Raw genomic sequence first — 72,089 nt, 5'->3', positions numbered from 1 at the left:
TGGGTTCTCAGTTAGTGTCATGGTTCAACAAGAAACAAAGTTTGATTGCCTTATCTACAGCTGAAGCAGAATATGTGGCTACTGCATCTTGCTGCACACAACTACTTTGGATGATGCAAACATTGAAAGACATTAATATCACATGTACTCCACCCATCTCCATTCTATGTGATAATACAAGTGCCATTAGTATTTCAAAAAATCCAGTCATGCACTCTAAGACCAAGCAGACACCCATTAAGTACCATTTTCTACGAGAACAAGTGGTTGAACAAAAGGTTAAATTGGAGTATGTTCCCTCCAAAGAACAGGTTGCTAATATATTCACTAAACCACTTCCCAGAGAAACATTTGAATATCTTAGACAAAATCTAGGAGTAGTTACTACATCATCCTGCTCTTAAATCCATTTTTTAGAGGAAGGTTATTATACGTGGTTTTCATGAAGTATATGGTGGGCCCTAGTATTGTAGCAATAATGCTACGACTCCTGGAACTCCCTTCTTTAATTTTATCAACCCTGTAGTTCGTAACAAACTTGGAAGCGACGGTGCTGTATGCACAAGTACTAGCTCTTGCCGCAGCTGTCACTTGGTCAGTTGGCACAAGTCCGCTAGGAGCTTAAGCCAACTTCCATGAGCTCTTAGAAGAAGCTTTTTAATTGATGGATGAAAGCTAACTCGAAGGAAGTTAATCTAATTGCAAAAAGAAACTGAAAGCCAAAAAGAAACGCAAACCCTAGCAAACCCTAATTCTACCAGCTAGTCCTACTGACGCAAAGGAGAGCATGCAAACTACTAAAAGAGATGCCATTACTTCTATGAAGGTAAAATACATGTGTCTAGACTACCTCTATCTGAAGAAAACATCTTTTTGTATTTTTGTTTAAGTTGTTGGAATTATCATGCATGTGCTTCTAACTATTTTTGACTGTGCAGAGGTGGATCAAGGAGGAGAAATGCTTGGGAAAGGTTGGGAAGGTTCATAGAGGGTCTAAGGGGTCCCTAACACCCTTCCAGAGAGTCTAACAAAGTTTGGCTGCCAAGAAACCGCGTTTATGAGCTTCTACAGGAAGTCTGCAGGGGTTCTACAGGATGTTCAGGATTTCTACAGGATGTTCTGTAATTCTTCTACAGGATGTTTCGAAATGGGATTTTGGAGCATGGATGGAGGGAAAAAGAGGGAGGAATGAGTATGGGGGTGAAATAGGGGTGTGAAGAGGCCTAGGACTTGGTGGATGAGGCTAAGGAGCGATTGGATTTGTTCAAGGATGGAGGAAGCGATGATGCACAAGAATGTAGGAATTAGGGCAAGGTGGGGAAAGTATGGCAAATGAAGGGTACGAATCATGGACTAAGGGTTGGAGCAGATTATCAGATGGATTATGGGTAGATAGAGAAGGATGACAGGTACTCTGCAAGTGGTTTTTCAAACTGAACAAACAAAGACATGCAAGAAAACAAAGATCTAGTTATGCTACCCTAATATGATCTAGCTAACAGTAACAAGAATGGACAGCGGCTTTATTTATAACAAGAACCACGTACAACACGTGAGTAAGAAAATTCCAAAAGATCTGAATGCATGACTAACTCCTACCAATCTATTCTAAACATAAAAAGCTACTTTAACCATCAAGAGCAACCTAAATAACAAAGCAAGACTTAAATTTAAAGAGCAGATTTTATTTTAAGAACGCAGCAAACACACATAAAGATAAACAAAGGAGGTACTGGGCGCTTGAGATGGGCCCAACCCCAAGAGCTACGACCTCCTAAGAGAGATTTAGAGCTGGTGCAAAGCTGGATTCATCTTTATTGATCAAGAAATGAAGAGTTACATCAAAACTGTCCACAAGGAGAGCTTGAGAATGAGCTGAAAGCAAAGCTAATCTATTGCCTAAAAATCGAACTACAAAATGACTACAACAAGACTATGAAATGACTAACTACCAGCTACAAAATGACTAACCACTAGCTAACCAAAATGAGGCCCTAAGCCTTCTTATTTATACAAATTGAGGACCCAACAGTCCTCCTAAACTTTAGGGACTCAGCTGCCCAAAACTTGTAGTTAACAGCAGTCCTACTTGACTTGCTTGGCTGCCCTTGTGCTAATTGATTCGGTGGCCCTTGAACTCCGAGCTGATGGTGGAGAATTCGAGGTAAGGGCCCATAAATGAATGGGACACCTTTCTACAAATCCTCTCCCTTGTTCTCCCACGAATTTGGCTGCCAAGTGCTCATTAAGACCTTCAATTTTGTCTCCAAGTTGACCAAAAAGGCTACACAAAGCACCCATTAGACTTGTTGGCATAATGACTAACCAAATTCACTCTATTAGAATAAATATAATCGAAAACATGCAATAAACTAATGAGAATGGTGGATTAAGTCAAATTAGGAGGTTGAATGAGCCCAAATAATTATCCATTTTTGGGGCTCATCAGTATAGTCGCATATACATGTGGGTTTTTGTGGCTGAAGGAGCATATATGTTTTTCTGACAGAAAAACAGTGGGTCAGACTCGGATATGGGTTCTCTTTCTGATACTGATGATTACAGTCTGACGATATGCTTTGTTCATTTATTTTTATCTGACTGACAAATATGCCTTGATGAATGACTTGTTGACAATGTACAGGTAGCACAGGTTGAGGGGGAGCATTAGTCTTCACACACATTCTACATTGTTGGTATTTTGGTTGCTGAATTCAGCTATGATTTGTTGTTTAAGTCATAGGGTGTGATTTGACTTCTCTTTTCATAGTCTATATTTGAATGAGTCCTATTGGACAAATGATGTAATTTGTATCCCCACTTTGCATGGGATGGATGATGTAATATTTGTTGTATTTTTGTCATGTATAAACAATTGGTATATCCCCACTTGGTTGGGTGGATGAGTCAAATGTGGTGTATCCCCACTTGGTTGGGTGATTGATGTATGTATGAGTCATTGGTCATAAGGAGGTCATACTCACTTAGTTGAGTTATAGAGTCATGTTATTCCTTTGAATCATATCTCTGCAGACTTGGCATGTACTCAGGGGGAGTATGTACAACATAATGTATATCAAAGGAGGAAAGTTGCTTGGTCCACCCTTTGCCCTTGATGTCAAAGGGGGAGAGTATTTTGGTGTTGCATGTTATCTCTAATAGTTTCTACAACTTGCAGTAATCAACACCATCATGGTTGCCATCAAGTCCAAAGGGTAAGATTGTTGGCATTATGATACAAGTGTTGTCCTTGATCGCAACTCACTCACAGGTCAATTTAGTTTTGATAAAAGGAAAATCACAGTACAACAGGAATATTCAGAGGTAATAGGGTAGTGGTACAGAAGAACAGGAAGATGGAACTAAGGTCTACTGATCAGAATACAGAAGGTGAAGGAAACGGTTGATGTAAAGCAGTTTAAGAAGTATACGCAAGTCCACTTAGTTAGAACGACGTATACATGCTGGTACACAGAACAAAAAGAGCGTATACGTATACACGCACTCTCACAAGAGGAAAAGTGCATACAGGTTGGAAATTCAAGGTTTTGGTCCAAGGTATTTTGTCCAAGGTATTTGTTGGCTTAATGGGGCCTGACCCAGGTTCGGAAGTGTTTTAGCCAAACAAATCCCACACTACCGGCCCTTTCGGCAACAGTCCATGGAGCGCAGATTGAAGTCTCACCTGAGGTAGTATGGGAGGGTGCTGGAACCAGGTTTCCACACCCTAGGGATGTCTTGATGGGGTCTGGAGGAGTCGCGAACCAATCTACATGCTCACGCTACTCTGCACAGCTGTCTGGCCTTCGTGTAGCTCAGCGGCGAGGTACTTCTTAGATTCTTATTATTACTATGTTTATTATAGATCAAATCTAATTCTTAAGGTCTTTAACCAAGCATTCAATAGTTATAACCAACGCGCACAACCATAATTCTTACAGATATGCATAAACTTAGAACATAAGAATAAACATATAGATCTGCAACCAAATGCACAATAATTCAGAAACACTTATCTTTATTAATCTTCTATTCAATACAATCAGTTCCACCCCACGCACTTAGCTGCAGGGGTCTGCGCACATAGCTACGGACTCTACCAGGCCTCTGTGCACACAGCTGCAGAGCCTACTCTAACTACTACCACCCACGACTCAGACTTACAGACTCAGAGTGAATATTGCATTCACAAAACCATAATACATCAGATCTCCATCAAAATCTACCTTCTACCCTTAGAGCCTTGCTCTATTTATATCTTCCCATGGTCCGTGGACCATGGGCAAGCTAACTCGCTTTCTATTATTTTACAATATTTTCGGGCGGACAACCATTTGACTTGACCCATTACAATTCATGCTTTGCACACTTCGCAGAACTTTTACAATATCATTACCCTAAATTGTGGGCTTTAAGCCCCAAAACCATTACGCAGGGATCCGCTACCCAATAGGCCCCCAACACGATCATCGTGACTCGTCCTGAGTCACTCATCGGTGCAGCGAGACGCGCTGCCAAGGCGTTGCGGTTCACCATCCCTGTGAGTGACGCACTACGTTCTGTTGCTCCATCCTTGCTTCTTGCAAAACTCCTTCAAGCTCCTGCTCCATTGCCTCTACTAACTTTCTCAACTGATGATGCTCATTCTACTCTGCTCAGTTAACACAAAGGGACCCCTCATAGGATTTTATCTCTAGCTGAGGCGCCAAAGGCAGGAACTCTTTGTGCCAAAGCAGCAAGTTTCTAATTTCTGGTCCACGATGCGCACTGTCTGCTGCAACTTGTGTTGCATTTTTGCAAGAGAGATGTTGTTGTCCACAAGATCCCAATCTTCAAGGTGCGTCAGAAACGAACTGTTAACTGCAATTCCATCATTCGTCTCAAGATTCACCATATTTCCCTTATCTCTCGTAGGTTGCCTGCTGGCCTGTGGATTAGGCAGCGACATCCGGACTAGTCCTGCTACTTGTCTAAGAATTTCCAGTACATCCCTCACCATCAGTGCTAAGCTCGGCGCGACGTCCGCGGCCATCGACATCACACTATCTAGAAGGTCCTGTATCTCTTTTGGCCATAATAAAACCCCCAGGCTTACTCCTTGAGCGTCAACGTTCAATAGTTCCATACCAATTGGAGACACAATAGCTTACTTCTGCAGACACCACAAATCGTTCGGTGGATGCCCCACTGTGATTTATAGGCTTGTTGAAATTCAAATTCAGCCCTTCCCTCCTTTTCTGGCGCATTAACGTGAGAGTTACGGTAGATCGTTCCGGATCTAGCTCATACTTCGTATCTTAATTTCCCACCGCCCGCTCCTTTCCACTGTAGCTCAAACATCTTGTCATGAATAGTGACATCAATGGTCACTTTTGTGTTTAGCCATGCAGTAGCATAGCCCCTTCTGCATAACCGCGACCTTTGTAACATACCAATTTTGTGTGTTCCCCTATTGTTGCGCAGCTCCCTAACAGACTATTTTACTGTCCCACGCTCTCTTTCAAATGTCTAGAGCAGTGAGACTGTGCTTCGGTCAATTAGTCAGGTAGCCGGCCCACCCATGTAGAGCTTCAGGCGACTGCCATTTACTCTTCCTAGGAAGGGCTCTTCATTAAGCTTGCCGAGCTGGACCGTGCCTCCATCTGTGACTTCTTTGAGTACATATGGTCCCAACCAATGCATTCAGAGCTTTCCAGGGAATTTCTCGAACTTGCTGTCATACAATAATACTAGATCATTTTCTTTGAATGTGCGCAACTTCATATGGCGATCATGCCAAGATTTTTCTCGTTGCTTCTGTACTTGCTGATGGAATCCTGCCAGAAACCGTTCCTCCTCAAGTTCTTGCAGTTGCACGAGCCTCTCTTCCAAGGCCTCGCAGTCTGCCATGCCTGTCATCGCTACTATTCGCAAACTGGGTACAATGTATTCCATTGGCATGACGGCTTCCGTGCCATAGACTAACCGGAAAGGTGTCTGGCCCGTCAATTTCTTGTAGGTGGTTCAGTATGCCCATAGCACAACAGGTATGCGCAAATCCCAATCGTTTCGCTGTGCATTACATACCTTGGTCAACGCAGTCTCAAAAATCTTGTTGAAAGCTTCGACTATCCCATTCGCTTGCGGATGGTACAATGTACTTTGCTGATGATATATCTGGAATTCCTCAGTGAGTGCGCTGATAGTTTCATTCAGGAAGCAAATTCCACGGTCGCTCATTAGGATTTTCGAGCATCCAAACCGTGTCAACACATGATCGAACAAAAATTTCGCAGTTGTAGCGGTCATGCAGTCCTTAACCGGCTGCGCTTCCGCCCATCGAGTCAAGTATTCTATCGCGGTGATGATATAGCGTGCACCCGTCTTTCCTTGAGGTGTGATAGGTCCCACAAAGTCGATCACCCATTTCTCGAACGGTTGCAGTGTCATCTATGGATTGAGCGGCATCTCATCCCTCTACAATGGTTTCCCAGTCCATTGACATACGTCACAGGCCCGATAGTATGCTTTCGAGTCTTGATGTAAGGTTGGCCACCATAGTCTAGCGTGAAGAATCTTCTGCGCTGTTGCGCATCCCGCATAATGTCCTCCTGCAGCCCCCCCATGTGCTTCTACAAGGATCTGTCCTCGCTCAAATTCAGGTACATATCTTCGTAATATTTCATCGTTTCCCATTTTGTAGAGGTGCCCTACGATAATAGTAAAATTTGCCGCGCGTATCACCAGTTCTTTCCTTTGCTGAATTGAATATCCCTGTGGCACAGTCCTCGTGGTTAAGAAGTGGATTATATCCTTGAAGTGGCCGTTCACGACACACACTGCATAGAGCTGTGCATCGGGTAGTCCTTCCTCCAAATTTGTTGGCTCCTCACCGTTCTCAATTCGCGAGAGGTGATCTGGACCTATGTTTAGGCGTCCCAGCTTCACGATGACCTCAAAGTCATATTCTTGGAACAGTAACAACCATCTACCCCCCAACACAGGCTTATTCACTAAGTATTTCAATGCAAAATGATCAGTATACATCTTAAAGTGCCCACCCAGCAGATAGTGGCGGTATTTCTGGAGTGCGTATACCATCGCTAGTCCCTCGCGCTCAGTAGTAGAATAGTTCTTTCTAGCTTTGGACAACCACTAGCTTGCGAACATGATCGGGCGATCGACGCCTTTCGCACCTTCCTGCGTAAGTACAGCGCCCAATGTGATACACGACACATTAACGTGTACATGAAATTCGATGTCCCATTTTGGAAAGACCAGAATGGGAGCGGATGGCTTTTATTCCTTGAGAATATCCAGACTCTTCTTACATTCCTCATTCCAATAATATCTCAACAACTGCTCCATTGGTGCTGTGATTTTTACGTAGCTCTTAATGAACTTTCGGCAGTACCCAGTGTGTCACAATGTGGCACGCAGTTGTTTGACACTTCGCGGCACCTCCAGATTGAGTATGACAGCAATCTTTGCAGGATCCACCATCAGGCCTTGTCTGCAGACCATGTGGCCGAGCAAATTTCCAAAGGGGACGAGGAAAGTGCACTTTTTAAGATTCAACGCAATCTGGTGTCGTCGGAAAGTATCCAGCATCAACCGTAAGCTCGCGATATGTTTCTTGACTAGCCCAAATATAGTCCAATCGTCAAAATAAACTTCCAAAAACTTATGGATGAATTCCTTGAATGTGGCCACTACTACGCGTGAAAATATCGTTGGGGCATTCTTTAACCCAAAGGGCATAACAGTGTACTGAAAACATCCCCATTCGGTCGTGAAGGTAGTCTTGCTTCTATCTTCCAGTGTGATCTTGATCTGATGGTACCCTGAGAACCCATCCGTAAATGAGTACGCTTCCTGTCCACCAACATTCTCTAGAACTTCATCTGTAAATGGCGTTGGGAATGGGTCATGAACACAGGCGTCATTCAGTTTTCGGAGGTCCACGCAGATTCGAATTTCTCCCTTCTGTTTTTTCTCCTGCACTATCATAGGACTCACCCAGTCAGATTCTTCCACAGGTTCAATAATTCCCACTGCAAGCATTTTGTCTAATTCTTCACGGACATTTTCCTTATACTTCGGATTCAAATGGTAAGGATGCTGCTTAACTAGCTTTGCATCCAGTTTCAGAGTTATCTTCATTATCCCTAGGTCACCGAGGGTCCCTTTTAACTCGGTTATTTTGGTCGGGAATAAGTCTTGATATTCACGAAGTAATGCGACGACCTTATTCACCGTGGCGTTGTCCCAATAGTCCCCAAGCGTTGCATACTTCAGCTCCGCATCCGTACCAATGTTCACTTGTTTCGTTTTCAGTGGTGCGGTGATGTCGGGGTCCTCGATCGATGGTTCGCGAACCTCGCAGCTCCCCTCTATTTCCGAAATATTGATGTTTCTGGGGTCATCATCATCATCCTCTACTTGCACATTGTAACATTCTAGGGCCTGGCTTAACTAATGTGACCATACTGGTTGCACTATTTCTTCTAGTTCCTGTGGTATTTTGAAAATGGTGGCTTTCACAACTTGTAGCGCATCGTCAACAGTATCCATCCATTGGTCCTCAAATAAGAACATTAATAAAACTCCTTTACGCAAGATATCCCATTCGCCTGTACCATGTCGGAGTTCTGTCTCAGTATACTAGTTCCTTGGGATGACATCCAGAGTATGATAAAATAAGTGTACCCACTCCGGCTGGGGTTCTTCTCCATAGGCTTTGGTCCATTTTGTGAGGTGCACATGTGGGTCATCACATCCATCATATTTCTCGGTTATTCATAGTTTTGTCTTCCCAAACCTTATTTGAATCATCCTTCTGTAGTTGCGCTAGTTTCCAAAGGTTCTTTCATGTGTTCCCCACTAGCGCACAGGTGTCGCGTGCAACACCCACTTTAATGCATCGAACCTCTGGTGCTCTGGTACTGCACTCTCAAACTCGTTCAAGAATTCATCCACCGCTGTCAACCCATCATACGTTGGTAGGTCTCGATCCTGGGCTATTACGCAACACAGTGACCTAGTCATCATGTTGTAGTTTAACGTTGTTACTTCATTCAACCGATTATGCCAGCATTCGTCTTCTTCATCTGAATCCGAGGTGCAGGAATCTATGTGCTCCCACGATATTTTCCCCTCCGCAGTCGGATTTACCCAATCCTGATCTTACGCAGCTATTTTGTAGATATAATCCAAGTCATCATCACTTCCATCATCGCGTATGGGTTCAGTGTAGCGTGCTCCTTCGGCTAGATCTAGCGAAATAAGTTGATGACTCCATTCATATATGTGGCCTAGTCTATTCCTAGCAACACTGGGTAAGGCTTGCTGTCATCCACAATTTCTATTACCTCAAAGTCCATTTGTGTGCTCACGCCTTCTATATCCACTGTTACTCCTTACAATCTCCCCATGGGCAAGATCTTTTGTTGGTTCACCATCCGTAATTGAATAGGAGACCACTGTAATGCGGGCCTGCCCATGCGTTCCCATGTCTGTTTAGGTAGCACATTCACATCTGAACCCAAGTCTAGGATGACCTGATCCATTTCAAAGTCGCCAATCTGCGCCATCAATCACATTTCCCACCCAGTGCGCAAAGCATGCCTTCCGAGTTTGCGGACCATGCGTGGTTCACCTGACCCTGCACACCTGGTTATCAACTCTTGTAATCCCTTAACTACCTTATTGTCACGTAGCAGCTTTATGCATGTCTCTAAAAAGGTAGTTAGCATAGAGGGATCCATTTCCGGCTCAGGTTGATCCTTACTACCTGAAGTAGAGACCTCTACGAAGCTCTTCTTAGCTTCCATAAACGTCTCCTTTGCACGTTCCAAGTTGAACTTAGGTTGCTTTGTAGGAGCCTTGTGAACCCATGTATTTTCTTCAGGTTGTTTCCCTTTATCTTCCCCTGTGGTTGTGCCACTTCTGAGCATCATGTTCACATTGGGGTCTTCTTCGTGCAGTTCGGACCTCATCATTTGGACATTTTGTGTTGGCGTAGGCTGTGCTACCCTTTTCTCGTGTATCTATGCTATCAGCATGGGACAATCTATCATTTCATGATCGAACTACTCACAATATGAACACGATATCCTAGTTGGGTTGGTACAGTCACACGCGTAGTGCCTAGGTCCTCCACAATTGTAGCAGATTAACTGTCCACGGCCTCGTCTAGGTCCCATTCCTCCTCGTCCTTGTCCTCGCCCCTGGAACCCACCACGCGCTATTGCTGCGGCTAGATCCTGACCTCGCGCCTTAGTCTGCATCCTGTAGGCAGGTGTTCGATCCATCAACAATTCATAACTCTGACAGTCTCGTTCATCATGGCCCACCGATCTACAAAAATTGCAAAATAGCTGCTGGGGGGTCTGTGTAAACTTCTGTAATAGATGACAGTTGTCTATCATGTGCTTTCCTCCCACCTGACAGATTGCACACTAGAGTGTGGCACCACGGTTGGTCCTGCCTGCGCCTCTAGTCTCAACGACATTGCCCCCCCACCTTGCCAAATAGTTCGCGAATATTGGACAATGATCCTTATCGTGGCCCTGGCTTCTACATTTTATGCACCACACTTCTTCTCGTGCTTTTGGCCGGGGCACCCTATCCTATTTCAAACTCTGCATCTCCAAGCATAGGTTTTGTAGTTGCGCGTGGATTTGCTGAACTCCCAACCCAGGATCTTGTATTGGAGTTTCATGCAACCTCATCGCTATCTCTAATGCTTCAGCCTGGGTTGAGATCTTCAATCTCTTTCTTCATAGGGTTCCAGTGTTCTAACATCAAACATTCCTTAGGCAAATCCTGGTCTCGACAATGGAACTATTTGTTGGCTTGATGGGGCCTAACCCAGGTTCGGAAGTGTTTTAGCCAAACAAAGCTTGCACTACCGGCCCTTTCGGCAACAGTCCGCGGAGCGCGGACTGAAGTCTCACCCGAGGTAGTATGGGAGGGTGCTGGAACCAGGTTTCCGCACCCTAGGGATGTCTTGATGGGGTCTGGAGGGGTCACAAACCAATCTACGCACTCGCGCTACTCTGCACAGTTGTCTGGCCTTCGCGTAGCTCGGCAACAAGGAACTTCTTAGATTCTTATTATTACTGTGTTTATTATAGATCAGATCTAATTCTTAAGGTCTTTAACCAAGCATTCAATAGTTATAACTAGTGCGCACAACCATAATTCTTACAGATATGCATAAACTCAGAACATAAGCATAAACATATAGATCTGCAACCAAATGCACAATAATTTAGAAACACTTATCTTTATTAATCTTCTGTTCAGTACAATCAGTTCCACCCCGCACACTCAACTGCAGGGGTCTGCACACACAGCTGCGGACTCTACCAGGCCTCTACGCACACAGCTGCAGAGCCTACTCTAACTACTACCACCCATGACTCGGACTTACAGACTTAGAGCGAATATTGCATTCACAAACCCATAATACATCAGATCTCCATCAAAAGCTACCTTCTACCCTTAGAGCCTTGCTCTATTTATACCTTCCCATGGTCCGCAGACCATGGGCAGGCCGACTCACTTTATATTATTTTAAATTATTTTCGGGAGGACAACCCTTTGACTTGACCCATTAGAATTCGTGCTTCGCGCACTTCATAGAACTTTTACAATATCATTACCCTAAATTGTGGGCTTTAAGCCCCAAAACCATTACAGGGGGATCCACTACCCAACAATATTGGTTCGAGGTATTTGGTCCAAGGTATTAGTCCTAAGTGGTTTTAGTCTGAGGTATTGAGAAAGGCCTAAAACTATATAAGGAGGAGAAGATCATTAGGCTAGAGTGTGCAAGTGAATGGGTTTCTAATGAATACTTCTATCTGAAGTATATTTTATGTTGCAGGGGCTATGTTGGTGATTTGATATGAAATATTTTGTGCACCTTGAATTCAATGTTGGATTAGGATCATGAGACCTGAAATGACTTGTCATTGAATGATCTGATATTGGTTGGGCCAGATTTAATTGTGTACACCTGTTTTATTCTTTAAATGTCATGATCTGGGTTTTTCTGAAGTCCGGAATAACAACGAAGTTATGAGTTAATGTTTACAGATCTGTACGTTCGTTCATCTCGGTAAAAGCGCGTGTACACTCAAGTTATACTCTTCCAAGTAGCATATACAAAATAAAATCCTTGTCTTCAAGTCGGACTGATCTATCTGATCAGTTATGTTGTTTTACTGCTATCTGTCAATGAAGTTTTCTTAGATCTGAATGTAAAACTGAATGCATAAGGAGTTTGATATCTAATAGATTGATTGTATAGGTAGGGTGATCTCTACTACTACTTGTGTGAAGCTCTATAAATTGACAATAGATGTTCAATATATTGCTGGTTGGTACAAACTTGATTCAGAAGTTTTAGGTTTCAGTCGTTTTGAAGGTATATGTAGGTTTGATTGAAGGAAGTAGCGTATACACACAGGTTGGGTTCAGTAAAGTAGCATATACATTCTGATGCATGATTTTTGAGGTTTTAGCTAGTTTTGAATGATGATGCAGGTTTCTAGGTTTAGTATAGTGTTCTGGTGACAGTGATTTGACTGATTAGATTAACTGATTATTGGTTGATGCAGTTTGAAAGTTCTGATGGGTATAGTATGAAAATTTGATTAAATGAGGCCTTTATATGTATTGATGTGTACCAGGAGCATCCAGTCTGAAAATTTATGAAACTTGGTCCCTGGAGGAAGAGAGAAGGTTGTAGCCTTCTGTAGGTCGGTGCCTGCATACTAGTAAACACATCGGCTGGTACAAGAGCTAGGGGGTTGTAGCTCCCTTCTAGCAGAAGCTGGAAAACGAGAGAAGGTTGTAGCCTTCTGCAGGTGGGTGCCTGTGTACTGGTATGAGTCTGCACCAGTACAAGATTGTAAACATATTTTCTTATTATTAAAAGAAGACAGATATGATAACAACAGGTGGTTTTCACGCACATTGGGTTTCCACCTTAAATCTTGGTGTTCATGTGTATTTCTTATGTGTGATGGTTTATTCTGTTTTTACTGCACTATTTAGTAAGTTACTGATGCATTGGTTATATATCAACACATGATAAATTAACTAAATCACAAGTTCTCTGGGTATACACTGGTTTCTCTAATCACAATAGTGTGTACACGCTAGTTCACTTCACAGAAGTAGCGTATATAAATCTGTTTGGGAAATGAAAAATTATTGATCTGATAATACTGATTCACCCCCCCTCTCAGTATTATTTCCAACAGTGTGCATGTTTACATGTATACTACTAATTAATCACTAATACAATTAATGATTTGTAAAGAAGAGAAAAAAATTGGGAAAATTTTGATTAATCACTAGATATTAATTCACCCCCCCAGTATTTCTAACAATTGGTAGCAGAGATAGGTTCTTTAGGAAACATTTTGAAAGCTCGAAGGAGATCTAAGGGTTATGGCAAGGAAGCACAACAATAAGTAAACTCAAAAGAAGTCAATTCAATAGAAATCTGACTGTGAAAGTGATGTATCAAGTGTAGTGGCAGTATCAACAATTGTCGATCTAGGATGATTAATTGTTGGACAAGTCATGTAAAAAAATATGGATGATCAGGGTATGTTTTTTCTCAATGATGCAAATTATCAGGTATTGAAAGAAAAGATGAAGTCTGGATTAATATATTTTTATCATATGTTTTTGATCTAGTATGCAATGGATATTCCAAAAATCGCCCATCAAGTCAAGAACTGTAGAATAATGATCAATCAATAAATGAAATTTACCATAGCATGCCTAATTCATAACTTGAGAAAGTTATGCACTATGAATATCCAAAGGATGTATGGGATAACCAGGAAGCCATCCATGAAGGAGATATAGCTGAGGAAGAAGTCCATTCACTAGGTAAGCTAACAGGTAGTATTACTTTTTTTTTCTTAACGAAGAAACATTCAATGCATCTAAAGAAGAAACGTGTAGCTTATCAAAATATAAGTGTGGCCACAAATTAATTTCCATCATATCAGATGGAGCTACATATTCAAAAGAAGAAAGGTTAGATAATGAATTTTATCTCAAAAGAAAACTTCTATGCCTTGATAAAGATTTAAAGCCTCATGGAGAAGTTGCAGGTATATGAAAAACATGGATCATGATGTTGATGAATCAAAGAAGACTACAATAGTCCTACAAGCACAACTAAAAGAAGTTCAAAGAATCAATAATGAAGTGATTGAACAAATTAACGAAAGGAAAAGAAATTATGAAGGAATTGATGCTAAAAAGGATGGTGGCATAAGTGCCATACAACTCAAAGAATTATTATTCGCACACCATAAAGTATTTTTCACATCTATGCATTCACATATATGATACATTTAAATAATTGGAATAAGATCCAACTAATTATAAACTAGGAGATTGTGGTTGAGAAAATATCTCAATAATCTCCAACAACCCAATCCAAACCAACAAACCAATTCTAATGTAAGCATTATTTCTAACACCTTCCCTTAATGCTTACATTAAAAATAATAATACTAGAATCACAAGTTACAATATTGTAATTACAACACTGATGTATGTTTGATTTGGCCATCATTAGCACTTTCACCCACTTTGACACCTGATACACTATGGTGTTTCTCCACAACAAATTCAAGCTTACCACTTGACCCATTTAAGATAAAATTTCTTGCAACCATCATTGATATATGTGTAGGACTGATGCTTCTTAACATACTTTCAATTGGTCATTATGACAGGGACACAATCTTAATACTAAGTCATTCTATTAACAAATTCCCATATGATGAAGACATAACATGCTACACTCACCAATTATATAGGCAAGCTGTCTAGATATTGAATGTATCCAACAATCAATCTTACAAAGTGACATTTTTACACACACATAAAAAAATCACATAACATGTATTTATTGTTCATGGGTCACCACATCCTCCAAGAACCACAGATCATAATAGACTATAGACATAATTAAACTAGTGATGTGTTCTTATGGCACCACATATAGCAAGAGCCACTAGTTTAAATTATGTTATTTTGTTCTTTGATTGGTTTTTTGTTATATAAATAAATATTGATACACACTTTTATATCAAATAACCCAAAACACATCCATGATGGAAGATCACAAATCCATGCTTTAAATAAAAAAAATTATGTATACCTCTAGCGAACAAACTAAGGATATTATCCTCATTCATACGGGAAAATTTTGGTGCTTCTATACAAAATACAGTAGCACCACTATACCAGACTCTTAATGGTTCCAAACTAGCGAAGGATAGATCTAAATAATCAAAGCACAATACAATCCACACAGTTGGAGAAAGACGATATCATTTGTTGAAATGGATAGTCTAGACAAATTGCCATGCTCCAATCATGGGTCTTTCATGCTTTTCCTGAAGTACCTCTTTGCGCTCCTCGGGAGGCTCCAAATGGCTTGTGAAGAAGGGCTGACACATACCGTCCCACATTTTGGTAACATACTGGTCAGTTAACATAAGGCTTGTATGAAAAATAACATCACAATCGCTGAGCAGGCGAATTTACCTCAACATGTCGATGAGGCAATCCGTGAGCCCAATGTAATGCCTCACAGAGTTGGGACGAGCGAGCTCATTGAACTCCAATGCAAGAATATTCCTCAAGAACACTTCTAGGTGGATGTACATATAGCAATTTGTGGAAGATAGAATGTGCCCAAGTACAGACAACGAGATATGATTTTCTAGTTTCAAACTTTATGCAGACTTGAAGTGCACTTAAATTGAATCCGACATCATGCGAAGGAAAACCACTGGGAGAAGGAGCACCTCATGGGTTGTGGCTAATGAGGGCCAAAAGAAGATGCCTTAGGTTGTACCTGCTCACAGTGGCTACCAGAAGGATTTGCCTAATAGCCAAGAGTTGTATACCATCTGTATACGTAGGCTATGGTTGATCTCTAAAAGGATGAATCCACTGCCATTCTAAAAGCAAAGTTCTCATGGCACTAACCATCCTCTTTTTGCTAGTCATAGAACCGCTCAATATATGACTTCATCCCTTCAATCATTTTAACTATGGAATTGAAACTCTTTCCATGTTTCTACATCGTCTGTGAAATTGTCGCTGCGGACTAGACTTTGTGCTCCTCCACAGTTGAGATATGGAGACTACAACCTAGATAAGTGAAAGAAATATTATTTTCACAATGCTATATTACTCTGTGTCTCCACACAAAACACACATGCACATGGAAATATCATATGCTAAACTAATATCATTTCACATGCTCTATGCTAATTATATATAGAGCAACAACACTCAATGCTCCCTCATTTTCCTAGCCCTCAGAGTTAAGCTAGAACCTGCTTTAATACCATGAAATATTTATTTTTTGAACACCATAAAATATTTTTCACATCTATTTAATCACAAATATGATACATTTAAATAATTGGAATCAGATCCAACTAATTGTAAACTAAGATATTATGGTTGAGAGAATATCTCAACAATCTCCAACAACCCAATTTAACGTAAGCATTATTTCTAACAACAAAAATAACCAAAAGAAAAAAATTACTTTTCACATTGAGGAATCTTAGTGTAAACTCACTACTGAAAGAGTCAAAGTTATTAGGTCCATAGTGGTGGTTTTGGGAACATGGTTTTGGTGTCCTGGGGTATTAAAATTTGTGAATTATATGTGATGAAGTTTTTAAAAATCTTAAAAATTCTTCATTAAAATATTATTCAAAAATGGTTTTCCCATAAAAATTTCGAGAATAAAATACGATACACATGTTATTTTTGTTATAGATTTATTTCTTTGTCAATGTCTATTAACATTGTGATTAATAATACTCAAAATTAAATATAAATAAATGAGATATTAAATTACACAAAAAAAGCATTGAATGCTCATTAACCATTGCTCTCATCCTTTCCACTTTCAAAGTGATTTTGAATCAAAAACTAAAAACCTTTAAGCTTGTTTTGAATAATTGTACATTATTGACAATTACAATTTGAAATTCACAACCTTTCAATTATTTCATATTCGCAATACAATTACAATTTGAAAGTCAATAACTTACATTGAATTAATGAGTTGTGAGGTGAATCTCCTAAATACATAGTTTGAAATTAATTCAATAATGATAAATGACATAGAATCAATTTACAATTATTGACAATTACAATTTGAAAGTCACAACCTCTCAATTATTTCATATTCCCAATACAATTACAATTTGAAAGTCAATAACTTACATTGAATTAATGAATTGTGAGGCGAATCTCCTAAATATATAGTTTGAAATTAATTCAAGAATGATAAACTACATAGAATCAATTTACAATTATTGACAATTACAATTTGAAAGTCACGACCTCTCAATTATTTCATATTCACAATACAATTACAGTTTGAAAGTCAATAACATACATTGAATTAATGCATTGTGAGGTGAATCTCCTAAATATATAGTTTGAAATTAATTGAAGAATGACAAACCACATAAAATCAATTTACAATTATCTCATTGTTTAAAACTTGTACTCTCTCCAACCACAAAATAAAACTAAGTTTTCAAACTAATTCCCCATCAATCATTTTTTTGGGTGCCCAAACAAAGGATTGTGTGGTGTGAAATCACAGTGTTCTCATATAAAATGTTTTTGTAAACTTTTAAATTTTCAAGCTAATTCCTCATCAATAATTTTTTTTGGATGCCCAACTAAACGATGGTGTGGTGTGATATTACAATGTTTTCATATAAAATGATTTTGTAAACTTCCAAATTATTATCATTACTTTTTGAGTGATTTTGGAGATTTATTTGAGTCATCCTAAGATGACTCCTAAAATGACAATGATGTGAAGAGCAATTATGTTCTAACATTTCCAAATTACTCATATTAAGCTTTTATGATCTTAGAGCCATCAAATGTGGCTCATCCTAAAGATGATTTAAGGTCGAAGTTTTAAGCCATCAAATATGGGACAGAGTTGATGGCTGGAAAAGTTTACCAATGTGAATAATCCAAAAATACTAGAACAAAATTATCATTACTTTTTAGTAAACTTCCAAATTATTTTTGAGTGTTCTCAAAGATTCTTATAAATGGTCCTAAGATGACTCGTAAGTGACCATTTCAGTGGATTTTTATAAATAGTCCTAGAATGACTTCGTAGGATGATTTATAGTGGAAGTTTTGAGCCATAAGTGTGGGCCAGTTGATGGCGGGAAAAGTTGACCAATATAAATAATCCAAAAATACTAGAACAAAAGTATTATTACTTTTTTAGTAAACTTCCAAAAATACTAGAACAAAATTATTATTACTTTTTAGTAAACTTCCAAATTATTTTTGAATGGTTTAAGAGATTCTTATAAATGGTCCTAAGATGACCCTTACGGGACGATTTCGTGGTCGAGATTCTTAAGTAACAATTTCAGTGGTCTTTGAGATTTTTATAAATGGTCCTAGGATAACTGTGAGTGGTTGGAACTGTATCTCCAACATTTAATTTTATTTACTCTGTTATAAAGAAGATAAAGTGTAGTGTTAAGACACTGTTTAAATTCTGGGTACATATTGATGTTTTTAAAGTTGTAAGTGATACAGTACTTGTATTTACTATTGATGTTTTTATATACTACAATACTATTGTTGCGAAGTGTAGTGTTTATTATATATTTGTTTATATAGAAATTCTTTTATCTGACTTTATTAACAAAATTTAATAATTTCACTGTTTCCGACGTGATAATGTTACATATACTAGTCCATGTATCAATATATCTCTGGGATCAAAGACAAGCCTATCTAATGTCAATTTCTAAGATATATATATATATATATTTTGTTCGAATATAATTTAACTATATTGGAAATATATCTATATATATATATATTTTGTTCGAATATAATTTAACTATATTGGAAATTGCTTTGATATTATAACTTGAGATTTTGTTCTATTACATATTACTTTATTTTGCCATGTGTAATATTGGGATTTAATTTGGTGAGATAATTGTGATATGCTTCGAGATATTTGTTATTATCTTTACAATTTATTAATATTTGGATTTACAAAGTTTGTCCAAATTACATCTATACTATCATTTTTATTTTTATATTTTTTACTCACAAGATTATCATTAACAGAGATGATAAATTTAATGAATCTTCACTTGAAAATCCAGATGCAGATGATAAATTGAAACAGGACAATGTATCTAAGCTTCAACACATTCAGTTTGAAACCAGTTCAAATACTGATGATAGTCAAGATGAACAAGTTTCAGATGCAGATCATGAACAAGTTTCAGATGTAGATCATGAACATGTTTCAGATGCAGATCATGAAGAAGTTCCTATAGATAATAATCAGCAAATTGTGGAAGTACCATAAACATCTTTAGGGAGGTCCACGAGAATCAAACGTCCTCTAAAAGGTATGATGATTATGTTACTTCAGTTGCTTTAACCGCTAATGATGATGAACCTTTGTGCTATCAGGACGCTGTAGAAGGTTCTAAAAGTGAAAAGTGGAAAGAAGAAATGAAGGACGAGATGATGGCATTAGTCAAGAATGGCACATGGGATCTGGTAGAACTTCCTAAAGATAGAAAAACTGTGGGATGTAAATGGGTTTACAAATTGAAAAGGGGTGTTGATGATACAGAGGACAGGTACAAAGCAAGGCTGGTCGCAAAAGGTTTTTCTCAGAAAGCAGGCATTGATTTTCATGAGATATTTTCACCAGTTGTAAAAATTGTTTCAATTCGAATTGTATTAGCATTAGTTGCTTTACTTGATTTAGAATTACAGCAACTAGATGTTAAAACTGCATTTTTACATGGAGATTTAGATGAGGAGATTTACATGGAACAACCGGAAGGGTTTGTTCAAAATCGCAACAAGAAATTTGTCTGCAGGCTCAAAAAATCATTGTATGGTCTGAAGCAGTCGCCTCGACAATGGTACAACAAATTTGATTCTTTCATGATGAGTCAAAATTATATAAGAAGTGAATATGATCATTGTGTTTAATTTAAGAAATTAAGTAATGGCATGTTCATTATCTTAGTGTTGTATGTTGATGATATGCTTTTAGCAAGCAAAAGCATAATAGAGATCAACAGGCTAAAGGCTCAGATGGCAAGGACATCTGATATGAAAGATCTAGGAGCAGCAAGACAGATTTTGGGCATGGATAATTTTAGAGACAAGAGAAATGGTAAGCTATGGCTATCATAACAGAAGTATATTGAGAAAATACTCTTGAGGTTTGGTATGAACAATGTGAAGCTTTTTTCAGTCCCTTTAGCTTCCCATTTTAAGCTTTCTTCTAGTTTATGTCCTAATAAAAATGAAGAAAATGCATATATGTCTCGAATTCCATATGCAAATGTAGTAGGTTGTTTGATGTATGCGATGGTTTGTACTCGACCAGATATTTTACATGCAGTTGGGGTTGTCAGCAGGTATATGGCAAATCCAGGAAAAGAACACTGGTCAGCAGTGAAATGGGTGCTTCGGTATTTGAGAGGCACAAGTGATTATTGTATCACTTATAACAAGAGTAGTGAATTTTTTTGTGGATATGTTGATTCCGATTTTGCAGGTGATTTGGATAAGAGAAGGTCAACTTCAGGGTATGTCTTTACTCTTGCAAGTGAAGCTATTAGCTGGATGTCAAAGCTACAGAACATTGTTGCTTTATCCACTACTGAAGCAGAATACATAGCTGCTTCACATGCTTGCAAAGAAGCGATTTGGTTGAAAGGTTTGTTTGGTGAGTTTGGTAGGTTACAGGACAACATCGAGTTATTTTGTGATAGTCAAAGTGCAATTCATTTGGCTAAGAATCTGGCCTATCATAGTAAATCCAAGCATATACCTATCAAGTACCATTTTGTAAGACAGGTTATCACTGAAAGGGGAGTCTCTCTTGAAAAAGTGCATACAAAGGAAAACTGTGCAGACATGTTCACGAAACCAGTTTTGTTAGAGAAGCTACGTTGGTGTTTGGCTTCTCTTGGCTTGGAGAAAAGATAAAATAATAAAGGAACAGAGTATCAGGCTAATTGTTGTCAAGGTGGAGATTGTTGAGATTTTTCTGTTAATTAAATTAGGAAAAAATCTCATGTATGTGACAACAATAGGAGTTGTTGCTAAGTTAGCTCCAGTTATTCCTGAGGAGGAGTTATTGCTTCCTATATTTGTTGTGAGAGAATTTATGATTCAGTTATCTACTCCCAGCTATAAAATGTAAGCCCGTAGAGGATGTTTAAGCTGAGAGTGTGTGAGGAATTAAATTGTTGTAATCTCCTGTTGAATAATAAGATTGCCGATGCCTCTGTTTGGTGGATGTAGCCCAGATTGGTTGGGTGAACCACGTTAAAATCTGTGTGTTTCCATGGTATAAATGTTGTGTGTCTTATTTGTTTTTTGATTTCTGCTGTGTTAACTCAACAAGAGCTTTTCAACCCAAGTCATTTTCTACTCGCTTCCAAAATGCCAAGGTTTGGGGATCCTAGTCATATAACACGTTCATGTGGGGCTCCTCTTTGCGCAGTGTTTAAAAAGAAGATTGGTGCCTGTTTTGTTAAGAAGGGCTTAGCTTCGACGACTATTCATACTTGTCATACTTGGCTCTAGTGGCTATCATATTTAAAACTTGGGTTTGGTGCTTTTCAACCGATAAACTTCTGCCACTTGTTTATATATATATAGTGAAGGCTCGTCTACAGTGGGTCTGGATAGAAATTGGGCTTGACTCCATATTTGGCCGTGTATATATATACATAACGTAAGCCTTGAACTCAATGGTTTTTTTTTTTTTGAAAACTTCAGCTTTGTTTAATAAAGAAGGAATCTCCCCTTGGCCTACATCAAGTTTGGTATCAAAGTAGATTATGTATCTGCTCCAAGAATAAAAATGGTTCACAAAATTTGACGACGTGGAAGAGGAGGCCATAGAAAACAAAGGCCAACAACTAATGTTGAATTGATGTGAACTGTGTAGCGTTGGAAGAGAGAATGGAAACCATGGAAACAGATAGATGGAAAGATCCTGAAGCTGGAGATGTGAGTGAGGAAGAAGAAGAATCTTTAGAAGAAGAAGTTGTTGAGTAGTTTGCAAAGGTTAAAGTATTAAAAGAAGTTTTAGGATCTGTTTCAAAGCCTAAGCTTGAAATATCCACCTATACTGGCAGCATGAATCCATACGAGCTTGTAGAATGGATCACAAAGATGAATAAATTCTTCAAATACAAAGAGATGGATGAGGAGAAGAAAAGTTAAGTTTGTTGTCACCAAATTAAAAGGAAACACAACTCTATGGTGGGACGGTTTGCAGGCTGAGAGGAGAAGGAAGAATAAGCAGAAGATCAAGAGCTAGGACAAAATGGTCACGGAGCTCAAAGGCAAGTTTCTTCCAAAGGATTATCAACTCACTTTATTCAAACAAATGCAAAATTTTAGGCAAAGGTTAATGTCTATGAGGGAGTATATAGAGGAATTTTACAAGGTGAATATCAAGGTTGGATATGTAGAAGAGTCTATAGAGAAGATAGTCAGATACACCAATGGCCTTATGTTGGATATCCAGGATGAGATTAGTGTGTTATCTCCCAGAATTGTGGAGGAAGCATACCACCTAAATTTGAAGGCTGAGGAGAAGCTTGCAGGAAATCAATATGGTAGAGGAAAGAGTATAGCTAGAGGAAGAGGACAACAATCAAATGGAGGAAAATCTATGACAAATAAAGAAGGATCTAGTAGCTCAAGTCCACAACGAAGGTAAGAGGGAGACTTAAAAGGTTGAATATCCTTTTCCATAGGATGAGGAAGAGGCAAAGAAAGAAAGATTCGATGCTATAGGTGTGGTAATATTGGACATATGGTATATGAATGTCCAGAGAATAGATACACGGGCTAGAGAAGCATTGTTGTTGCCCCAACAGAGAAAGGGGAAACAAAGGTACAAGAGGTAGAAAATGTACTAGAGACAGTACAATCTCTATTTCTTAAGAAAGTGTTGTTGAAACCAAAGAAGGAAGTTTTTGAACCAGCTCAGAGGAAAGCTTTATTCAGGACCATTTGCAAAGTCTAGGGAAAATGCCACCAAATGGTTATTGATAGTGGCAACACAGTCAACTTGGTGTCTAAAGAAGTTGTAGAGAAATTGAGTTTGAAGAGGATGAAGCATTCAACACCTTATAAGGTGTCATGGCTTCAAAATGGTCATCAAAATTTGGTGAATGAACAATGTAAGGTGGAATTTCATATATGTGTCTACAAGGACAAAATCATTTGTGATATCATGCCCATGGAGGTGTTCCACATTCTATAGGGTATATCGTGGTATTCTGACATAAGCATTATGCATGATGGGAAGAAGAAAACTTAAAAAGTTCATAAATGTGGCATAAACCATGCTTTGTTTCCATTACAAGAAGAAGGGACATCAAAGAATAATGATTCAAATGAATTGTTGCTGAGTAGGAAGAAAATTTTATAGCAGATGGAAGAAAATGAGGTAAAAATGAGGTAAATCTTTCTTTGGTTTATAAACCTAAAGTAGTCTTTCAACTACTGTGACATACTTTCTTTTTGAAATTCAATATGTGTTAAATGAATATAGTGATATTGTAGTAGATTGCTTGTCTAATGAGTTGTCACCTATGAGGAATATAAGTCATCATATTGACTTTATACTAGGAACAAGTCTACTAGGAGAAAGGGGATTGATCATAGAGAGCCTTACTCCATGTGTAGTGTCGACAATGCTAAGTCATAAGAAAGATGGTGGTTGGTGAATGTGTAAAAACTCCAAGGCATTGAATAAGATTACAATCAGGTACAAATTTCCTTTATCCTGTATAGATGACTCGTTATAATGTTCAAGTGGTGCTAGTTGTTTCTCTAATATTAATATGAAGAGTGGGTACCATAATATCAGGATTAGAGAAGGAGATGAGAGGAAGAAATCACTTAAAACCAATTTTGGGTTGTATGAGTGGCTAGTTATTCCATTTGGACTATCTAATGCACCCAGTACCTTCATGAGATTGATGAATGAGATTTTAAAAGAATTCATAGGAAAATTTCTGATTGTATACCTAGATGGAATCCTAGTGTGTACAGTCAATCTAAAGAAGAGCACTTGAGGCATTTGAAGTATGTTTTAGAAAAGTTGTAGCAAGGGAAGTTTCTTATTAGTTTCAAGAATTGTTCATTCCTAATTACATGGGCTTTGTCATATCTAAAGATAGATTGAAGATGGACCCTGAGAAGGTAATAGTTATTGTTGATTGGCCCTCTCCTAAAAGTATTTTTGAAGTTAGAAGCGTGTTGCCTTGTGTCCATAATTAGTGCATGTAAAACAATAGCTTGGAAATATTCCATCATACTTTCGAGAAAATCGACTTCTAAACATTTGTTGGGCTACATTATGTGAATTTTGATTTTCTTTTCCAACACTATTTGTCTTTTGTACGCAAATTTCCCCCTTTTATTACACTGTTGTTGATTTGTCTCTGACTCGTTATTGGGCTATGTGTTGCTTTTGTCTCCTTTCTATTGCATTAAATCTTCTTTTTCTACTACAATTTCACCAATTTTGGTTGCTTGCAAAATGATAATCGACCTCTTTCCCTTTAAATCCATCTTTGAGCTAGACTCTGCCTCAAATACAATACTAGTTCAATTAGTGGAGATTCTATGTGCTTCTAGAAGCTCATTTATATTTTCTCTTCCCTTTGCAAACTTTTGATTAAAGGTCAACTGAGCTTTTTCCTTCTCTAATTCTTTCCTTAGCAAAACAACATCTCTTTCAAGCCTTTTCATTGCTTTATTCTTCTCACCGATCCATTGATTTTAAGTTTCTTGAATCCTGTTACCTTCTTCGATTTATAGGAGCAATGGTTCAACAACTTCAATTTTATCCTTGATCAACAATTCGTTATGGGTTTTATTTTTCTTTCTCAGCCTTTCAATCTCTTCAAGTGCACTAACTAGCTCTCCTTCTAAATCTACTTTAGTTTCTTCGCCATCATAATTAATAGCTTCTATTTCCAAATTTCCTATAGCCATGAGCTGTCTTATTTAGGACCTTCATCATCTCTATCCGCATCACAAGATTGGGTGCCTTCACTTTTAGAAGTGTTGGCTTCTTGGGTATAGAGACTTCTTTTCTTAGCATTTTGTCTTTCCTTCTGCACTTTCCATAACTTCTCTCTTGGATCATTTTCCTTCTTTTTCTAAGGACACTTGGAAGCATAGTGACTATCTTTGCCACAATTAAATCACTTAAAAGGTAACTTACCTTTATGATTTCTTGAGTCTCTCTTGAGCTTCCTCACAAGGTTGGCTTCTTCTTCCTCTCATTCACAACATGAATCATCATGCTCTTCCTTGGGCTTCCTATTTTCCTTGAAGGCTAACTCCTTTGTAGTAGGATTTCCATCTGAAATTCTCATCTCATAAGAAGTGATTGTACCAAGTAATTAGTCTATGGTCTGAGTCTTCATATTTTTCATCTCTTCAATAGTTGACAATTTTGGATTAAATCTCTCAGGTAGAGATCTCAACACCTTTTGAAATAATATAGGCTCTTCTAATTTTTCATCAAGGCCTCTTATAGTATTTACAACTTCATCAACACTTAGGAAGTACTTCACAATATCTTCATCATTATGCATCCTTAGAGACTCAAATTGCATTCTAAAACCTTGAAGTTTATCTTGCTTTACCTTGTTGTCACCTTCATAGTAGCTGCTCATATTGTCCTGTTGAAGCCCCGAAAATCGGGTCGACAACAAGGGGGATACCCACCCGGTCCGGACCTTGGTTGGCAACTCCTTATCCATTTGGTATAGCGGGTCCGACTGGGGATAATGGGACCAGTTTCTCAATCTAAGGGTGTGTGTGTGTGTGCAGAGTTGGATGTTTCTGATCTAAGAATACTTAAAGCTAATCTAATTCAAACTTTTAAACTAACTCAATGCTATTGTAATCTAATGAAAAACAACACATCTAATCTATGCTAACTCGGGGTGTATTTCTTCTATTATGCGATCTAAAAAGATTTCAGACAATAACTGGTAATAAAGATCATTCAGCTATCATAAGAATATAAATCAATTAAGATGAACTACTTTGCATAAAAAGTTAGGCAAAACAGTTGTGAACAGCATATCGCATAATGAGTTATTCATATATCAGACATAAATAAATGGCTCCACCGTACAAAAGTGCCAAATGGTAACTCACACATTCATGCAATAACATATAAACAACTAAAAATTGTATATCACTTTAAGAATATAAGCAGAAATGGCCAAGAGATAAAAGTACCATTTATGACTGGTTCTACTCATAAGCTTCAAGCAAAAATGATTTATCTCTACTTGTTCTAACATCTACTAAGAGTACAAAAGTGCAACATCAGTAGCAGACATCAAATGCAAACATTAATAAATCTCGATCCATCCATTCATCAAAACCTCCTCTGAGGGTGCAGAAGTGCATGTTCTGAGGACAAGTTTTTGACAAATTTCTGGACCCCTCTCCAAATGCAATGAGAAGGGTTAAAATACTACTTCCTAATTCTAATAATAGTTTATTTACAAAATTTAGGATGCGGTTTTCAAATGACCGTCCTTTTTCTAATCTAATTTTAAAGAAAAAAACAACATTCTAAATAAGGCTACTTCTGAATCTGATCTTTAAAGCTGCAAGTGTTCATCATGGTGTTGTAGGGAAAAGTATCCGACTCGGATGACCCTATCCCACTCTAAGGGTGACAGTACCTCAGCAACAACTGTAAAGAAAACTACTTAAGCTTTACTTCTTTATGAAAGCAAGAGAGAATGAAGAAATGCACTAACCGTTTCCTTGCGCTTAATGTCGAATCCAAACTCTTCTCTTTGCTTGCTTGCTCCCAGCTCCTTGCTCTTTTGCTGGCCCAGCTACAATGAGATCCTGCAAAATAACAAAGAAGGAAACTACAAGAAGCATGCAATCATAACTGATTCAAGGATTAGCATAAATCAAATATACAATTATCACAACACATCATTGAAACAAGTGCATATAGAAGAACCTCAATAGCTTTTATTAATGGAAGAAGTAAAGTTCTGAGAGTGTTACAACCATTGAAGGCCCCAATCCAGCAACACCTCCCAGCAGAAAGAATTTCTCCTCTTCACCTCCTTCAAGCAATCACCCAATAGCTCTATAGTGAAACCAACAGCATATCATTACTTTGCACAAAATTCCAGCCTCCTGAGCTCATAGGAGAGAGCTCAATATATAGATGAATTGAGAAAGGATGAGTCAGCTTGCAACTGATGTGTAGCTGCCTTGTGTCCTCTCTCTCTTCAGTTGATCTTCAGTTCTTGAGTCCACTTGGAGAACCTTGCTTCCACTTGGAGAAACAGAGCCTCTGACTCATCACAAGGCGAAATCCCTGATCCAAGTGTCATTTTTGGAAGATTCCAGAGCAATGAATCAGTGTGCCACTTGTCCCATCTCGCTCAGCGCAGGTGGCCTTTGTCCTACCTGCTTTGCAACGCAGGTACACCACGGAGGAGTCGAGTTTCAGCGCAGAAGCCTAGTGGAGCACCTACTTTGATTTCAGGATTGCTTGTTTTTGAGTGTTTTCAGGTGGAGAACTGATCTGAGAGCTGTTGGCTTGCTGACCTTGTTCCTCTAGGGGTAGGAACATCATGTTTAGGGACTTTGGATCCCTTGGATTATTGACAATTCATGCCTGATGCTGCAAGGCACAAAATTGTCTATAACAGATGCCCCCTAAAGTATGAGGTCGTTTATCGGGTGAAATGCTTTATTAGGAGGATCCGAAGTTCATTCAATCTGCTGAGAAGTGTCCTGTAATAAGATACAATACAATACATTATTTTTCATACTTTTTCATGATCTGGCTGAGGCGGGCATTCCCATGCTCAGCTTTATAAATTCATTTTGGTACATAGAACAGATGATCGTCTGATGGTAGACTGATAATTCTCTGCTGAAATTATCATCCTTTGAGAAGGATGATCATCTGCTGCAATGATGTACATATCAAATGTCTTTATATCCTGATTATATATCGCAGCCCGGATGGATGAAACTAGATCCGGGGTCTTCAATCTCTTCCGATCTTCACTCGATGTACAAGTCGATCCATGTGAGAATTTCTTGAAGTCGAACATGGAAAGACATCGCTTGATTACCGGCCAATGATGTAAACCGTTAACAAGCGCGAGAGGAATCACCGATAAGGATGATGACCCTCAAGGTACAGCAGTACAATTCACATGGTGGGAATAAAGGACTTGGCGTCGACCACCATGCAAAATCCTCTGGTCGAAGGTCATTGATGTATACCTGTCGCCGGAAGTGAGAAACTTGCCATTGAGGCATGCAAGCTTCAAAGTACTGAAGGGGTTGTTCCTAGATCAACTCCTTGGATAATGAGCTGATGTCGACAAGGAGTGATCCGTCAAAGGAGGGCCTTAATGAATCCCACATCATTGACACGGAATGGAGCTAGTGATTGTGATGAGGTGAAAACAAACTGTGATGTATGATTCAGGGTGGCGGTCATGAAATGGATGAAGGACAATGTATGGCAGTGGATGGGACACGGTTGACTCTTTGCAGAACAACATCTCTTGAACATATAACGACACTGATGTGATGGATCGGTAGCATTATCCCAACTATGGATGGTGTGGCGAGGACCATGGTGATGAGACCGGTGAATGAAACAACCCAACCCGATGTGATACGGAGGACAAAGTGTCATGTTCAAGAGCGACTTGCTACCATTAAAGCTGTGAGGTTCTCCCAATTTTTCCCCAGTCATTGCTGACCAGTACCTCTTTATTTTTGTCAAGCTTGAGGAGGATAACATATGCTTGTTCTATAACCTGCCCTTCGGGCAAGCCCATCGCTATGTTTTAACGAGCCTAGCGATAGGGAAACTCGTTCTCGTCTAAAGACAAGTTTGTCGCTATTTAATGAATTTAACGAGTTTAACGACAAGGATAACTCGGTCCTTTTCATTTTTAGAGAGTCTGAAAAGGTACATAAAGTCAACTCCAGAATTCCTTTTTCGTCATCTAATCCCTTAAGTCCGAAAAAGTATAAAACAATACAGAAGGGATGAGTTTTCGGTACTTTTAACGAGCCGAACAAACAAGCGCTCGATCTTTTTGTGCAATAATCCCTCAGGTCCAAAAAGATTAAAATCTAGAGGAGGGATAGCTTTCCGGTCGCTTTAACGAGCTGGAAGGCCAAAACTCGGCAAACTTTTCATATTTTACGAGTCAGTGAAAAGAGCTCAAAGAAGACTCGTCTTTTGAGGAACGAGTGATAAACAGGGATAGCAGCAGATTCCAGGTACAGGTTGGAATATTCCAATCACGGCAGTGTCACAAGGATGGCTTAGTGAAATCACTCTTCGCAGCTGTTCCTCAAAAGAAGGTAAACAATCATATGGAGATGAACGATTGGCCAAATGAACGGATGGAGGTGATGGCATATAAACACGACCAAGGGCTTTTAAAATGGCAATCAAAGGTTACATTTACCAAGGTTATTTACCGGTTCATTTTTTCTGGGTGAGCTTGAACTCTAGGGGAAGATTGCTCACAACTTATGTTTATTTTTTAACGAGCATGAACTATGTGCTAAAACTGCTCGGATCTTGCGTTTATTTTTTAACGAGCATGAACATTGCTAAAACTGCTCGATTATACCAGTCATAATACAAGAAACGCCTCAGGTGAGATAGCTATTTTTTAAGGAGCTTTATCTCACGAAGCTGTGCTCCTATTTGGCAAGTTTTAACTTTTGCCCCTCATCCTTTCTTTATGCAAGCTGGAAACGGCTAATCCTACGAGTTTAACGGGTTAGACCTACAGGTTTAAAGGGAGGACCTAAAAATTTAAAAAATAAATAGTCGTCCCGTGCTTGCACTCCAAAAGGTTTGCATGCCCCCAGGTATAAAGTATAATTTCTAGGATCGTCCTCTTACTTATTATCCGAAAAATGGTTCTGTTTGCTGCCGCAAACCAAACTCTTTTTCCCGGCGATGCCTATCATTAGGTTGCTAAGGATGGTGACTACTCGTTGCAGCAATTTCATCTCTTTCTTTGGAGGCTGCCCCTACTTATCCTTCAAAATGTATGTTTTAATGGGTGAGGCTTGCCTTCAAAGATGGTGGCTACTTGCTGCCACAAGTGGATCTCCTTCCTTAGGAGAGCCTACTTACGTAGACAAGGGGAGCGAGAAGCTGATTATCTCACTCACATAACTTTGACAAAAGAATCTTATTCTAGAACAACCCTCTCTTCCTTCTTTCGGACGGGGTACGAACTAGTCATATTCTTCTGCGGAAATCAACTTTATACCCAAGGTTTGCTCTGCCCAAGGCAGGCCAGGGTGCATGCCCCCTGGGTCCCGGTTCTTTCTTCCGAATCACTCGCATTCATCGGGAAGTAGAACCGGGGGTGGAGGCATTCCTTGAGTGAATAAACCGTTAAGGGATGGTATTTGACTATTTGCGATGCGTGATCCTGGAAATGAAAGTTGGTCTACGAGCTTGACCATTCTTCCTTCGTGCGGAAAACACATAACTCTGAAGAGTGAGGACACTATTGCCTCCATGCAATATATATAGTCTCGTCCAAGGAGTAAGTTATAAACCAAGGGTCCCTGGACGACCATGACGTTCATATGAACTGTCTTCCCCTTCAATGTAATGGGAACATTGGGGAGAATCCCTAACGGGCGACTGGTTCCTTTATCAAAACCTGATAGATTTCTCATCTCAGGTAAAAGCGCCGGGGAACCCAGTGCTTTCCAAGCAATAGAGGAAAGGATACTCACAGATGCCCCTTCATCAATGATAGTTCCAGCCATTACCATTCTATAGATCTGGACAATGATTCTGAATGGGATACTGGCTGGTAACCGGGGTCTGCCTAGTTGATTCCAATCAAAGGATACAACTAGGTTGCTTGGCGGTGGGACCGAATACACGGCCGGATACGACCCTGACGATGTTCCTTCCTACGATAAAGGAATGGGCGCATTGCCCTGATGCTCATCAGAGTCTGTGTTGATGAAAAGAATATGGACGGTGTCATCCTTATCCTCTTCAGTGAGGGTGTCATTTGAAGATGGATCTTCAATGACGGTGTCATTTGAAGATGGATCTTCAATGACGGTGTCATTTGAGGATGAAACCTCTGAAGGAAGAACCGGGTCAACTGCCGTTTCGACCTTTAGACTTTCGTCTGGTCTGGATTCAGTTGGTTCATTCTCAATGACGGACACTTCAGCTGACCACTTGAGCGGGCCAGCTGGATTTTCAACTATCGAGGGATTAGGCACGAGTTTTTGGTATCCAGGAGGAAGTCGTAACGGTGATACTGGACGATCTTCCAAAACTCTTTTTGCCTCATCTAAGAATGGACATCGGTGAATGGCGTGATCGCCTTCACACAACATACAGGGTGATCTTGGTCTCCCTTTTCGTCCTTCACTCTCGCTAGTTGATGGACTGCAATCAACATGACTACCAGAGGTTGATGCTACCGGATTGTGCAACCTGGGGGACCAGTCCCTTAGTATCCGGGGAATACAAGGACAATCACGATGGAAGTGGGTCCCTTTGCAAATGACACATGGCGATTTAGGCCCGGTCGGTGTAGTGTGTGGATTTTTGTCAGATGTCTTTTGCTTGCCCCCAGTCGCCTTCGCCATAGGCCCCTTCTGCTTCTTTTCTTTCTTCTTCTTTTCCTTCTTCTCCTTGGGAGGCTGACTTTTGCCGGCTCTACCTTGCGAAGATGAAGGATCAGAGGAAGAATTGTAAGAAGTGGAAGGCTGGTGGGTAGCTCTAGACTGGTCTGACTGTTGATTCGACTGCTCAGGATTAGTGGCGATTTGAACTACATTAGTTGAAAAGAGCCATACAGGTAGGCCAATTGTCAATCCTGGAAGTGACAATGTGGCCATATGAGGCGCACCAACATCTCCCCAAGAGGAGAAGGGATTGGGACTTCCGCCAAGGTGATTTCCTTGGTTGGTGGGCTCCATACTTTTCAACTGAAAGATCAACGTGGGAATAACAGGTGATTATGTTCCGATTAAAATAAATTTTATTAACGACGCTTTAGACACAAATTTGCTTTTTCATGTTTTAAGAGTCGAGAAAAAGTTAAAGATGACTCTAGTCTCCTTCGATGTTTTAACGAGCCCGAAGTGACAAATGCTCGGTTGGACTTTTTCAGTTATAGAGTTTGAAAAAGGCCAAAAGAAACTGCTCTGGAGTTCTAGGCAGAGGGTGTGCCAAACCTTTCGCAAAACCACGGAATACGTTTTACGGTACGTGTGGTCAATCTTCGTGAATGCTGTGTTCACTGCATTGCGATCAGTAGGGCGGCCGACACGGCTTCCTATGGATAAAGGCTTTGTTCCTATAGGGGTCTCCCAATATATACGCGACGGTACGTGGGAGCACAAGTCCGTATTAGTGCCACCGACTCTCAGGAGGAATCACCCACCTTCGTAGAGATCGACAGTCACTAAGTTTAACGACGCCGGAACATGTCTCTACCTAGACCTCTATGTGTTTGCGTTATGTTACAAAGCGTTGTTATGTAAATTGAATTTATTTTAATGTTGATCTTGCTTAGCAGTTTGCCTTTAAGGATCACCACGAGATGTGTGTAACAAATTCCTGAATGCAGTCTAAGATGAGAAGCAAACTTTTCAATCTTTCAACTTTGAAAATCTTAACTACTGAGAGAGAAGAAAGGCAAATCTTTTCACACAGTTCATAGAGCACACACTAATGCAAAAATTTCCTAAATCGTCATGCAAGCAGTCAAATGCAAAATGCACAATGCATGTATTTTCTTTTCCCTTTCTTAATGTTGATGGGTTACAAAAAGAAAGTTGTTATATAACTTTGATATCGATTTAAAGCGAAAGTAAACAGGCTAGTCCAAAATCAAAAGACACCTTAAGATTTACTTGTTTAATCACTGGAAATACATGAAATCAAACCATAATGACAAAAGTGAAAAGACTAATCAGCTATGGACAGCAAACAAGCTAACTCTTTAGACCAGCAAAATGCCTAACACAGGTTCAGATCTAAGAGGCCAAAGCAAGACTAGTTCACTTTCGTTATGGGAAATTGTAAATGACGTAAGAAATACAAAAGAACAAGTACAATTTCATTATATAACAGAGGCGGAATGATGGCAAGTAAGGTTGGTTTCAGATAGGTACCAAGACTGAAAACTGACTGCAAAACTATAGTGAAAACAGGCAAGAAAAAGGGAGGAAACCCCAACTGCACAAGGCAAAATTGGGCCAACGCAGGTGCTGCACAGCCAATCTGGCTCTCAGCGCAGGTAGCCCCTTCGGGACCTGCGTTGCAAAGCAGGTAGCCTGTGTACTACCTGCTTTGGAAAACGAAAGTTTCGTTTTCACAGTTTCCGGGTCACAATTTTCTAAAAAATTCACAGTTTTTGCTCAAATCAGAAGCTATCAGTCAAGCACACACTAAGGGATGACAAGGAAGGTGAAAAGCTATCACTAAGAGCTACAAGGATCCTTGTAGATCAGCTCTTCAAATCATGAACATGCTCAGAAATGAGCTAGAGTAGCTGCCCTCTACTTCGCTTTTGATATAGTCAAAAGCTTTTCGATTTGGTACTCTTTTGTTCAGGAAATGAATAGAAAAATACTACAAACAATCAAACAGATACGATCCCCAGCGGAGTCGCCAGTTTGTTGTAGGGAAAAGTATCCGACTCGGATGACCCTATCCCACTCTAAGGGTGATAGTACCTCAGCAACAACTGTAAAGAAAACTACTTAAGGTTTACTTCTTTATGAAAGCAAGAGAGAATGAAGAAATGAACTAACCGTTGCCTTGCGCTTAATGTCGAATCCAAACTCTTCTCTTTGCTTGCTTGCTCCCAGCTCCTTGCTCTTTTGCTAGCCCAGCTACAATGAGATCCTGCAAAATAACAAAGAAGGAAACTACAAGAAGCATGCAATCATAACTGATTCAAGGATTAGCATAAATCAAATATACAATTATCACAACACATCATTGAAACAAGTGCATATAGAAGAACCTCAATAGCTTTTATTAATGGAAGAAGTAAAGTTCTGAGAGTGTTACAACCATTGAAGGCCCCAATCCAGCAACACCTCCCAACAGAAAGAATTTCTCCTCTTCACCTCCTTCAAGCAATCACCCAATAGCTCTATAGTGAAACCAACAGCATATCATTACTTTGCACAAAATTCCAGCCTCCTGAGCTCATAGGAGAGAGTTCAATATATAGATGAATTGAGAAAGGATGAGTCAGCTTGCAACTGATGTGTAGCTGCCTTGTGTCCTCTCTCTCTTCAGTTGATCTTCAGTTCTTGAGTCCACTTGGAGAACCTTGCTTCCACTTGGAGAAACAGAGCCTCTGACTCATCACAAGGCGAAATCCCTGATCCAAGTGTCATTTTTGGAAGATTCCAGAGCAATGACTCAGTGTGCCACTTGTCCCATCTCGCTCAGCGCAGGTGGCCTTTGTCCTACTTGCTTTGCAACGCAGGTACACCACGGAGGAGTTGAGTTTCATCGCAGAAGCCTAGTGGAGCACCTGCTTTGATTTCAGGATTGCTTGTTTTTGAGTGTTTTCAGGTGGAGAACTGATCTGAGAGTTGTTGGCTTGCTGACCTTGTTCCTCTAGGGGTAGGAACATCATGTTTAGGGACTTTGGATCCCTTGGATTATTGACAATTCATGCCTGATGCTGCAAGGCACAAAATTGTCTATAACACATGGGCTTGAGGAGAGACGGCTGGCTGACTTCTGATCTGAGCTGGGCTGTGAAAACGGAATCTATGAGAGCTGGCACTACATTTTCGGCCGCGTTTATGATGAATTTCACAGTCATCCATTGACTATTCGGCTTGACCAAGTATGCCTACTAACACTCCCAATTTAACCTGTTTAATGCTTGGATCACTTTTCCCTTTTCCTGCGCCTTCTGCTTCCATTTTGCTTCCAGTCATAGTTTATTTGGTAAATACCCCGGGGTGGTCTCTTCGATTAAATTGGCCCTGTGCAAATTCTCATTTACACAGTCGATAAGAATGCTTGCTTGCGTGGCCGCTGTCTCCGCTGCTTGTTCCGCCTGCCTGATTTGATCGTCCCATTTATTAAAGAGCAATTCTTTATGATTCTTGTTTATTCTGGGTGCACTTGCTCTTTTCCCTTCATCTTCATCCTACCAAGCCAAGTACTCCGTCACTCATTTGTCACTCTGATCATAGTCACTCCGCAAATCTACCACTTGATTGGTGATTTTATCGCTCAGTTCGCAATAATGACTCCACTGTGATATCTTACGTCCCAACTCTTCCTGTTGCTGCAGTAGTTGTTCATTTAAGCCAATAGACTCTGAAATAAATTCTGTAAGCTTAGGCTCATCTTTATGCATTTCTTGGAAAATTTGTAATTGTTTTCCTTTCTCGTCTAGACTTCTTTGATAGCCTATCTGCATCTGCTGAAAGTCTTCCTGCAACTTCTCGAGCTGTTTGTTAGCTTCAATATTAGCATTGGCTTGTTGCAATTGTCGTTGTAGTAGCTGTATTTGATCTTCTTGTTCTTTCAACAGTTACTGAACTTCCGATGCCTTGTCAATAGTTGCAGAAGCATATGATCCTGCGATCTGAGACAACTTAGTGAGATTTTTAGTTGGGTTATTGTTTGGGTCTTTCCATAAGACGTCCAATTGTTCAGCATCTTCTGACAGTGTATTTTCTAGTTTTCTTTTCTTTCTCTGTCTTCTTACAACTGCTTTATGTTGGGGACTATAGAATACGTCCAGTGGGGGAATTTCTTCTACATTAAGTAGAAGCTCAGCAGGTGGAGCGATAGGAATGTGCTCCTTTTCCGTGACACTACTGACTATGGTCGAAACCACTTCTTGTGCTACCTGTGTATTGCTCACAGGTGTTCTTGGGGCTTTCCCTTCAAGATTGATCAGCTCGTTGAAGGTTTCCCATTCTTTGTCTAATTCTGTCGTGACGGGTGGCGTTTCAATGACGAGAGAGGGGACATCTCTTTCCTTGGTCACTTCCAGACCCTTTAGAATGTTCAGGTACTCCTTGCGCAGTGTTAGATTTAGATCTGGAAGTGCTTGAGTTCCCACTGAGGCTAACTCTTGGAGTCGGTTCTCTGGCAGGCAGTCGCAGCTTTTCTAAAGGAACACTGGCCAGTCTTCTTTCCCTGTATACCATGAATCTTTGGAGGTCATCTGGAGACTATTTTGACTGAGCTTCCCGCAAAATTTCCTGGAGTGAGCGTTTATTCTGAAATAAATCATCAAATAAATCCTTTTTTCCAACGAATACCTTTATTTTGACATTCGTTGTGAAATCTTGAGCAACTTCATTAGGGTCAAATGGCCTTGCTGCGAATTTAAATAATTGTAGACACGTCACATTCTCCACTTCAGTAAACGCATGACCTACATCGAACAATGAAAAGGCCCCACAAGCTACAGGAAACTGAGGCCATATGGCCTTCTTTTTGTCTTTTAGGTCTTTAGTTAGGCCGCCTTCTGAACAGGTTTGGTATGCAATTTCCCGAGCCAAAAGTTTATCGGGGATATACAGAGGCAGAACGTGAGGAGGTACAGTGCTTCCAAATACTCTAACATAGGTGAAATGTTCTTCTCCAAACCATCTTGCGATGGGGATGATATCTATCTGTGCTTCGGGCGAGAACCTCGGGGGATCTTCATCATACATCATTCTATACAAGGGTAAGATAAGCTCGTGACAAAATCTGGTAGAAATGTAGGATGAACTGAGAATCCCATAATATCTTATGATAAACATGGATAGGTAATGGGTCCTGGGTAGTCCATTTCCAACCCATAATGGGAAATTTAGACACATAACAAATAGAATCCATAACATATGCGGATAGATAAAAAGGAGGATAGATCCTTTGAGACAAGGATCTTTTAGACCAGTAATTGATAATAGCCGTGTATAAATTATCAGAAAAGACCTTGGCCCAATCCATAATATCGGCATTTGTGGCAGCATCTATTAATGGTAACCATTCAGACGAAAACTTATTGATATCTGGCATCCCAAATAATCTACAAAGCATGGCCGTAGCAAAACAATACGGAGAGGTGATGGAACCAGGGCTGTACATACCATTTTTGTCTTTCTTGAGCGGTTCCTCTTTTCTGGACCAATCTTTGGTGGTCTCTGCTAGGTTTGGGTTCTCCGCCACAAATTTCTTAACGAATTGTGCATTGTAAGTTGCCTGCGGTTCAAGAAGATGATACATAAGCTTTAAGTCTTGTGTAGCGAATGATCCGATGAGCCCATGTCCTTGAATCTTGAATTGTCTATTGTTTATCTCTGCATTGTCAAATATCCACTTGATCATATCCGTATATGGTATAATTTTGGGCCTTGCTGCTATCCGATGAAGAAATGAGCATGCTAGCTCTTCTAAGGACGCTTCGGAAGAGCGTTGTGAGCCCGCGACAGCAGTAACCTTCATTATTCTGGGATTCTCTTCTTCAAGCAGTCTGTACATGCTTTCCCACGTCGATATCCCTGCGTCTCTGTTACAGGCTGTGTCTGTATACAAAGGCGCCATTTCCTTCGTCTTTTCCTTTGCCTCAGAGCCCTGAGCTCTATTTTTCTTTCCCATTTCTTCCTGCGTATGGCTGTGTATCATCTTTCGCTCTCCGTTCCTGCAGCTCACAAGTGAAATGGAAATGACTGATCAAGAAAGGTGATGGGAGAGTTTTAAATGCAGCAGATATATCAAATATGCCACCTTACGTGAAGTAATTCTTTACAAAAGCACGCGTCTACATTTCATTTAATAGCTGACAACTAATCCCTTTACTATCATTAAAAGCGCATGATCTTGAGTCAGATTATGGTAAGTGGCTTTTCTTGAATAGCGTGCCCGAAGGATTCGTGATGAAGTGATTTTATGATTTTCTTACGTAACATCGCAGATCGCGCCATCGCAAATCGCACCATCGCAGATCGCGCAAACACACGAATATAACATCGCAGCGATCCCAACATCTCAGATCACAGAAGTTTTATGCTTGCCAAATCTTGTCAGCTCATTTTCTGCGATATGCGATCTTGCGATCGGTGTTATCGCAGATCGGTAAATCTTGAAGTTTTTTCCTTATGAGTATTACTTTATTGCGATGCGATGTATTGCTTAGCACGAGAATCTTGCGCATACCGATATTATAGTGAAATGGAGGCACTTCCTATCTTTTTGCAACGCGACTTTAAAGATTTTTCCCTTATCATAGACTTAGGCTTTAAAGTATTCAAAAGATCTTCCTAAGTTTACGATGGTAACCTTATTCTGAAGAAAGGAAACTCTTGCTTTTCCTGAATTTTAACTAAGGGTCCCCATTCATTTAGTATTTTGGACAACACTTAAATGAAAAGGGGGGGGTTGTTGCTGGCCACAACAATTGGCGATTCACTTGGGAGAACCAGTTATCTCTGCATTTTCTATTGAATTTTTCAAACTTCTGAAAAAAAAAAAAAAAAAAAAAAAAAAAAAAAAATTCAGAAAATTAAACTTTATTATAAAAAGATAAAGCATATTATACTCCAAACTGTCAATGATATTTTTTTTCAACTTCTTTCTATTTTAATTGTTTGTTTCCTCAGCTTGTCCTTGCATTTACATCAGCCATTACTCGGTCTTGTAAAGATAAAATAAAGTCTTCCCTGTGTAGCAGCTTTTTAAATATGCTCCTTTGTCGCAGGTAGAGCCTCTGCTGCCAGCAGGTGTCCATAGCCTCGACAGGGTTACCTATTACCCAGTAATGATCCTTTATCCTGCTTAAGGTGATCTACAACTTTTCAAAGAAAAAAACCCAGATTGACACTTTTTCCTTTTTTATTCTTAAAGAATAATGTCTTGGTTTGGTAGCCAAATTATGACACAGTCAGTCACTTGATTTACACTTTTGCTGAACAATCTGGCTCGTGATGAGACCCCTTGTCTTGTGATTTCAATAATCTTAAGTTGTTGCCCTGTTTTGGTGGACAATAATGGCAAAGTCAGCAAAGTTTATAATATCTGTGATTATGATAAGCCGGCTCGTGATGAGACCTCTTATTCTTTGAGATATAATGTTTCTTGGACTGTCTCTCTGAATGCTGCGATTTTCTCTAACAGGGAGGATATCATCGCTTTCCTTAAGAAAGCTCTGGACGACAATAATAGAGTTTTTTGGAAATGGCCGTTTCTACAGGGAATCCTTATTTTGTTATTGATACCTTTCATTGTACTGATATAAAACAATTTCTTCACTAAGATTGCTTTCGTCAAATTTTTTGGAAGTTGAAACTAGTATCATATCTGGTTTAAAGTTTTTAACCATATCTATTAATAATAAAGATTAATTTTCCAAAAGATTTGCTATTCATACGAGCAGAAGTTCAAAATTTGATAGAGAAATGGTGTCTTTAGTAAATGTCAAATGATGTTAACCACAGCAAATTTTATTAGGAAACAAAAACATTTAAAGATGAGAGGTAGACATTCCCTAGGATTATGTACATAATATGGATAATCTCTTCTCTTATTTTTCCTACCAACTATTAAAAGTAAATTATCAACCTAATAACTTAGCTAAATTACTCCTACTCCTATTCTAACTATACACAGAAGAATTAACTAGGTGAAATGATATTTCCAGTGGAACCATTTTTTCATTTTCATTCCTGCATGTATGTGACTTTCAAACATCAGTGTTAAGAACAAAACTTTTCTTGGACTGTTAACGTTGGATGTGGAATAAGAATGTGTAACTTCAGTTGGAATTCTGTCTGAAATTTCTTTCTTATGAAAACTTTTTTCCAACTGGATACCTATTGGATCATAAAAATCGGGATGAATCTTCGTTATGTATTGGTGATCGTGCAATAGGAAAGATGACAAGCCAGGTTGCGAATATGATTTTTCAGTTTTAATGGCCTGTAATCCATTATGCGTTAAAGTCAAGCTTTTAGCAATTTCTTGTGAAAGGAAAGTTTCCATATATAAATCACTAAATAAATCAATGAGGAATAGATAGAAATTTCTGACAAGAGATTTATCTATTAACGCGAATTGCCGGCAAGTTTCCAAAAATACTTTCTTTCGTCGATGATGTCTTGGAGGACATAGAAGTTTTTTAAGGAAGTCTGATATTGATTGCTCTTGGAATTGAAAAAGTTCTATATTTCCTTGACACAATCTAGTTTTCCAAAATGGTAGCACATCTTTTGAATGTTCTTTGATAAGGTGCTCAGTATACCATAGTAATCTATCAAGAGTCTGAAAATTTAAAACACAATCCGATTTTGTACAAAATGAGTGCAAGTGAGAAAGAATGAAATGATTATCTGTATAAATAATGTTGCAACACAACTGGGGTTGACTTGAAATATCTTCTTTTTCACAAGAACTGGCCAGAATTATGGGATCTGAGTGATTTCGAATCCCACCTTGTGAATTAGAAAACAAGTTGTTATTGGGAACAGGCATGGGGGTTTGCTCATGATATGAATCATAGATCGGAATATTGTCTTGGATAGTAAAATCATGTAAATGATCCATCACTCTGGAATGAGGATTGACTGATATGATTCTTGAATTAGAACATCTCTCATTATCTGAGCTTTGTTGAGTTACTTGAGATAAATCAACAACATCATCGTCATCAAAGTAGCTATCATAAATGATTTTACAGGTTTCCCTAGATTTCTCTTTTTCATCGAATATTTTCAGACAAGGAAGGTCAAGTGGTTCTTGTTTGAAAATGATCAAAGGATGTTCTATAGCTGTCTTTTTATCTTGAAAACCTAATGATGACTCATTTGAATAATCCTCTGTACTTTTTGAGATATCTTTAATACTGACAGGGGGAAAATTATCATCACTAAAAACATCAGGATAAAGAGAAAAATGTGATTTTGGAACAATGCCTTTGAAAATATCATCGTGGAAAAATCTTTGTTCATCAGATTCATCATAGACATCGGGCTTTAGATCATACCTTTGTGTACTGATACTTTTCGAAAGAGAATTAGTTTGCTGTTCTAACCTTGGCATCTGTATTTGTTGACTTGCAACGATATTATCTGACCTTGTATCGAAGTCATCTCCTGGTTCCAAGGCCGGCTTTCCTCCAACGTTCTCGCTTTTGTCTTCTTGCATTAGAGCATGCATGTCTCCTAGGTTTTGGGAACCTTCTTCATCATGTCTGATTTGTATATTCAAATTGGAATTCTCATTCATATTAGAAGAAAATGAGACAAAGCTTGGACTAATTTCTGCTGGATCAGACATAGGAGGTAGGGAATGCTCAGCATAATCTAAAGATTCTTCATCCAGGAGTTCACTTTCAAGATCATACTTTAGACAATTAAGATGAAATCTCATATTAAAATCTCTAACAGACTCATCTTGTCTCCGTAGATAATCAATTTCATCATATACCTGGTCATAGTCATAACAATCAAATTTACAAATGAAAGCCTTGACGAATTGGTCCCAGCTGTGAATTGAGGCAACTGGGAGGGTTCTACACCATTTTCTAGCTTCCGCCGTGAATGTAAGAGTAAAAATTCTGCATAAAACGCCTTCATCAATTCTTTGAAAGTTCGAACTTGAAACTCTTTGAATAAATTGAAGAGCATGATTAAAAGCAGAAGAATTATTCTTACCATTGAATTTTACCTGAGACAAGAGTCTTACCACTTCAGGTGGAGTGTTGGAAGAGGCACGAACATGGATGCAACTCCAAATAGGAAGTTTGTGAGCAGCCATCCTAATTCAAATGTTATGATTTCAAATCATTCCAACAGACAATGTGCTTCAGGCCCTCCTTCTAGTGCCAAATATGTTGAAGCCCCGAAAATCGGGTCGACAACAAGGGGGATACCCATCCGGTCTGGACCTTGGTTGGCAGCTCCTTATCCGTTTGGTATAGCGGGTCCGACTGGGGATAATGGGACCAGTTTCCCAATCTAAGGGTGTGTGTGTGTATGCAGAGTTGGATGTTGCTGATCTAAGAATACTTAAAGCTAATCTAATTCAAACTTTTAAACTAACTCTATGCTATTGTAATCTAATGAAAAACAGCACATCTAATCTATGCTAACCCGGGGTGTATTTCTTCTATTATGCGATCTAAAAAGATTTCAGACAATAACTGGTAATAAAGATCATTCAGCTATCATAAGAATAGAAATCAATTAAGATGAACTACTTTGCATAAAAAGTTAGGCAAAACAGTTGTGAACAGCATATCGCATAATGAGTTATTCATATATCAAACATAAATAAATGGCTCCACCGTACAAAAGTGCCAAATGGTAACTCACGCATTCATGCAATAACATATAAACAACTAAAAACTGTATATCACTTTAAGAATATAAGCAAAAATGGCCAAGAGATAAAAGTACCATTTATGACTGGTTCTACTCATAAGCTTCAAGCAACAATGATTTATAACTACTTGTTCTAACATCTACTAAGAGTACAAAAGTGCAACATGAGTAGCAGACATCAAATGCAAACATTAATAAATCTTGATCAATCCATTCATCAAAACCTCCTCTAAGGGTGCAGAAGTGCATGTTCTGAGGACAAGTTTTTGACAAATTCTGGACCCCTCTCCAAATGCAATGAGAAGGGTTAAAATACTACTTCCTAATTCTAATAATAGTTTATTTACAAAATTTAGGATCCGGTTTTCAAATGACTGTCCTTTTTCTAATCTAATTTTAAAGAAAAAAACAACATTCTAAATAAGGCTACTTCTGAATCTGATCTTTAAAGCTGCAAGTGTTCATCATGGGCTTGAGGAGAGTCGGCTGGCTGACTTCTGATCTGAGCTGGGCTGCGAAAACGGAATCTATGAGAGCTGGCACTACTTTTTCGGCCGTGTTTATGATGCATTTCATAGTCATCCATTGACTATGCGGCTTGACCAAGTATGCCCAGTAACACTCCCAATTTAACCTGTTTAATTCTTGGATCGCTTTTCCCTTTTCCTGCGCCTTCTGCTTCCATTCTACTTCCATTCGTAGTTTATTTGGTAAATACCCTGGGGTGGTCTCTTCGATTAAATTGGCCCTGTGCAAATTCTCATTTACACAGTCGATAAGAATGCTTGCTTGCGTGGCCGCTGTCTCCGCTGCTTGTTCCGCCTGCCTGATTTGATCGTCCCATTTATTAAGGAGCAATTCTTTGTGATTCTCGTTTATTCTGGGTGCACTTGCTCTTTTCCCTTCATCTTCATCTTGCCAAGCCAAGTACTCCATCACTCGTTTGTCACTCTGATCATAGTCACTCCGCAAATCTACCACTTGATTGGTGGTTTTATCGCTCAGTTCGCAATAATGACTCCACTGTGATATCTTACGTCCCAACTCTTCCTGTTGCTGCAGTAGTTGTTCATTTAAGTCAATAGACTTTGAAATAAATTCTGTAAGCTTAGGCTCATCTTTATGCATTTCTTGGAAAATTTGTAATTGTTTTCCTTTCTCGTCTAGACTTCTTTGATAGCCTATCTGCATCTGCTGAAAGTCTTCCTGCAACTTCTCGAGCTGTTTGTTAGCTTCAATATTAGCATTGGCTTGTTGCAATTTTCGTTGTAGTAGCTGTATTTGATCTTCTTGTTCTTTCAACAGTTGCTAAACTTCCGATGCCTTGTCAATAGTTGTAGAAGCATATGCTCCTGCGATCTGAGACAACTTAGTGAGATTTTCAGTTGGGTTATTGTTGGGGTCTTTCCATAAGACGTCCAATTGTTCAGCATCTTGTGACAGTGTATTTTCTAGTTTTCTTTTCTTTCTTTTTCTTCTTACAACTGCTTTATGTTGGGGACTATAGAATACGTCCAGTGGGGGAATTTCTTCTACATTAAGTAGAAGCTCAGCAGGTGGAGCGATAGGAATGTGCTCCTTTTCCCTGACACTGCTGACTATGGTCGAAACCACTTCTTATGCTACCTGTGTATTGCTCACAGGCGTTCTTGGGGCTTGCCCTTCAAGATTGATCAGCTCGTTGAAGGTTTCCCATTCTTTGTCTAATTCTGTCGTGACGGGTGGCGTTTCAATGACGAGAGGGGGGACATCTCTTGGCGGGGAGGCGATAACCTGCTGTTGCGACATTTCACTTGACTGAGCCGTGTCTTTAGCTGCCTCTTCATTCTTTCCTTGGTCGCTTCCAGACCCTTTAGAATGTTCAGGTACTCCTTGCACAGTGTTAGATTTAGATCTGGAAGTGCTTGAGTTCCCATTGAGGCTAATGCTTGGAGTCGGTTCTCTGGCAGGCAGTCGCAGCTTTTCTAAAGGAACACTGGCCAGTCCTCTTTCCCTGTGTACCATGAATCTTTGGAGGTCATCTGGAGACAATTTTGACTGAGCTTCCCGCAAAATTTCCTGGAGTGAGCGTTTATTCTTAAATAAATCACAAATAAATCCTTCTTTCCAACGAATACCTTTATTTTGATATTCGTTGTGAAATCTTGAGCAACTTCATTAGGGTCAAATGGCCTTGCTGGAAATTTAAAAAATTGTGGACACGTCACATTCTCCACTTCGGTGAACGCGTGACCTACATCGAACAATGAAAAGGCCCTACAAGCTACAGGAAACTGAGGCCATATGGCCTTCTTTTTGTCTTTTAGGTCTTTAGTTAGGCCGCCTTCTGAACAGGTTTGGTATGCAATTTCCTGAGCCAAAAGTTTATCGGGGATATACAGAGGCAGAACGTGAGGAGGTACAGTGCTTCCAAATACTCTAACATAGGTGAAATGTTCTTCTCCAAACCATCTTGCGATGGGGATGATATCTATCTGTGCTTCGGGCGAGCACCTCGGGGGATCTTCATCATACATCATTCTATACAAGGGTAAGATAAGCCCGTGACAAATCTGGTAGAAATGTGGGATGAACTGAGAATCCCATAATATCTTATGATAAACATGGATAGGTAATGGGTCCTGGGTAGTCCATTTCCAACCCATAATGGGAAATTTAGACACATAACAAATAGAATCCATAACATATGCGGATAGATAAAAAGGAGGATAGATCCTTTGAGACAAGGATCTTTTAGACCGGTAATTGATAATAGCCGTGTATAGATTATCAGAAAAGATCTTGGCCCAATCCATAATATCGGCATTTGTGGCAGCATCTATTAATGGTAACCATTCAGACGAAAACTTATTGATATCTGGCATCCCAAATAATCTACAAAGCATGGCTGCAGCAAACAAATACGGAGAGGTGAGGGAACCAGTGCTGTACATACCGTTTTTGTCTTTCTTGAGCGGTTCCTCTTTTCTAGACCAATCTTTGGCGGTCTCTGCTAGGTTTGGGTTCTCCGCCACAAATTTCTTAACGAATTGTGCATTGTAAGTCGCCTGCAGTTCAGGAAGATGATACATAAGCTTTAAGTCTTGTGCAGCGAATGATCCGATGAGCCTATGTCCTTGAATCTTGAATTGTCTGTTGTTCATCTCTGCATTGTCAAGTATCCACTTGATCATATCCGTATATGGTAGAATTTTGGGCCTTGCTGCTATCCGATGAAGAAATGAGCATGCTAGCTCTTCTAAGGACGCTTCGGAAGAGCGTTGTGAGCCCGCAACAGCAGTAACCTTCATTATTCTGGGATTCTCTTCTTCAAGCAGTCTGTACATGCTTTCCCACGTCGATATCCCTGCGTCTCTGTTACAGGCTGTGTCTGCATACAAAGGCGCCATTTCCTTCATCTTTTCCTTCGCCTCAGAGCCCTGAGCTCTATTTTTCTTTCCCATTTCTTCCTGCATATGGCTGTGTATTGTCTTTCGCTCTCCGTTCCTGTAGCTCACAAGTGAAATGGAAATGACTGATCAAGAAAGGTGATGGGAGAGTTTGAAATGCAGCAGATATATCAAATATGCCACCTTACGTGAAGTAATTCTTTACAAAAGCACGCGTCTACATTTCATTTAATAGCTGACAACTAATCCCTTTACTATCATTAAAAGCTCATGATCTTGAGTCAGATTATGGTAAGTGGTTTTTCTTGAATAGCGTGCCCAAAGGATTCATGATGAAGTGATTTTATGATTTGCTTACGTAACATCGCAGATCGCGCCATCGCAAATCGCACCATCACAGATCGCGCAAACACACGAATATAACATCGCAGCGATCGCAACATCTCAGATCGCAGAAGTTTTATGCTTGCCAAATCTTGTCAGCTCATTTTCTGCGATATGCGATCTTGCGATCGGTGTTATCGCAGATCGGTAAATCTTGAAGTTTTTTCCTTATGAGTATTACTTTATTGCGATGCGATGTATTGCTTAGCACAAGAATCTTGCGCATACCGATATTATAGCGAAATGGAGGCACTTCCTATCTTTTTGCAACGCGGCTTTAAAGATTTTTCCCTTATCATAGACTTAGGTTTTAAAGTATTCAAAAGATCTTCCTAAGTTTACGATGGTAACCTTATTCTGAAGAAAGGAAACTCTTTCTTTTCCTGAATTTTAACTAAGGGTCCCCATTCATTTAGTATTTTGGACAACACTTAAATGAAAAGGGGGGGGTTGTTGCTGGCCACAACATGTCCCAAATGGCTTTTGCGGTTGAGAAGTCAATAACCTTGAATAGTTCTGATTCAAGTAGGCCAACAGGCAGGGCATTCATAGATTTAACATTGCATATGAACTCCATTTTTTTATTTTTAAAAGTCATTGTTGGAGGATTTTGATATTCTTCTTCCACAACATCCCATACAGCAACTACAAGTGATTGAATGTAGGTATTCATTCATACTTTCCAAAACACATAGTTTGTTCCATTGAACATAGGTGCCCTATTGGTAAATCCTCCTTCCTGGTTTTCCATTACAGGTCCTTGATCTTTCTTCCAACTGTTAAATTTATTTGATGTAACCTAGTTTGCTCTGATACCAATTGTTAGAAACCACGACAATACTGAGAGGCAGGGTGAATTAGTGTTGTAGGAATTTTACAACATTCTTTTACTTGCAATGATATTAGGACACCAATTAGTACTTTATCAATTAATTTAGATGAACATGGTAAAAATCAACATAAGACACACAAGTTATCACACATAGGTTCTTTAAAAAATTTCTTCAATATTTTCACAAAGAAAGCTACTACTTGTTGTTACAAAGTTCTATGGATACAACCAAAAGGATGCAACTACTCCCTGATTTATCGGCTACAACCCCTAAGTTTATCAGCTACCACTAAAAGGAGCTTCAACACCTATTATTTACCAGCAACTATTGGGAAGAGATACAACCCTTGATTTGAAAGCTACTACTTGCATGACCTCAATGATTCATCTTTCATAAAATTTTCATACTCAAATCATGAAGCCATTTCCTTTTACAAAAAAAAAAATCCATTTGTCACTTCAAACACTCAGAAAAACCACCATTACAAACACCTTCAACAATCTCTTATCACTGGAAAATTCACCATACACATCAACACCAATCCGTCACACATGAACAACCAACACAATTGCACTGTTGCATTATTTCACCTTGCAAATGCAATTCTGTTTATAAAGGAATCTGGATTGTTGTTTTGGAATTAAAAGTTTATTTATCTTTCATTTCAAAGATTGCTTAAATATTTTATTTTTTTCTTTGTCTTGCTTCTATCAATTCATTTGTATCTTCTCTCCAAGTCCTCAAATAATCACCTATTTCTGCTAGAAAAACTAAGCTTAACTACTCAATTATGCTATTTTAGTATTTTTATAGGAATTAGCAATGCTCCTAATTCTGACGCTTCTCCAAATTTAGTTGAACTAGCACATATGTCCATTGCCACTAAACTTGTTTCCAACTCGCTCATGTCTATTTATATTAATTTTTAGTATCACGCTATTATATTTGCCATGAATGCCAAATTCCAAAGTTGCCAACCCACTCATACTTAAGCCTTCAATATGGGCTAAAGCACTTTTAAACAAATGCACTTCCAAATATAATTCCACCGGGCTCGGGCACTTTTATATAAAACTCATGCATATAACTTTTCGCTAGCCCCTTCTGCTTTAGTCAGCAAAGGCTTAGTTTACATTTCAAATCTATGTGCCCTTGGTCTCGATGTACACATAGAACTCGGTTCTTGAAACCTTGTTAGCTCGAAGCACCTCCTTTGCGCTAAGTTAAATACTTCTGGGGTCTAGGGACTCAGATGAGTTTCCTCGGTGGGTACCATTGTCGCACACTTGGACCAATAAATGATAAACTGATATAACCTGCCACTAACAATTGTCACCATTTCTTGAAGCCTTTTTAGCTTTGAGTACTTTTGTTATGCTCGCTTGAAATCTTCCAGGGTCATAGGACTAGGATGAAATCATTCTTATGTCATAGACCCTACACGGTGCCTCTAAGTAGTGACATGTGTCACTCATATTTGGCCCACATGGGAACTAAAAAACATTGAATCTTCCTGCCACATGCCCCCCATAATGATGTCATATTGGATCAATAGAATGATGCCACACACCTGTCAGAGAGGACAGAGACAAGGGTCTATGAACCTTGCTTTTTCAACAAATTTCTTTGTTAATTTTTATAAGGGTCTTGGCCTTTTTAAACCTATTATACTTCTCCTTGCACCACGTTTCCCGATCATATGTCATCACAGACCATCACTTATGAACATACCTTGTTTCTTCGAGGGAAGACCTCTTCGGCTGAGTTGTTACATATGGCTCGTCGCTTTAAGAAATCTACCAATCAACTGACGTTGTTGATTGCCCTTCTATGCCTTTTCCATCCAGGCCTATGTCATCTCAGGCTTGCATCAATCTAGGCACACCCTTTGTATGTTTCTTTTATTATGTCTAGGGCATCCCTGTGGGGATGAGCTATTATACGGGATCCACCAACAAATGATAGAAACTACCTTCGCCACTACACTGTCTTATCCATGTCTTCCTGGTTCTCCTTTAGCGGCTCTGCTAACAGTTCTGCTAACTCTATGTAACTACCAATTCTATCATCAACTATGGACCTTCTCTACATTAGGGCTACAACTTTGAATTTTGGGGGTACCAGACTTTGGCTAGAAATAACTTCTGATTTAGAGAGCCATTACAGACTTCTATATACCACTATGAAGATCTTTTAGAGTTGTATTCATTTAAGTGGGTCCCAAAATCATTTGAGGTGTTCTACTATACTAAAAAATAGCTTCAAGTCTCTACACCTTAAGAAACTTTGGCTTTTACATATCTTGAGTTGATATTCATACTTCTTGCAATCACTTCTTCCTTTACCTTCATCCAAATCACCTTTTCCATCAATGACAATACATTTCTAACATTAAATAGTTGGAATCATATCCAACTAATTATAATCTGGGAGATTATGGTTGAAAGAATATCTCAATAATCTCCAACAACCCAACCCAAATGAATAAAACAATTCTAACGTAAGCACAACACCCTCCCTTAATGCTTAGATTACAAATAACAATTCTAGAATCACATTTTACAATATTGAAAATACAACACTGATGTCTGTCTGATTTGGTAATCATTAGCACTTTCACCCACTCTAGCATCTCATAGACTATGCTCTTTCTCCAACACAACTTCGAGCTTACAACATGACCCATTTAAGATAAAATTTCCTCTAGCCATCATTGACATATTGAAGGATTGACACTTCTTAATATACTTTCAACTAGTCACTATGCCAAAAAAGCAATCTCGATACTAAGTAATTTTATTAACAAACTCCCATATGATGAAGACATAACACACTATGTTTACCAATTACATAAGAATGTTATCTAGATGTTGAATGTATCCAACAATCAATATTACAAAGTAACTTTTTTACACACTCTCAAACAAATCACATAACCTATAGTTGTTTTTCCTGGGTCACCACATCCTCCAAGAACCACATATTGTAATAGTGTGTAGACATAATTAAACAAATGTTGTGTTCTTGTGGAACCACATATAGCAAGAACCACCAATTTAAATTATGTTACTATATTCTATGATTGGTTCTTTGTTATATGATGGAAGATCACAAATCCATATTTTAACTTGAAAAAATATGTATACCTGTAGCAAGCAAACTAAGGATATCATCCTCATTCATATGAGAAAAATTTGGTGCTTCTCTTCAAAATATAGCAGTAGTACTATGCCATGATCTTGATAGTTCCAATCTATAAAAGAATACATCAAAATAATTGAAGCATAGTAAAACCACACAATTGAAGAAAGGTGATATCATTTGTTGAAATGGACAGTCTGGACAAATAACGACACTTCAATTACGACCTTTCATGTTTTTAAAGAAGGGTTGACATATGCCATCCCACCTTTTGGAAACATACTAGTTGGTTAACATAAGACTTGTACAATAAATAACATCACAATCCCTGAGCAGACGAATTTCCCTCTGCGTATCGATGAGGCAGTCCATGAGACTAACATAACATATCAAAGAGTTGGGATGAGTGGGATCGTTGGACTCCAATGCAGGCATATTCCTCAAGAACACTTCTTTGTGGATGTAAATATAATGGTTTTTGAAAGGTATAATGTGCCCAAGTATTTATTGAATCGTATTTGTTCCTGTGGGTTCAAGAAGGATTTGAACTCCATCCTATCCTTGTCCAACTACTTTGTGTTGTATGTCATGAGAAAATCAAGATTGCCTCTATTAAATGGACAAGCAGTAAAAATACCACATATCGCTGCAACGAAGTCTACGAGACAATGTTTTTTCATTTATACTATATGCATATCTGGCTAGTTGTCCTTCTTGTTAGCTTTCATTTTTAGGAAGGGAAAAATGATTTCCTGCATACAATCCAACGAATATGACTTCATTGCTACTCCATAATACACAATTAAGTTAATATCAAGCTTAGCCACTTCAAGAGGAGACAACATTGTGTACATCTTCTTTAAGAGAACTCTTGTTCATGTTCATATGTGAAAATGTCTTTCCCCTTTTCAAAAATTTGTTTGATTATAAGCAACGAGATTTGATTATCCAGTTTCATAATTTCACACTTTATGCAGACTTGAAGTGCGCTTAAATTGACCTTAGTGTCATGTGAATAAGAACCACTAGGAGAAGGAGCACCCATAGGCTATGACCAATGAGGGCCAAAAGAAGATGTCATGGGTTGTTCCTGCTCACGATGACTGCTAGGAGGCTTTGCGTGATAGTTGAGAGTTTTATATGTAGGTTTTGGATGATCCTTGAAAGGATGAATCCACCTCAATCATCAAAGTGAAGTTCTCACAATACTGACCATTTTCTATTTTTTAGTCATAGAACCGCTCAATATATGACTTCATGCCTTCGATCTTTTTAACTATGGAATTGAAACTCTTGCCATGTTTCCACATATTTTGTGAAATTTTCATTGTAGGCTTGAAATTTTACTCCCTTGATTTGGATACTGCAACCTTGATAAGTGAAATAAATAGTATTTTCACAATGCTAAATTGCTTTGCGTCTCCATGCAGATCCACAATCCAAAAAAAACACATGGCACAGGGAAATTTCACACACTAAAATAACATGATCTCACATACTCTATGCTAATTATGTATAGAGATATAACACTCAATGCTCCTTCATCTTCCTGGCCCTCCTATCAGGGAGTTGAGCTAGAAGTTAAGAATTATTGTTTTCACAGCGTAAAATATTTTTCAAATCTATTCAATTACAAATATGATACATTTAAATAGTTGGAATCAGATCCAACTAATCCTAAATTAGGAGATTTGGTTGAGATAATATCTCAACAGTCTCCAACAATCTAATGCAAACCAACAAACCAATTTTAATGTAAGCATTATTTCTAACAACAATGACAATTTTCTTTTTTTCACTTTGGATATTTTCTAGTCAAATTTAAAGGGAGGAATGTTAAGGTAAACTTGACTAGTGAAAGATTCAAAGTTGTTAGGTCCATAGTGGTGGTTTTGGGCACATGGGTTTTGGTGGCCTATGGTATTAGAGTTCATGAATTATATGTGATGAAGTCTTTTAAAAGCTTAAAATTTTTCCATTAAAATATTATTCAAAATTGGCTTTCCCATAAATATTTCTAGAATAAAATATCATACACATATGTTATTTTTGTTATGCATTTATTTCTTTATCATTTTTATTAACATTGTCATTAGCAATACTCAAAATTAAATATGCATAAATGAGATGTTAGCTTACACAAGAAAAACATTGAATCGCCCATTAACCATTGGTCCCATTTCTCTCATTGTTCTGCACTTTCAAAAGTTAAGGGTCAACATACTTAAAGACAGATTGGGCTGAAAAGATAAGGGTCTAATATTTCATAAGAATTCGAAAGGAAAGGAAGCATGCAATGGACCAAGTAGAGGAATTATAGGAGGAGGTGCAGTTGTTACAACAAGGGAAGTAATCTATGTATGAGCTTATTAAAGTTTATTGAGTTGCAGACTCCCTTCCCCACCTTGTCCTTTGTACTTGCAAGATAAATTATTTCTTTTTTAAATGATAGCCCTTAAGGAAAAGAGATCACATAAAAAAAGGAAAATTCAAGATTTCTAGGAAACTTTTCAGAGTGCTAATTTTTTAGAGCAACATTTGTTGTGCGAGTTGTACTTGCATGATCATGCTTGTTTTGGGGAGAAATATTTTAAACTGACACCTTATGTGGGGGATTTTCAATTAAGAGCTTTTGTACTTTTTTCTCAAAATGAGGTAAGCTGGAAAGTTGCATATGACATTATAACAGTCAATAAGGAATGTGTAAAGGTGTCCATTAGAAATGATCCTGACTCTGATGATGTTGTTTCTAGGGAATATAACTGGATATGGAGAGTCTTCAACCACTACAACATTAGTAATGGAGCATCAAATCTTGGTTTTGCAAAGATTCCTTAGGAATATTCAGGGGATGGAAGAAATTGCATTTGAAGGGAGTAATATGAGATGGAATGCCTGTCGACAGGAGTTGACAGAAGAGGACCCCTATTATTATAAAAAATCTTATACAAGCTATTTTTAGGGTTCCTCGATATGTGGATTTCATTAAGAGAAGTGGCCTAGGATGGTTTGGACTTAGGTTTAAATTTCCTCTTGTTTGGCTTCCAACTTATCAACATCAACACCCATATCATTTTATTGATCCTTTCTAGGTGATGGAGTTGGTCTTCTCCTAAGGCTACATGGGCAGAGAAGAGAATGTTTCAACCTATTACAATCTCTCAGAGCTACACTCTCAACATGTTAGGAACTAGTCACAAGGGTTTGCATGAGGACATGAAGATGCTTAAGCTAGGGGGCGATATTCGGCCTTGGAATTGTTGCCTTTTTGCACTCATTTTCCTATTCCTTTTTCTCGATTTTTTACCAACAAGACCACATTTCACCATTGTAACAACCATTATTCACTTAAGTATGTCCTTTTTCATATGTCGCTTTCTTAGTCTAATTTTTCTTATAATTTGGCATAGGAACTACTGTCTTAAGAAATTTTTATTATAAAACTGACATATGGGTTGTTTTAGATTTAAGTAGTTTGTTGAATTTGTTGCTAGATGATTTCACTTGTAGTTTCCTTTATCAATCTGGACAAAGGTTCTAAGAAATGTTGTTGATACACAAAAAAAATTCCTTGGGCATTTTGATCTTCTCTAATTTGTCACATGGACTGAATCTAGGAGCACATCTAGTCAAATCTAGCTCAACCACCAAGAGATATTCATGGAGTATACAACTCGAGTAGTTGATATTTTCCACAAATATCATTGTAATTAAAGGAAGTTGTTACAAATTTACCCTTACCATGGAAACTGTTATGAATTATCAAAATGTATTCTTATTTTAAGATCACATGAGAATCAAAATATTCTCATGATGATCTTCTTGTTGTAATAAAAAATTATAAAGAAGAGAGTTATCTTCCCGTGGGGGAAGCAAAGGGAATTAGACAGATAGGATTGGAAAGAAATGAAAAGCGCCAAGATCTATAATCCTCATGTTTTATTAATATGAATCTCAACCTTGTGGTATTATATATTCCTCTGAGTGGTATGTGTGTTATTCAGTGCATTAACCCCTGCTGAGGAGGAAGGGTCCTCCTTCTTAGTAGGGATCACTGGTTAAGTAGAATTTAGTAATTATTTGCATTAGTTCTTCTCAGTTATGTGATTGTTGTTATTGTCAATTTTATTTGTGATTTAATGATTGCAAAGAGATTTTGAATGGTGCGACAAGATAATCCTCCACTGGTCCCTCTTACTAGTGTAGCAAAGAGTCATTTACTTTTTTGTTATAGATTGGATTGCACTTTCCTTGAATGTGTGTGTTCAACATTGATTGAGTAATTGAAGGGTTTGAAGGATTGTTGTTTATGTGTGAGAATGGTTGTGTAACATAGTGGTTTATTTACAATTGTGTGACTCTTTTCTAGTTGTGTTGAAGAGAGTAACAACTTGAATTGTTGTTGAGAGTGAGTTTGTAATGACCTTGGATTGAGATTCATTTTTCTAGTCATCATTTCCCTTGCATATAATTTGCATGATAGCCTTAAATATAGATTACCCATATCGATAATTAATGTGAGAGTGGATTTGTTTCTTTTATTTAAAAGAACAATTGTTTCACCTGACACCAGTTTTATAATGCTCTCATGTATTATGTGACCAAGGCTTTAATGGGGCAAACAGTATGATTTGTGATGTGTACAACCCTTTGGACTTATGGCGAGGAGTTGTGGGTATAAGCACCATGGTCATATATTTCAAAGGGGCATGTGTTCAAAGGCTTGAATGGGTCAACAACTTTGACATCACACCACTATATTTGGCAACTATGCCATATCTGAATTGTCACTAGAGTTGAAAAACCTTTGATAAAACTTGCTAGTGGATTTAATGGCAACTAGAGAGAATTGATAACCAAGGAAACATGGACCACAAAAATTATAAAATTAATGGAGCATCACCTACATTCAAGAGAGCAATCCCTGATCACAACATTTATACATCAGTTCATTTAATGAGCAAGGAGAGGAACGATGTGAAATTAAAATCTCTAATGGTGTGCTAACATATATGGAGAGTATTTCAAAGAAACAATGGATACCATGCTTGTGCTTATGGATTCAGTAAATTGTGCCATACTCACATTCTTAATTGAAGAACTGTAAGTTATTTTAGGATGCATCAGTTGAATGATTAGCTAACAGACTACATCATTCATTGTGTAACTGTGGAACAAAAAGCTCAAGAAACTTTGGGTTAGAAGTGAGTGAGAGAGTTGAGTTGTATGAAATGTGGAGTGTATCTGTGAGTTGTGTGTGAATTGTGGGGTGCACATGATAAGGAGTTATGAAGATAAGTTTTTGGAACAAATGATAAAAAGTGGAGAAGAGAGCAACTGAGAGTGTGGATGTGGAGCAGAGAGGAAGGAGTTGTAAGGGACAACAAAACAGGTTCTTCTTTCTTTTTGTAATTATAGTAGGAAATTTTATAGAAATAACTCGAAATTTGTAGCTGATAATAAAATCACACTAAAATCAATAGACACTAATTTTCTCTACTAATTATGTAAAAGGAAAACTAACAAAAGAAACACATGCAATCATTCAATCACAATGAACACAATTTTTACTGGGGAACCCGATTGGTAAAAAACCCTCCTATGTTTGTATTTTATCCTATGATAATAATGATCTATTACACTAACAACTTCAATGCTTGAATCTCAATCTGCACTGCAATACTAATCTCCTCTTGTTCCTACACTGGCCAATACTTAGCCAAAATAGGCCTCCTACTTCCTCATATTTCCTTGTGCAATTCCTTCTCTTAAAGAATAGGAAAGCTCCTGTTTTCTTGCATAAATCCCAAGAGAAATGGCTCACCTTCTACATGCAAACACTATACATGCACTCAATAGTATACAATGATAATTACAATGTGCCTTCTCTCTCCAACTTCACTAGGCAATTCGAATTGCATGAATGACTAGGGATACTTTTAGTAAATTGTCTAGTTAAATGAGGGGTAGTTGAGTTTACAACAGTTACAACTACTCAACTGAACTCATACTGACTCTATTCTTTACTAGAGCTAAGATAATTGACTTTAACTAAAGATAACACCTCTAGATAGCTAGATCTTAGCCACCAATTTTCACACAACCTTACTTCTATCCCATAAACTCGAATTGACTGACTTAATTGAGGAACTTGGCCATGTCACTCCTGCTAATTGCCTGAAAACTCATCCTACTGAAGTGGAAATTTGAATTTCTCCATTTGACTAAGGCACGAGTCAAATGAAGCCTTTTCTTGCTACAATTTAACACTCCCTCTTATCAAGAAAAGGGTTCTGAACAACCCTAATCCTACTCCTATGGAACTAGAACTTTCCTCTTAACAAAGCCTTTGTCAAGATTTCAGCATCTTGCTCCTTTGTTGGAATGTACTATAACAAAACAAGCCTCCTTTGCACAAAATCTCTCAAGTGATGGTATGTGATGTCTATGTGCTTGGACCTATCATGAAACACTAGATTTTCAGTGAGTTTTATACAACTCTAAGTGTCATAGTGGATCAATGTAGGCTCCATCCCCTGTCTGAAGAGACCAATTAGGATCTTCCTCATCCAAATAGTCTCATATGCTACTTGACTAGCAACCATATACCTCGCCTTGACTGAGCTGAGTGCTACAAATATTTGTTTCATGTTTGTACCAAGAATTTTTCGTTGACCTAACATTGAAGATTGGTCCTGATGTGCTCTTCCTATCTAAGGGACTCCACTCCATCAGTCTTCATAGGCCTTGGTGCTTCACTCCATCAGTCTTCTTGTACCATAAACCAAAGTCTGTTGTGCCTATGAGGTATCTAAGAACATGTTTTGTTGCTTTCTAGTGAAGCTTGGTAGGCTCCACCATAAACTGACTAAGTTGATTAACTGCAAAAGAAATATCAACCCTTGTGTTCACCAAGAACATCAAGGACTCCACCAATTGTTTGTACATAGTGCCAACTATTGTCTCTCCTATAGAAGCATCCTCTTTCCTCCAGTTAGTACCTAGAGGAGCGTCCATGGGTTTATGATCCTACAAATGTAATCTCTGAAGGATTTCAGAGGTGTACTTCCCCTATCCAAAAAATATCTCTCCATATCCCTTCCACACCTCCAAGCCAAGGAAGTAGTGCATCAAACCCATATCCTTCATCTCGAACTCTCTTGCAAGTTCCTCTTTGCAAGATTGGATCAACATATCATCTCATATAAAGATCAAATCATCTACATAAAGGACTAAGATGAGCATACTTCCATCTACCATAATGTAGTAGAGATTGATATTTGCTTCACTCTTACTGAAGCCCAAACAACTAAGATAGGAATCTATGCAAGTGTTCCAAGAATGAGGTTCCTTCTTAACACCATAGAGGGCTCTCTTGAGCCTACACACATGTGTCTCCTTGTTAAATGTCTCGAACACCTTAGGTTGCTCAATGTAGATATCATCCTTAACCACTCCATTGAGGAAGGAAATTTTAACATCCATTTGGTGGAACCTTCACCCCAACTATTCTGTCAATGCAAGTATCATCCTGATAGAAGTGTATCTTGCCACAGGGGCAAATATCTCCTCATAATAGATCCCCTCCTCCTATGAGAAGTCTTTGGCCACAAATCTAGCATTGTACTTCTCAACAATACCATCGGTTACATGTTTCACCTTATACAACCACCTGGAACCAACAAATGACTTGTTCTCAAGTATGGCCACCACCTCCCAAATTTTTTTCTTCATGATGAAGTTATACTTGTCCACCATGGAATCCAACCAAAATTGTTGGAAAGTTGCCTCTTCGAAAGAATATGGATTAGAATCAATCAACTTTAACATGAGCGCCATATATCCTGTATATTTATCTAGTGATATCCTATATCTGTGCGAGTAGCTAGGAGCTCCAACCTACTCCTGAGCCTCCTGCACCAATCTATCAACCATCCTGGTCCTCTTCCTCCCTTCTCTGGAAGGCTCTATGTGAGTGGGAGCCTTCACTTGGCCTACTCTCTACTCCTCCATGTGTGGTTTCTCCAGATCATCCTCTTGGAATGTCCTCTTTCCTTTGAGCAAGAGCTGACTTTGTGGATCTGACTAAGGCTCCTTCTTTGGAGCTAGAAGCTCCTCCTAAGGTTGTGTGCTTAGCTCTCTCTCTAGAGAGCTCCTCATGGCTTTATCCTCATCAAATCTCACATCCCTCCTCATAACAGTCATCTTGAGTGAGGGCATGTACACTCAGTAAATATGTGGTGTCTGAGAATAGCCCACAAAGATCCCCTTCTCTGTAGTGGGCTCCAACTTTTTCCTGCTATCTTTGGAGACATGACAATAGAATAAGGATCGACAAATGAGAAAGTGGGAGACATCTGGCTTCCTCCCTAAGAAATCCTCTTTAGGTGTAATCATTCCAAGAATTTTATGAGGGCTTCTATTGTGCAAGTAAACAGTTGTATCACAAGCTTCTTCCCATAGAGATAGTGGCAATCCCTGGTTATGCAATATTTCTCTAGTAGCACCTACAATACTTTTACTTTTCCTCTCTACAACCCCATTTTGTTGTGGGTTTTGGGGTGCAATCAACTCGCTTCTAATACCCTCCTTGGCACATAGTTCTTTGAATTTATTAGACACATACTCTCCTCCATTATTACTTCTCAGGGATTTAATTTTCTTTCAAGTCCCATTTTCAAATGAGGCTTTAATTCAACAAACTTTGAATAAACCTCATCTTTCTTCTTCATGAAATAGATCCAACATTTGTTGGAAAAGTCATCTATGAAGATCACATAATACTTGTGCTTTATAGTTGAGACTGTGGAAAATGGTCCACACACATATGAGTGAAATCACTCCAAGATGGCTCCATCTCTACTATCTCAGTCCTGGAACGAGGATTTAACATATTTTCCAATAGTGCTTCCCTTGCAAACATCATGTTGATTAATGGTGCATTTTGGAAGTCTAGTGGTGATCTACTACGTTATTTTCAAAGCTCCATGGTGTAGGTGTCCCACCTGCCTATGCCAGATCTCTCCAACATCTTGGCCTTGAACATGATCTTCCTTGCTACTTAATGCAGCACATGCATCCGCTTCTAGCATATAGATATTTTTAACCTGAAAACCAATTTGTTTTACTTGTCTAGTGGCAACATGCTTTAGATATGCATTCCCTCTACTGAACGCTACATCATATCCTCTGTCTTCAAGTACAGCTACAAAATCTAGATTTTTCTTTAGACCAAGCACATACATTGCATTATTTAGGTGAATATGGGAGTCTGACTCCCTCTCAAAGGTGACAGTGCCAATCCTTTTGTTACTATATCTCCCATCAACTCCAATTTCTATGTGTAATTGTAGGTCCTTCTCTTCTAAGCTATTGAGGAACTCCTTATTTCCTGTCATATGAAATGAAGTACCAGAGCATCAGTACCATACATTACCTCATACAGTACTTGCCATGCTAGCAAAGAGAGTGAAATCAAACTCAAATTGTGATGTGAGAGCATTTCCTCCTGCTCCTATTGTAGGATTCTTACTGTATTTCTTGTGTGGACACTTGGTTTCATAATGTCCATACTCATGGTAGTGAAATAATTTAATTTTACTAAGGTCTTTCTTCTTGCCATGGTTTTGGCTAGATTATACCTTGCCTTGGGCCTTCTTTCCTTTGGATTTCTTTCCTTTTCATGCTAAAGGAAATTTTCCTTCCTCATCAGTCCTCGATGTGACACCATCTCTAGTGTTTCTTCTAATCTCCTCATGCACCAATTCAGACCAATGTATATCCTAATCTAGGAAATTGTCTCTTCCATTAACTGAATCATGATAGTTGTGCTAGGACTTGGGAAGAAAAAGGAGTGCTAAGATCACAAGATCAGATGGTGGCACAGTCTCTCTAACTCCTCCAAGTTAATCTATCACCTAAGTGAATTTGGATAGGTATTGAACAATAGTTTCATTTTTACTCATTTGAGTGTTCTTGTGCTTATATTTCAATGCCATATTCCTAGCATCATTGTTTCTTTCTAATAGGTCTATGATATTTTCCACATTACAAACATGGTCTTCTTTCCATGCAAATTTGAAACCACATGGTCTTTGACTCCCTCCAAGATAATTGTTGTATCTTTCTTCCATTGAGCCAACTATTGTGAATATGATGTTGTTGGTTTTGAAATATTTTTTTATGTGTACTACAATACTCATTGTCACACAACAAGCTTGAATTATGTCTTTCCAATAACAAAAATTTGAAGTTCACTATAATGCATACTCAAGCCTCGATCCACTAAAAGCAATTGTTTCAACACTGAAGAAATACCTGCACCACAAATTTTGTTATTCGAAATTTATTTGAGAGATGATCAGGAACATGGTTTCTATGTTGTTTTCAGTGGCTCTAATACCATGTATAAATAACTCGAAATTTGTAGCTACTATTGAAATCACAATGAAATCAATAGACACAAATTTCTTCTACTAAATTCTACGAAACCAAACACATGCAATCATTCAATCACAATGAACACAATTTTTACTAGGGAACCCAACTAGGAAAATCCCCTCCTTTGTTTGTATTATATCATATGAGAATAATAATCTATTACAATGACAACTTCAATGCTTGAAGCTCAACTTGCACTGCAATATAGATCCCCTTTTGTTCCTGCACTGACCAATACTTAGCCAAAATAGGCCTTATGCTTCCTCCTATTTCCTTTCACAATTCTTGTTCCTAAAGAATAGGGAAGCTCCTATTTCCTTGTGCAAATACCAAGAGAAATGGCTCACCTACTACATGCAAACATTATACACTCAGTAGTATACAATCTCTCCAACTTCACTGGGAAATTCGAATTGCATGCATGACTATGGTTACTTTTAGTAAATTGACTAGTTAACTGAGAGATAGTTTAGTTTACAATAATTACAACTACTCAATTGTAATCAACTAGACTCTATTATAGCCTAGAGCTTAGATAACTAACTTTCACTAAAGATAACACCTCTAGATAGCTAGATCTTAGCCACCAACTTGCACACAACTCTACTTCTAGCCCATAAACTCGAATTGACTGACTTGATTGACTGAATTAGCCATGTCACTCCTGCTAACTGCCTGACAAATCATCTTGCTGAAGTGGAAATTCAAATTTCTCCATTTGACTAAGGCACAAGTCAAATAAATATTTTTCTTGCTACAATTTAACAGTCTTTAGATTGAAAATTGTATGAAAGTTAGGATAGTTGATTGAAAAACGTTGTGGTATACATTCATAAAAGGTTGGTTCCTCTTGGCAAGTTATGCCTTGCTAATTTGAAAGGGGTTCGGGCCTCAGTTACAAATTGATGTGACTGAGTAGCAACTTAGATTACATCATATTAAAAAAAATATTGGTGGTTTTTCCCTGCTTAGTTTCCACGTTAATTTCTTTTTCCATGTGTGTATGTTTCTTATGATTGATAGTGTGTGTTCATGTTAATGGTTTATTTTGTTGCTTATGTATTTAGCTATGAATGCTCATATGAGTGAGTTCCAAGTTAAGAGAAAAATAAGAATTGAGATTTATTGTTAAAATTAGCATGAATTACTGATTCAACACCCCTCCCCCCCACCCGAGTAATTCCTTATTCCAACATGAGCTTGTTGCTTTGAATATAGATTCGGAATCACAACCCTGGTATCTTGGGCTGCAAATACATGAAACTGTCAAAATTTCTATTATCCATGAAAATATAGATACATATAGAGTGGTGTGCGTGTGTGTATAATGTTTACTATTTTTAATATGTTTTTCTTTTGACATATATCAAAATTTTAAAATACATCTCTCATTTATTTCCACTATTTTTTTTGGCCTTAATCATTTCAAAAATATATATATGGTATACTAGAGGATAATGAGGCTTACAATCTAGAAAAAAATGTTCAAGTTGCACTAAAGGAAGGCCTTGTAATTTCAAGGATATATTGACTTTCATATATATATATATATATATATATATATATTTTGTAAGCTTAGATGGTACTCATTCTATAACTTGATCAAACAGAACATTACAGCAGTCATAAAACAGTTTCTGCCCGCCCTCTAGGGGAAACCGGGACATAATTCCACCTATAGTTCTTAATAGCAGCCCAAAAAAAGTAGGTCCACAGTCTGAAAGTCTTTGCTAGATAAACTATACAATCCTGTAACTTGCTAAAACTATTGCTAAAACTACTTCTCTGCATTACATGCTTCTTCCTATCTTTGACAAATACAAAGCAATAACCAAAAAAATTGTTGCAAGTTCTAAACATATCTCGTATCAGTCATTGTCTCCCTCAGGTGGCTGGTTCGCTGCTTCCGCCCGTTCTGGCTGGTCCCGAATTAGCATTTGCTGGATAGCATCCAGTTTCTCCTCCTGTTTCATCAGGGCCGCCTCCTGTTTCAACATGGCTATACGAAGGAAGCTCAGTTCACGGCGAATGTCTGGATCCCCCTTAGCTAAATTAACCATTTCTTTCGCCACTTGTGTCAACGCCTTAGCCATAATCCCCTTCATCACCCAGTAGATGTGAAGGGACTGTTTGAATAAGGACATACGCCCTCTGGTTTGTCCCGGGTCATGGAGGAGAAAAGTCCAATCTTCCATTTCCTCGTCGGATTGCTCTTGAAGCGCTTCCTCTTCAAGCCGCTGCATGACCTTGCGCACTGCCTGGTTGGAGTAACGGAGGAAAGCCTGCTCGGCCCTTCGAATGCGGTGGTCCACTGTCTCCTTCGGTTTTCTGTTTTTCCCCTGACCACGCCTGGAAGTCTCCCCTTCCTCTTTCTCATGCCCCTTCCGGCCTTTGACTCTCTTGCCATCCCGGTCCTTTTCCTTGTCAGGTGTAGCGCTGCGCTTCTTCAACCCATAGCGACGGATCTTCATGTCCCGGGAACCAGAATGGTCTGCCTTCACCTGCTCGTTTCCTTTCTCAGCCAGGTGCTCATGGTGGCATCCACGATCCTTAACTGCACCCGGGGTCACATCTTCTTCCGAGTCATCCTCTACCTCCCACACTGTGAATGGAGGTTCCTTCTGCATAAGGTTTTTGCCCTTTCAATTACTATTCTCCTCCCCTACACCCTGATGTTCTGTCGCTTGCCTCAGCTTTTGTCTGGTTTCCATAATGCCCGAGGGTCTGATACTCCGCGTTCTCTGATTGCCAAGTCTAGTCGTTGTTCTCTTATGCCGTTCAATGGAACCCTCAACTCTTACCCAGATTATGAGCGCGCTCAATGCCCTCATAATCGACCCTCTTTGATTATAAAGCAAATTCCTTGCCTCGGAGAAACAACAATGACCGGTTTTCGAATGCCGCCGGTCACTCTCCGGTGAACCACTCCTCCCAACCATCTTATCATTATTCATTCCCTCTGATGTGAAGTCAGGCGAACCGCCACCATCGCCATTCATAGTTCGGACATTAATAATCTTTCGTTGTGTGTACTTATGCCTAACCGCTCCTTCCGCCACCGCTGTACTGTCACCAAAATCCTGATCCTTCATCCTGCTGCCTGCTATGATGATTTTAACGAATCCCGATTGCACCATATTCTTACAACGGGGTCTCCACGACGCCCTGTTAATCCAACTCACTGGTCCGTGCATTGTCATTTGTGGCGTGATCATGATCAACCTTAATTAGGTCCGCCAACTCCTTCCACTCCCGGTTTCCTTCCACGGCTCTCCACTGGCTGTCAATTGAGCTGCCACGTCCACTGCAGCCCCAATTAGCCAACCAATCCGCTACCTGATTCCCTTTTCGACGAACATGGCTGATGATTCTGTAATCGATGCGTTTAATCAAGCCTGCAATTTCTTGAACAATGCCTGCAGTCCGCCAGCTTTTGGTTACTTTCTCCCAACCCTGCCCATTATTGAGCCTCCTCAGCATGTCCACAGCAATCTTCGAGTCCCCTGTAATTTCCAGATTGGTATAGCCATTCCTGATGGCAATTCGTAATCCTTGATGCAGGGCCCAAAACTCGGCCTCGTTATTGGTCATCTGTCCCCCCCATTCTGCATAGATCCACCTTACTTGATTATTGCTGTCTCTGAAAATCCCCCCAAAGCCAGCTTCACCCGGGTTGCCCTTCGAGGCCCCGTCGAAGTTGAGTTTAACAAATTGATCTCTCGGGTAAGTGAACTTCTCTGGGCTCTGAGTTCTCATATCATGGCTGGCCGAACATTTAAAGTGAACCATCTCTAGTTTTAAATTTAGTTTGTTTAGGATTTCTTGTTCGTCTGGGGTAGTCTTCCAGTCATCACTCTCCCACTTATCGACTAGGATAGTCTCCCGCGTACTCTCAACCACCTGCTCCCAAATTACTTCTGGATCTTTAGCCGAATTCTGAAATATCCTCCTATTTCGCTCCTTCCAGACTATCCAAAGAATAAAGGTAGATATCAGATTCCAAGCCCTCTGGACAACCCTGCATTGAAAGGTTTCCTTGTTCCACTGGAAAACTACATCATTAAATTCTCTGATGTTAATTCCTGGTTTATTGAACAGTCGTTTGGTAATCATCCAGAGTTTCTCTGCATATGGACATCGGACCAACAAATGATCTCTAGTCTCATCATCATTGTTGCACAGGTAACATCGTGAAGGGCCGTTGAATCCCTTCTTTCGGATACGATCCCAGGTCAGAATTTTGTTTTTTGAGGCTAGCCAAACAAAAATGGACACCTTTGGCCACCAGTTTCCTTCCCATATTGTTTTCCATTCCCAATTCCTGTCACCTCCGTTTTGAGACTCCATTAGAAAATAAGCCTCTTTGGTTGTAAATGTCCCCTTCATTGAGTTCCCCCACCGGAGGATGTCTTTCCCATGACGAACTCTGAGTTTCCTTGATCCCATTTCTTTCCGGTAAAGATCTTGGAGATCTGAGTTAAGTTCCCGATCCCATTCTGTCGGTTCCTCCCAGACTCTCCATCCCTCCGACAAGTCATTTACCTTCCAATAATCCTTTACCCTCGTTCTGTTACCTGCAATTCTATCACGGACCTGGAGGAGGTTTTGAATGCTGTTCAGTCTTTCTCGTTGTTGCCAACTATCTTCCCAGAAGTTGGCCTCTGAGCCTCCCCGGATTTCCCAGAAAGTATGTTTGTCAATAAGATCTCTGTTTTGAGAGGCTAATTCCCAAATAGTGGAGCCTCTGGGGATTTCCTGTTGCCTTAAGATATCTACCGGAGAGTTTGGCATTCTGTATTTAGTCCTCCAAATAGATTTCCATAGATCATTTCCACCACTGAGCCATCTCCACCACAGCTTGGCTCCCAGGACCTTGTTTAGAATTTCCGGGTCTCTCAAACCCAAACCTCCTTTCTCTTTTCTTTCGGTGAGCTGGCTCCACGAGACCAGCGCCCATTTTTTCTTTTTATCAGATCCACTCCATATGAATTTCCTTATGATTTCCCTGATTTTTGCACATACCCCTGCTGGGGCAGCCATAATCGATAATGGGTAGATAGGGATAGCCTGAAGGACCGACTTGGCAAGAACAACTCTGCCAGCAATGTTCAGAACTCTGAAGGCCCAATTTGCAACCTTGTTGTTAAGTTTATCCAGAACCCCTTGCCAGTTTTTCAGCTTTTTAGAAGTGAAGTCTAGAATATTACCCAGATATTTGGTAGGTAATTCCCCCCTTTTGAATCCTAAAATTCTGATTAGATGGGACTTAACCTGTTCCATTGTGTTGAAGATGAAGATGCAGGATTTATCTTTATTGATTTCTAACCCAGAGGCCTCTGTAAACAGATCAAGGATTCTCCTTAGATGTTGGACTTCTCTTACCGTTGGTTCCCCAAACAACATAATGTCATCAACAAATTGTTGATGAGTCAGGGGCAAGTTGTTTCCCCAAATTTGCAGTCCTTTGATTCTATTTGCTGCTCTTTCTTGTTTGATGAATCGCCCTAGTCCTTCAGCAGCAAGAATAAATAAAAATGGGGACAAAGGATCTCCTTGTCGAATCCCTCTAGAGGCGTTAAAAGTTTTTGAAGGGCTTCCATTAACCAAGATAGAGAAGTGAGGAGTGGAGATCAGGTTGTGGATCCATGCAATCCATCTTTGGTGAAAACCAAATCTTTCAAGGACAGTAGCTAAATACTTCCAGTTTAGTCTATCATATGCTTTGGATAAATCTAATTTTATCATCATTCCTTTTTGTTTTTTAACTTTTAAGGAGTGGATAACCTCCTGAGTTACAACAAGACCATCAAGAATCTGCCTGCCTTCCACAAAACCCGTTTGTTCAGCCGAGATTAAATTATCCAAAAGGGGTTTTAATCTTTTGGCAATCAGGGAAGTGATCATTTTGTAAATGACATTACAAAGTGCTATAGGTCTGAAGCCACTAGCCTCTTCTAGGTTGTCTCCCTTAGGAATAAGAGCATAAAAGGTAGAATTAAGAGCTGGCCATACCTTTTGATTTATTCTTGATTCTTCCACAAGATCCAGAATCTCTCGACCCAAGAAGTGCCAGCCTGCCTGGTAAAAGTCCACAGTGAAGCCGTCCGGCCCAGGAGCTGTCCCTTTCTTCATTGTCTTCACAACTTCCTCCAACTCTTCTAAGGTCACGGCCCTCATAAGCGCTTTATTTTGGTCCTCAGTGACCAGGCTGGGGATAGCAGAGCAAATCTCCTGTATGGCTCCCGTTCTATCAATTTGAGGTTCTGTTAATATCTCCCTGTGGTGATCCATCAAGACTTGTTCAATTTCGTTCTGCTCTACCACTCTTTCCCCGTTTTTGTCCTTGATCGATAGGATCCTGTTTCCCTGCCTGTGCTTGACCATAGCCTGGTGGAAGAATTTAGTGTTTCTTTCCCCCTCCCTAAGCCACTTTATCCTAGATTTTTGGCGCCATAGGATCTCCTCTTGCTTTCGTCTCTCTTCCAGTCTACCAAGGATTACCCCTTCCTTGTTGATGCTTTCCTCCGTTCTTCCTTCCAAAATTATCTTCTGTTGAAGATCTGCCATTTCCCCTTCTAGATTTTGTTTATCCTCCAGAATGTTGCCAAATTCCTCCTTGTTCCATTTTTTTATTTTTCCTTTCAGCTCTTTCAACTTTAGCTGGAACGTGTGCATTCTACATCTGCCCTGACTAGTACTTTGTTTCCACCAGTTCTCAACTTTCTTGATGAACTCCGGGTCCCTTAACCAGAAGGCTTCAAATCGGAAAGGCCTTTTCCCCTGAATCCTCTTGATGTCAACCTCTAATCGGATCGGCCAGTGGTCAGATCCCAGAGATGGAATGATCTTGGCCTCCACAAAAACATCTTTGTTCATGATGGCTTCAGAAACTAAAAATCTATCCAATCTAGATGCAATTTGGTTTTTTCCTCCCCTTCTATTGTTCCACGTGTATGTCCCATTAATGGTCTGGATATCCACAAGCCTGAGCTCCTCTATCATCTCATTAAAACTGTCCATGAGGTGATCCCTCCTCCTAATCCCTCCTTTTTTCTCTTCCAAGGATCTAATCAAGTTGAAATCTCCACCAATAATCCAAGCAGCTTCAGGGTAAAGTTTACGGACTGATTTGAGACTGTGGATGAACTGCTCCTTTTTCCCAGGGGTAGGAGGACCATAAACCCCTGAAATAACCACCTGTTGCTTGGTTCCTACTATCCTCCCCAGCCCAGAAAGGATTCCACTCATACTGGCCCAGTTATCTATGATGATTTCATTTGGGTTCCACAGAACTGCAATTCCTCCTGCAAAGCCTATTGCATCTTGCCCAATCACTTGATATGGTAATCTGCTTTTTTCTATTATTTCTTCAAGCTGCTGAACCAAAATCTTTGTTTCCTGTAAGATCAGAATACTAGGTTTCTCTTTTTTCAACTTATCCTTCATATACCTTTGTTTACCTCTACTGTTCAAACCCCTAATATTCCAACTGATAACTATCATTTAAAACTTTTTGTATGAGGGGAAGAATACCTCCGACAGAGGTATCACCTTACCTGAGTTTATCAATATTTCTCCCACCGTCTGGATCGTTTCACTCATTGTTTTCCGGCCTCTTTTTCTGCTGTTTTTGCCAGAGCTGCCCATTCCTTTATCTTCATTCCCCTGCTCACTTTCTAACATTGCTGGTTTATCCGGGGGCTCTCCTTTTTTCTCTTTGTATTTCTGGAAAACTTCCTTATACAGCTGTTTTTGTTTTTCAGGTATGAACCTGCTATCCAAATACTTCCATTCCTGAAGTAGCCGTCTCATGATTTTCTCTTCTTCTGCTTCATTTTCAAGCGGGTTTTCCACTTCCATCTGAGATGCCAGTTCTGTTTCTGTTGACTTCTCCTCCGATTTTTCTCTATTGGTTTTGCTTATAGTTGTTCCTTTTCCTTTCTCCTCTCCAGCTATTTCCATTGGGGTATTTTCCGGATCCTCATCATCTTCCAGGTTTACTTCATATTCTTCATCTTCGCTCTGCAGTACCTGAAATTTGTTCTGATTTCTTGTTTGACTGGGTTGCTTTTGAGGTTGGGTCTTTGGTCCCTCTTTATTCTGTCTCCTCTTCCTGACTACCTGCTGAAATCCTCTCTCCGGATCCTCCATTCTCCCAGTGGTTCTTTGTTGATCCGCTTGACTTTTCTTGCTCTCTTCCTCTTTATTCAGTGGGCATTGCCTGTATAAGTGGCCATACTCATGACAGATTCGGCATCGGAAAGGGATGTGTTCGTAATCAATTGGCTGCTTCCAGATTTCATCATGATACTCTACCTCAACATTTTCCGGGAGGGGATCTGCCAGATTTATGTAAACACAGATTCTCGCATAAGCATTATATTTACCTCTTTTCGTAGCCTCTGCAATTTTGACAAAACTCCCAATCGTGTTGCCTATTCCCTCCAAAATTTCAGGGTCCCAGAACTCATCAGGAAGCCCAAACAATCTGACCCAGACTGGTGCATCAAGCATTTTTTCCTTTTCAGGGTTGTATCTCTCTTCCCAATATTTCATGAACAGGCCAGCATTGTTCAAGAAATATGGACCCTCCTCAAAGATCCTGTTCTTGTCCTCCAGATTGGAAAAGATTGCTGTGAAGAAACCTTGAGCTCCAAGCTTGAGATCTATCTGCCCCTTAGGTCTCCATCTCTGGTCAATCCATCTGTAGAGTTCCCGCTCAGAAGGCCAATACCCAACGAATCGACATATTAGGGCATGGTCTCTCATGTAACAGTTGTATTCCTCCAATTTGTTGTGGGGAACAACATACCTTGGCTGTTTCTGAGCCCTCGGTAGGCATTTCCCTCTCATTCTTTTCTGCCACAGGTTGCCCATTACTGGGGCATGATTTTCCCTCTCAGTGTGCTGCTCACCTCCCGTGCTTGTCTCTCCTATTACCACATTTTTGAAGGAGGGGATCTCTCCCCCCCCCCTTGGCTCTCCCATTTCGCTCAGGGCGATATCAGATGTTTAGAATCTCTTTAGCCGTTGAGAACGTCTAAACCAACCCGTGCCTGCAATCTGGGATTCACTGTCCCAGCAGGTCTGCGCGCTCTAACCTCTGTCAATACCTGTCTGCACCTCTGTCACCGTTGCCTGCTATCGCAAACCCTAGCGCTCATCGCTCCCAAATCCAGCCGACCACCTAAGCCATATATATATATATATATATATATATATATATATATATATATATATATATATATATATATATATATATATATATATATATATATATATATATATATAGTTAGTTAGTTAGTTAGTTAGTTAGTTAGTATATAAATTTTGAAAATATAGTTGTGGATAAGAAAAATGTGTTCTCTACAACTCTACAAATTTTTATAGCAAGATTAAATAATTTATGTACTCAAAAAATACACTAATAAAAACATATGTATTACATTTTGCATGAAAATTAACATACTAGTATTAGGAAAACTCAAAATTCACATAGTTAGACCCAATTTCTATAAATAAAATTATATATTCTGAAAGGTAATTTGTTTTTCTACATTTCATTTTTTTACACCATCTTTGAATTCACTGCATAATAACCTCTAATAATCCTTCTAATTTAACATATTATCTTTTTCTCGGATTTACATTGTCACTAACATGTCATGAGAAACCATCGGTAATTTGCACCTACTCTTATCCATTATCTTCAACCCATATAATTCCATGATATTAATAGGTATTTTATTTAATATCTCCCTCCTCTCTTAGAATAAGAAAATAAATATTGACTTATAACAATATTCCTCTTAAATAAATAAAAAATAATAATAATAGTAATACATAAAAGTAATCCAAAAATTGGTGAATTAGTTGTCTCTTTTATGTTATGGTGCAAATTTTTAAAATGAAATGAAATTAATGATGGAGAAGAGCTCTCAAAATTGATTTCACGGTTTAAAATTCACACACTCTCATAATGTATACCTTGTTTTCAAAATTACCTGAGATCCATCTTAATTAGAAAACCTTATGCTTGTGCTGAGTGGTTGCACACCACATTATTTCAAAGAGACATATTCCCAATTATTTCATGTTCACTTTAAAATCACCATTTACATCCAAACAATGAAAATGCATTTTCATTAATAAGACTCATAAAATTGAATGGCTATTAATTGTACACCTTCATAAATCGAATCGAAATGGAATTAGTGCACCAGAAGTGCATTGAATCACCATTAAGGATTGGTATAAATGTTAAAAAGCTATGTTGCATGAGTTTCCTGAATGTGGGAATGTTGGGTACTTGGGTACAGGTATCTCGAATGGCTAGAGGTTCCCAAATTTTTACAGGAAATGGCTAATCCGGAGCGGTAATATTATATAATAAAAAAAGTAAAAATATAAAAATATAAATATTTTTTTAGTTATATAATTTATATAATAATTTAATATTGAATCAAATATTAAAATCAATTTAAAATTTTAATGTTGGAAGACATGGTAGAGATATTATAGAAAGTGGCGAGTATGACAGAGAACAACCAAAATAATAAAATGCCAACACAATGTAGCATAATCTGATGCAATTTGAATTACTTTGATTTGATGCCCACCCCAATTTTGGTAATATTATCTCGTTAAAATATAAATCTAACCTAGACTAATACAAAAGCGACCCTTTACCAGCATAAAATAAAAAGCGCAAAACGCTGCAGGAACATGTGAATGTTCTTAACTAAGGTTGGTTAAGGAACTTCATGAGATGATGAAGAAGAAAGAAAATATCGAACAACAAACACTAAACAACAAATCTCAGCCACTATTCGTTGGGTCAACCACTCATCGCACTCAATTGTGCACTCTCAATTGTCCCGCTCTCAACAACAAACAACAAACCTTGGTGATGGATTGAAGAGGAGGCCCGAGGAACCAACAATTAAGGAGGTCTGGGAGTTGGTTTGGCAGGAACTGGGGATATTTTTGATGCCAAAAAATAAATTCCTGCCATTTTGTGTTAAGTCAGTTATGTGAACGCTGGGAACTCCACAAAATCATCTCCCGAGTTCTTGGTCTACGTCTTAGAAACTCCCAACCGTCCCTAACTCCCATTGCAGTTCCTTTTGAAAATGGAACTTTCCCCTGCAGTTCCGAAGCTCCTGGGAGCGTGGGAACTGAATGGATTTCCCACCTTCGGTAGTGGTTCCTATGTAACAGATTTAAAAAGTCTACGGACTCTCCAAATGCAAACACCACACTTTCAAACTTATTCTCAAATCAAGATGAATAAAAAATCCCTTAGACTTGTAATGAATGATTGGACAATATTGATTTCATTATTCAAAAATCACATACTAGTTGTTGTGTAAAATTC

Source organism: Pinus tabuliformis, chromosome 6, assembly GCF_031772625.1.
Source record: "Pinus tabuliformis cultivar Carrire ecotype Pingquan chromosome 6, CPIR1, whole genome shotgun sequence".
NCBI classification, from domain to species: Eukaryota; Viridiplantae; Streptophyta; class Pinopsida; order Pinales; family Pinaceae; genus Pinus; species Pinus tabuliformis.
This window is presented reverse-complemented; position numbering follows the sequence as displayed.